At 38.8% G+C, this 52,556-nt stretch overlaps 3 protein-coding genes and 2 long non-coding RNA genes across 9 annotated transcripts; all 5 read left to right on the top strand.

Moving 5' to 3' along the window:
* Nucleotides 1–332: 332 nt before the first annotated feature.
* On the top strand, nucleotides 333–2,206 carry scpp9 (secretory calcium-binding phosphoprotein 9). Its single transcript, XM_078271272.1, has 6 exons — nucleotides 333–629; nucleotides 1,439–1,513; nucleotides 1,625–1,675; nucleotides 1,794–1,859; nucleotides 1,942–1,989; nucleotides 2,141–2,206. Exons 1-6 carry the CDS (start codon nucleotides 333–335, stop codon nucleotides 2,204–2,206), a joined length of 603 nt encoding a protein of 200 aa, XP_078127398.1.
* Nucleotides 2,207–7,433: 5,227 nt separating this feature from the next.
* On the top strand, nucleotides 7,434–10,044 carry odam (odontogenic, ameloblast associated). 2 transcript variants are annotated; one of them, XM_078269485.1, is made up of 10 exons: nucleotides 7,434–7,522; nucleotides 7,618–7,696; nucleotides 7,785–7,820; nucleotides 7,926–7,973; nucleotides 8,104–8,349; nucleotides 8,439–8,495; nucleotides 8,587–8,709; nucleotides 9,426–9,455; nucleotides 9,586–9,669; nucleotides 9,804–10,044. In XM_078269485.1, exons 2-10 carry the CDS (start codon nucleotides 7,631–7,633, stop codon nucleotides 9,837–9,839), a joined length of 726 nt encoding a protein of 241 aa, XP_078125611.1. In that variant the 5' UTR covers nucleotides 7,434–7,522; nucleotides 7,618–7,630; the 3' UTR covers nucleotides 9,840–10,044. The 2 variants fall into 2 exon arrangements, with proteins under 2 accessions (XP_078125611.1, XP_078125603.1); XM_078269477.1 differs by having other exon boundaries at nucleotides 9,423–9,455.
* A 9,920-nt stretch (nucleotides 10,045–19,964) lies between these two features.
* LOC144530059 (uncharacterized) lies at nucleotides 19,965–21,400 on the top strand. The gene is made up of 4 exons (XR_013503079.1): nucleotides 19,965–20,090; nucleotides 20,205–20,278; nucleotides 20,425–20,493; nucleotides 20,625–21,400. It is a non-coding gene; the product is annotated as an uncharacterized LOC144530059 (long non-coding RNA).
* Nucleotides 21,401–22,773: 1,373 nt separating this feature from the next.
* On the top strand, nucleotides 22,774–23,194 carry LOC144530053 (uncharacterized). Its single transcript, XR_013503078.1, has 3 exons — nucleotides 22,774–22,850; nucleotides 22,942–23,015; nucleotides 23,138–23,194. It is a non-coding gene; the product is annotated as an uncharacterized LOC144530053 (long non-coding RNA).
* A 13,675-nt stretch (nucleotides 23,195–36,869) lies between these two features.
* LOC144530027 (uncharacterized) lies at nucleotides 36,870–50,942 on the top strand. 4 transcript variants are annotated; one of them, XM_078269454.1, is made up of 4 exons: nucleotides 36,870–36,978; nucleotides 37,070–37,143; nucleotides 50,334–50,402; nucleotides 50,504–50,942. In XM_078269454.1, exons 2-4 carry the CDS (start codon nucleotides 37,087–37,089, stop codon nucleotides 50,699–50,701), a joined length of 324 nt encoding a protein of 107 aa, XP_078125580.1. In that variant the 5' UTR covers nucleotides 36,870–36,978; nucleotides 37,070–37,086; the 3' UTR covers nucleotides 50,702–50,942. The 4 variants fall into 4 exon arrangements, with proteins under 4 accessions (XP_078125580.1, XP_078125572.1, XP_078125557.1 ...); XM_078269446.1 differs by lacking the exons at nucleotides 36,870–36,978; nucleotides 37,070–37,143 and adding exons at nucleotides 39,757–40,007; nucleotides 50,136–50,209; XM_078269431.1 differs by lacking the exons at nucleotides 36,870–36,978; nucleotides 37,070–37,143 and adding exons at nucleotides 40,964–41,139; nucleotides 50,136–50,209.
* Nucleotides 50,943–52,556: the final 1,614 nt, after the last annotated feature.

The following is a 52,556-nucleotide window of genomic DNA, read 5'->3' as shown; positions in this document are numbered from 1 at the left end:
GGTTTCAGGCTGCAAAATGAAGTTTCTTCTTCTCATAACATTTGTAGCAACCATCTACTATGTGAGTACTATCTATCTATCTATCTATCTATCTATCTATCTATCTATCTATCTATCTATCTATCTATCTATCTATCTATCTATCTATCTATCTTACATAAAAAGCAGTGCATGTAACTTCTGGTCTCTATACTTATTGCAGGTCAATGCAGGCAAGGTAAGAAACATTACATTTCTACTAATCTATGCGTGATCAGTGCAATAATCCAACTCAGATCATGGTTAAAAATAAAAACAAACACTCTTTCTCACTCTTCACACAGAAACAGAGGATGATAGCAGCTATGAATGCTATGAATGCTATGAACACCATGAACACTATGAACGCTATGAATGCTATGAATGCTATGAACGGAGGAATGATGGCAGGTATGAACGGTATGAATGGAGGAATGATGGCAGGTATGAACGGTATGAACGGAGGAATGCTGGCAGGTATGACTGGTATGAACGGAGCATTGATGGCAGGGATGGCAAACGGAGTGAACCCTGGGAGAATGGCTGGAGGCCTGAACCCAGTCATGGCAGCTGGTGGTGGGGCAGTTGTCAACGGGCCACAGTTTGCTCAGGTGAGTTTATCAGGTTGTCATTTTGATTACCTCAGTTTAACTGGAAAGAAAAATTAGAAGATAGAATTCAAGATTAATGAAGAAGAGTTGGAATCTTAGGTTTTATTTAAATGTATTACTGTAATATATCTTTGCACTCAGCCCATTCAGCCTCTTTTTTTTCTTATGCAACAGTTACTTTGTATGTATGTATTTGTTTTTCTGTATTTATTGTTTATTTCACATTCATGTTTAATGTGTTTGTTTGTCTGTTTATGTATGCACCCTTCGCCAAGGCAAATTCCACATAAGTGTACTTATTGTGGCAATGAAACCTTTTCTGATTCTGATCAAATCAGGAACTCGTCAAAAAGTCTAATGATAATCGTAGGTTATAACCGTGCACAAAGATTAAAACTGGGTGTAAAATCAATCCTGTAAACAAATAAAAAAATGTCATGTGGTGAAAAAAGAGAATTTATAATCCAAAACAATGTGTAGTATGTGCATGTTATAACAATGAATTTGGTTGTTTTCTTTGAACTTTAAACACATCACAAGATGGAGCTCTCCTGTTGTCTCGCTTATTGGTGCCTGATGTCTTCATCATTAGCAGACAAAAAATACTTTATCATTAGGCACCAATTTACGCATTATGGGCTGAATTCAGATTTCTGTTAAGCCAGATAATGCATGATATGATTTGTGACATCATATGTTTGTACAACAATATGTGCAAAATATGAAATCTGATCTTTTGTATAACACATTTTTTTATTACTAAACCACAATAACCCTGATATGAACAATCGCATCTCTCTTCCTCTCAGTTTGTTCCCAGAGTTCCTGCTTTTGCTGCACTGGCCCCCATTCCCAATGTGTACGCCGTCCCTGCAGTCAATGGGGTTAGTGTTGCACATACTGTAATTGTGTTAACACACGTCTTTTGACATTGTTTAAGGCTTTAGAGAACAACACAAAAAGCATCAATGTATGTATTTTGTGTCTATTGGCAGTTTCCAGTCCCTCAAATGGCACAAATGAATCCTCCTCAGCAGCCTCTGGTGGTAATCACTCAATATCACTGATTCTTAGTCCACAATACACTTTTATTACAGATTGCATGATGATTTGTAGAAATTTAACAAATTGCTTGAATCACTAAATCTTGCTGCCTTTGTTTAGGGGCTCACCAACGGTGCCGTGCAACAGCAGCTTCCTCTTCAGCCTGATCCATTGGGGAGATTTAGGGTAGGAACCAAGCAAACTGTATTACTGTATGTGAATAGTAATGGAAGCTACAATGGCTAATTGTTGTTCTTTGACTGTCCAGCGTCAGGTTATGAAACAGGACACCTTAAAGACCATGGTGGATACTCAGGTAAGATTGTGTAAATCCCAAGCAAAGAAGCAGATCTATGTGGATAACATCATCACTGTCTGATATGAGTGTGTTTTTTTGTCTTGCTGCAAAGTCTTTATTACTGTAATGTCTAATTCATTCACTCTCTTTTCCCTCTTCATTCCCTCAGATTCCAGCTCCCACTGAAACGACAACAACTCTCTGTGACGAAGAAGAACATCATGAAGATGTTTAAGATGACATACAATCAAATACACAAGAATTGTCAAAGTGATAGCATAACTTGAATTGTATGATTTTGCCTATCACCAACGACCATGGAAGCTTTGTGTGTTATGTGTTACTTTAAAATTTTAACTTTAGAATGAATCTTATTAAAAAGCAATTGATATGACATGTTAACTGACCAATAAAATAAATCATACTTTAAATGAGAGTTTGTTTCATGGAACCCTCTTATTTTGAATTTTAAACCAATGTATCGAATCACACAATTCTCACCAATAAACTGTGATCATCATTGCAATGTATAGTGGCTCTCTGCTGCCATCTAAGGGTTATAAGTATATCAGAATCACAAATACTTTCTTGGTCACAGTTGCTCCAATTCTAGCATAAAAAAGTCTATAAACTTTGAGAAAGATAGAAAAAAGAAATAAGTATGTAAAAATGTTTCCTACAACATATAATCACATTGTAAATAATAATAATAACAAATAGGTGTGTTATAATGCAAGGATATTATAAATAAATAAGAATATTAGTTATATGAAATGTGGCTACAGTATAAATGCATTATTATTGCCAGAGTATCACAGAGCTCTTGCACCCAATTATTGTACTGTTAAGTCAGTGTTGTAGAAAATATAAATTATAAATAAATTGTGGTTATAGCTGCTGACAGGGGTGACATAAGTCCACCAAGAGCCAGTCCAATGACTCAGAGTGTCTGACACTGTGAAGGAGGAGTTGAAAAGTTTGATTGCCACTGGCAGGAATGCCTTCCTGTAGCGCTCTATGGTGCATCTCGGTGAAATGAATCTTGCACTGAATGTAGGCCTACTTGTGTGCTTGACCAGCAGGTCATGGAGTGGGTGGGAGATATTGTCCAAGAGTCCAGCTCCACCCCCACAACATCACTGGCCTTGCAAATCAGATTGTTGTCAGTGTATTTAGTCCGGTCCAGTTTATTGTTAATCAGTCCCTCCAGGATTTCGCGATGTCGCGATCGCGCCAATTCACGCAAATTCAACCAATCACCGCAAATTTGGTGCGACTCGCAATTTTGACCAATCACCGCAACTTTTCCACACATTTGACCAATAACCTGAAGTTTCCTGCGACTTCAACCAATCACAGCAATCCCACGTGCACTCTGAGAGCCAATGACCAATCGGGAGTGAGAACGGGTTGATCATTTCCTTGTTTTTGATATGAAGACGAGACGTGTGTGTGACTCATTTACCAACAAAACGTACAGCGAAAGACCGTGCAAAACATTTCAGACCGTCCTGCCAACCTGTATACATTTTAACATCAATGTAGACTTTAACGATTTAAAAGTCGCTGAAGTTGCTGCCGTTTCCATCCTGGCTGTCGGCTATCTGCAGCGGGTGGGGCTACTGCTCCGTACCCCCCGCGACTGACGCTTGCACACACACAAACACACACAGAGACACACACACAAACAACACACACGGTGGATGCTGGAGAAAAAGGAGATGAGACGACACAATGACCTAAATTGAGGACAGCTACGCTTGTTATTGTAAGTGCAATGATAAGTTAAAGTCAGTACTTTATCAAACCGTATGAATGTGTGTCCCAGCCCAGGCCAGGCTAGGAAAATAACTAACAATGTAAAGATAAACAAGCCACTGACACATATGTTCAACATTTTTTTTATTTTTTTTTGTCTTAAATCCACCAGCCATTTTCATATTATACAGCATCCTGAGCCTTTTTGGTAAGGTTACTAGGAAAACTCAGCCCAGAGTAATTGTATTCTACCCAAAACAAGTTTCCTTTTTATTTTGAAACTATACAACAAAAACTATATTTAACTATACAAAACTATACTATACTATAACTATACAAAAAAAAATCGCAAATGTTTTGCAACTTTCACTGTCTCCCTCAACTTCATTGCAACAAACATACAAAAGACATTGCAACTTTTAGCGCAATTTTTTACACAAGCTCCTGCGAAATTAGGCATTTTGGGCCGCAACAATCTCAAAAAAGGCCGTGAAATCCTGGAGGGACTGGTTAATGTACACTGACCCCCTGGATGGTAACATGGGTAACTGGTGCCTTGGCCCTCTATAACAGGAGACAACCACACATAATAAAGCAAGATGACACCACATTGTCTGGATAGCATAGAATCGTTTGATATGTGTAATGAATAAAACCTGACAAAATCCAGGTTTTAAATGAGGCCCAAAGTAAGAAGAGCTGTTTTTTGGGTTTAACTCACTGCAGTTGAAATAACCAATTGAAACAGGTGAGGAATTACAGTAAACAGCTGATGAAGATGTGAGCTGTGCTGGTGCAACATGAAAAATCTGTCACATGTAGGCCTTTTTTCTTCTTCCTGGAAGACATTTTGACATGGGGACGGGCACAGACATTTGGAGGGGCTATTGCTCTAACTGCCTTGGGGTAGGGCCTCATCTTAAATGATTAGAATCAGAATTATGTAACTTATACAGTATACTGTAAGACAACTGAACACTAGTGCAGCCAGTTGGTGGCCTTACTTCCTGGTTTGCTCCTGTCATAACTACTACGGCCACTAGAGGGCAGCGCCACTATAAACGTAAATATAGATTGTAATTGCACAAACAACCTCTGGGAAAGTTTCTCGGGAAAGGACAGTCTCTTTAATATTAATCTTTTCTCTTTCTGTGTTAAAGTGATAAAAACGTATTACTTTTAAAAAATAGAAATTCTGAAACTCGAAAACGATGTTGGAAATTCTCAAGTTGAAATGGTTGTTGGAAGTTGAAATCAATGTTTTAAATTCGCAAGTTCGCAAGTTGAAATCAATGATGGAAATTCGCAAGTTGAAATCACGTAGGAATCCACAAACGATACCACATCCATCCATCAAAAACTCTCCACTGTGTGGCTTACCTTAGGCAGGGTTTCCAACCGGCATCTCCTGGGTGTCAGTCAACGTCATTCCCCACAGGAACATCTCTGAGGCTGAGAAACGCCTTCATCAACCTGCAGAGAAACAAAGTTTGTCTTTTCCTTTTGTTGCCCATTAAACCTCTTAAACATGCAGATAATCCATTAAAAACATTAATTCGTGAAAAAACATCTTAAATGTGCTGATAATCCTTCAAAAAAACTTTAACACTTTCCAAGATATAACTGATAACCAATCAAAACCCTTTAATATAGTGTATTACATTTATCTATCACAGATGTCAACCGACTCTGTGAAGTTAACCTTAATTCAAATATTAAGATTTTTCAGAACCCTGATAGCTCACTTTGAAGAGTACCTGTTTCACAGTCTGAAGGTTGTGAGTTCAACTCCCATCTTAACCATTTGTTTTTTCGGTTTCACAAAGGATTCTCTTATTGTGAAAAGCCTGTGCCTGAACTCATTAAAATGCATCAGAGAAGGAAATCAGTCCCAGCCATTGACTGTAGGTCCCAACATGTTTCTGTCTTCTTTTAGGACGAAGAGTAAAACATTTAATCAACCCACCAAACAGGATGTGACACACACTATACACACCTCTGGCTATGTTTTTGCAGCACCACAAATACGTACTGTCAGGTAGCCTATATTAAGTCAGAGTTTTGAAAAACAAATATCCACTGTAGGTGCTACAGAGACAGTGGTGTGTAGTCTACGTGATACGCAGGTATACAGGATTTCCATATACCCACTTAAAAATGCGCAATGACACACAACAACATACTTTCCATTATATTTTTGACATATTTTGAATTGTCATGTGTTTTTTTTCTTTGCATAGGCTAAATAAAATGTATTTTAGCTGTGAATTGGTGCATAAAAGTGTATCAAAATGCAGGAAATTAAGTATTTGGTGCTCAAAATTTTGCTGGGGCACGACACCTAGACCCCACCCCCCCAAGTCCCATTCTGGCCCATACATATACAGTACAGTATACCCACTACAATACATTAGACTACACCACTGTACAGAGAATAACTGTAATGTGGCTGAAATGGGTTGTAAATTATTATTTTATATTATACATTGTAAAATCGACAATATTTTAAAGTTACTTTTGTTTGTGACGCTCAGCACAAATTTCAAACTAATGTATTTTAAAGCAACACTATGTAACTTTTCCCGCTTCGGTCCCCCTACAGGTTGGAAGCGGAATTGTCCATTACATTACATTGTCCAGTTCATTCGAACTACAGATCCGCTACTCGATCTGGCAAACTTGCATAATGTAATGTAATGGACAATTCCGCTTCCAACCTGTAGGGGGACTGAAGCGGGAAAAGTTACATAGTGTTGCTTTAATTACAAGTAACCTGTATTTCGTACCTGCACCACATATTGTTTCTGTCAGAAAACTTATTCAACTTCACTAATGATGGACTGCCACAACCACAAAAAAACTTAAAAAAATAAAGACAAAGTTTATTTCTCCAGAGGGGTAACTTAGCCAATAAGGGCAAACAGGCTGTTGCCCTGGCAACATTAGCCTGTACCTGTGCATGTCCATGTTTTGACATGTCACAGTAGGTAACGCACAGGTGTAAGTAATTGTCATACTGTCATGCCTTACTGGCACACTTGACTAGAACGGAGCCTTTTTTTTAATGTTATTGGTAACACTTGTGCTTTTCCTGCTACAACAAGTCAAAATATCTGCTGTGAAAAAAGACCTGAGGGTCACATTTCAGGTTTAGAAAAAAAGGACAAGTTGAAGGTTGAGTTTACATAACCCTGTAACACCAAACATCACTGTACTTCACTGTACCTGGAATTAATATAATTTTATAGTCTTTATACATACATACATATTTGTTTTTTAACATGTAGATATCATCACTGTCTGTGTTATGTTATGTCTGTACATAGTATACAATGTTCATGCTTGTTCAGCTTTGTTGTCCTTGTTTTTAGCTGTTATGTCTATTTATGTGCAAGTACAATGTCAAGTACAGTAACAAAAACTTTACTTAGGAGAACATATAAGGAATGCATTATGTAAACAGTTCCCCTAAACTGAAAAGCATTGGCCTGTTAAAGCAAATCAGTCAATAAAAGGCTGCTATGTAATGTATTTGGAAAGAGGATTGTTAACAATTTGACGCAGACCATGTCATGGTGTTTAGAGACATGACTTAGACCTAATGACATACTTACCTGTCCTGTGTTGTAAGTGTCTGAGTCTGATGCCATGAGAAATGTCTGTCACACTGACCACACATTGTCTGGATGGGTTGGCAGTGGACTATAACAGCTGACATGGACAGACGTTAAAAGGGATATTGACAAGGTGAGGAGACAGGCACACAGAGAGCGAAAGCAGAACCAGAGAAACGGTAAGATGATTCTGTAATGCACGTTGTTTCAGTGAAAGCATGAAACATTTTGCATTTATGGAGTCTTTTTTTTAAACATGCCTTTTGTTTTACAGACTACAGGACATCATGAATACGAATATGCAGACTGCCTTTCTATTGATCTGTTTATTCAAAACAAGCTTTGCACTTCCAGTGAGTTAGATCTCTGTCTTGCTAAAGCATATATTTCTCACATCATCTAAAATAGCAGAGATAAAGTGTTGTTTTTTGTGTTTTACAGTTGCAGATTGGTATTATTGCAAGCAACAGCAATGAGGTAAATATGGCTGTTAATACCTTTATGTTTGTTGGTTGCAAAGTCAAAATCCCTTGTCACAGGAATAATATTACCACATTTAATACAACCCTTTTGTGTGTTCAGATCCTAAGACTGAATGGACTAACTCTTGCAACTCTTGGACAAACACAGGTACTGGAAACTTTTTTGCTATGCATTTACTTCTTTGAGTTACAGCACTAATATTATGTACATTCTTTTGTCAAATTAAAAAAGGTTTACAAAAGGGAAAAACAAACTGAACCAAATCCCTCTTCTCCAGGCGGCTTCAATGTTTCCTCAGTATGTACTGCAGCAGCAGCCTGATGTGCTGTTCACTCCACCGGTGGTGAACTTGAACCCTCAGGTTGCCGGTCCCTTCGGTCCCCAGGGGCCCCAGATGTTTCTCCCCAACCAGGGCAACCATTTTACACCCGTGTTCATCCCCAACGGCCAGCAAGAGCAACTTGGACCACAACAGGAATCCAACGCTCCAGATGTTCCTCAGCAGGGCCAAAACCCCTTTCAGGTACAACAAAGCATGGAGATACAGTGATGGTTAGCTGCTGCTCCTCACAGTCATATGGAGAAATAATAACGGTTTTAAATTTCCTTTAGATGTTTCCACATTTCCAGTACCCGTCCTATGCATTTCCTCAGCTTCCTAGACAGCAGGTATGAAGGAAAACATATTGACCTGTGTGCAAACCTCAGTATCTTCATTTAGGTGCTCACTGCAGATTTAAATTGAGTCTATCATTCACAGGGCTTTCCTTACTTTGTGCCTGCTTACGGCTATCCGCAACAGAGGAACACTGCGGTGGTGCAGCCCAACAACGGTCAGCAACAGCTGGAGAGAACCACACAGAGACCACAGCTCCCTCTTCAGGTGAGACATGCAAGATGGCATGAAATATATAAAAAAGATAGTCCCGATTTCTCTGTGTTTATTGCTCAAAAACAAACATAACATGTTATTTCATTCTTTCTTTTTTTATACACTGGCTGAATGGAGATTTGCCAGTAGAGATCAGCATAGAAATATTCAGTGCATATTGGCTACATATTGAGATGAAAAAGAAAAAAAGGAATAAACAGAGCTACTGCTAAAATTATTTCAAAATATCACCATGATTGTGTCTATCAACTTCCCTTTGCTACCTTGAATTAAGTGTAAGAACAGATGCAGCAGACTATTATGACAAAGACAAGACTTAATGATAATAACATAGCTGCAGATGTTGAGTCATGTGCGGTGACTGTGAAGCAAAGTCGACTGTCTGCCATATTGACCACACACTGCTGAAATCATGTCACCTCAGACACATTTCAGTGTTGAATAAGTGTTAAGCAACTGCTTTATCTGCACTGTTATATGATATCTTTGCAGCTTATAAGTTTGTTAGTTTTGTGCAGATGATGCTTGTAAAAGAGATCTATCTTATTTTTTTGTCACCTATTAATGTCCATGGTTGTGTGTCTGAGGCCGCTTAAAAAACAAGAAAATGTCAAATGTAGAATTTAAAATAAAATATTTAGGTAAATACTTAATATATGTATATACTTTGTAATCTAATTTTCCTGCATATGTTCCCATTTTAGCAGGCTTCTCAGCCTAAGGTGCAAACAGAGAGAGTGAGTACACTACTGTACATGATCTCTTTATTTTTTTTTTTATAATTTCACCAATAAACCAAGGAAAGAGACAAGAGTGCACCAGTTCAGTCTAATTGCTGTTTTTTTGTGATCTTTCTATCTACATCAGACATGGCCACTGGGGACACATAAAGAGTCTCCTACAATTCCTCCTGATCCTCGTGGCGACGTATCTGGCCCAGGGGTTGATGAGGTATGATTTTATACAATGACACTCAATCTTTAAAAATTTTGCACATTAATGTGTATGCACATACGCAAAATCCTCATTGTCATTTATTGCGCAGGGTGTGATTGTTTTATTTTTGTTTTTAAACATTTCTCCAGGGTCAGTCCAACTTCCCCTTCCTGTTTGAGCCTTAGATGTCACCTGGGAAATAACAAGGCGATCAGTCAAACTGTGTTCGGCCACATCACTCATTCTTCTGCAAAATGTACTGGAGTGTGCCATTCTTCCAAATGCAATTTATTTGTACTCAAATAATATAAACGTTTTATATTAAACTGAAACTGTCTTGCTTGTTTCAGGAATCTGCTCCTTGCTCTCAGAGCATGTCAAATAAAGAACCTTGCCATAGTAATTTGTTTAAGAGTTTTATTGTGATACAATGAAATTATTCTTTGACAGGAAAATGACGAATTACATGGGTGATTTCTCAGAATAAACCACAGAAGAGAAATCCACAATCGTCCAAAAGTTGGTTGATCAAACTTGTAGTTGTCCAGTGTAGTTGTTGGTTTCTTTCTGAGGTAAGTGAGAGATAAGAACATTCGTTAGCAGCAGTTACTGTAGCAAAGTGATGATGAGGGAATTAAACGTAATCAGTGTTACTCCATTAACCTCACCTTTTGAAGTTGCTAGTAATCTTCTTCTGGATTGTCTTCCTCTCCAACAAATTCACCAAGGTTCATCTTGAAAATAGAAAAGTTGTTCCAATTAGCCAAACAAGAAAATGTGCTAAAAGCCTACTTTTTTATTAGACTGATTTCAAATAATGTGCATAATGTTCCCAGTTTAATATAAAAGATACTAGCAGGTTCTAGTAGTGTTACTACTAATACTTTAAAAAAATGTACTGGTGATTAAATAGTTGCACATAGAACCAAAAAGGTTGCATGAGAGTCAAGAATTTAGCATTTTAACAACAAATATTATATAGAAAATCATATATAAATATATATATATATTTATATATATATATATATATATATATATATATATATATATAATCAATATATTGACTGTACTTACAGGTTTAAAAACCCCAAACTCAATGGAGACTTTGTTCTTCAAATGGAAAGAGAGAAATTATGATTATTATTGAAGACAAAATAAAAACATATAATGTACAGTAAACATCAAGTAGATTACCGGCTCTGTGGCGTTGTAGATGAGCTTCACATATTGCTGATATTGAAATAAAGACAAACAAAAATCACAATGATGTTGTTTTGGAGGTCAAACAGGCAAAAATTCTGAAGTCTAAACAAACAAGCCAGAGTAGAAAGTAAAGTGTTTTTTTTCTTTCAAAATATTTGACTGAAATGAAAGTTTGACAAACAGCCAGTATACCCCATCCTTCGGAGGCCCGTGTCTTCCTCCCTGTAAAGCAAGTAACAGTCAAAATCAGACTTGCTGAGCTTTGATACTGCAATCATTGCTACAACGAGTTAAAAAAAAAAAAGTTCTATACCTTATCGTGGTGAGGTCCTCCTCCACCGTGCTATGAATGGATTGTTAGTCATTAGTTTTCATTTAAAGTTTATGATCTTTCTTTTGATTCTTTAACTGTGATAAAACATTATATTGAAATTGATTCTACAGTCACCTTCGGCATCAAAAAGATGTTCTCCCCCTGTAAGATTTTAACACAGAGGTTCAGTGGAATCAAAACATTTCATAAGATGTCGACTTTTACAACAAAAAGTAAATCGTTTTTTAAATTAAAGTTAATCAAGTCACTGAATCATATTGTTTACCTCCTTCAGGGGTACAGCAGTAGTGTTCTATGGATGAAACGCCACACGGTTAGTTGAATTTTGTTATTATTCAGTAAAGTCTGTCATGTCAAACATACAGTATACTGTATAAAACTTTTAAAACTTTTTTTTTTTTACTCATGATCTTACCTGAAAGGTCACATTGGAATTATAAACACAAGAAACTCAGAGTTTTTGCCAAATCTTCTAGAAAATTCTAAGTGTGTTAATATCACGAAACTCTTCTGGATAGTAGCTTCCAAACCAATCGGCACAACAAAGGAGTTGCCTCCCGCCTATATGCCCTTATTGCTAATTCCACATCATCTGAGGCTCTGACTGTAAGACATTAGTGGGAGACTGACTTTGACTCTAAGTTTGAGAACGATGATTGGACTGAAGTTTTACACAGAATTCACCCATTGAACTTTCCCTCCTCCCTTGCTCCCGTAAACTCAACTCAACCCAATCCATTACACAACTCCAGAGATACCCCTCCTTCCCCTTTTCTTTTATTATTAGGATTATTATTTAATTGTATTTTTATTTTATGTATTATGTGTGTGTCTGTATATCTGAGTATTTCTGTCTTATTCAAGTTGTAATTATTAATTTCAATGTTGCTATCTGGGTAGTGGGAGGGGGGAGGGAATGCACTTTGTCAAATCACATTGTGTATTGTTTCCATACGTTCATATGTCAAGTAAACAATAAAAACAAAGTTTGGAAAAAATGAGATGACAGTAAGCTTACCTTGAACATAGGGGAAAACGCCTAAAACAAGAAAAAAGTAGATTGTATATATTAGAATAATATATGCAGAACAATAACAATGTTTAAGTTTAGTAGTAAGAATAGTCTTTAAAGCACCTTTTGAAAGCACAAATCAAATACTTGACAATAAAACATGGAAGTCACAGATGTTAAATATATAGACAATGTTTTTAATTTTTTTTTTTTAAAGTTTACAAATAAACAGAAATAGGAGGCACTTTTAGCCAGAGATGTTCACAAGTCATTTTTTGGAAGTCCAAGTCGAGTCTCAAGTCTCTGGCCATCTGATCTGTCCCTAACACTGTATTATTAAATCTTATGAATTCAAAGCATGTCCTGTAGCTACCATCCATACAGTACATTATCAAAATCAGTTGTAGGATAACTGTATGGGGTCTACTGCAATGCAATCTGAAGAAACACAAATTAAGAACTCTTTCAATTTCATAACTGTATTTTTCAACATTTTGGTATCTGCACCAAATAATACATGTTTGTCTCTGTTACTAACTGGCTGTAAAGCCCAACCTCATCATGCATTACATTGTTCAATGTTCAAAGTTTGAGGGAAACATCTGTATTGAAAGTTAATACACCAACCATGGTGCACACATGTGAGAACTGATACTTTCCGTATTGCTATTTAACAACAACCGGGTGAAATATTAACTCTAAGTCTGTCACATCATATGGATACAACTATGAAGATACAATGTGCCTGTTCCCAGCATTAGCACGACACTTTGCGATGGTTATCTTGTTACCTGTGACGATATATGCTAGATTTAACGTCTCTTTCACATTAGCAAGCGACTGACCTATCTTGGAGAGTTTTGAGATGCCTGATGAAGTTCGACGTTGTTGCATCATTTATCTTGGTGCCACACACCTTGCATGTAGCTGTTACGCTTACTGCCACTGTTTACGAAGTTATTGAAAGCAAAACTAATGACAAAAGGCACAACTCCGGGAGGACTTGGTGTCGCCATCGTCAATGCATTTTTTATTATGTGAGTGTACTGTATACACCATTTAAAACCTTTATTTTTTTTTTTACTCATGATCTTACCTGAAATGTCACGTTGTCAACCTGGAAAGGAATAATAAACACAAGAAACTCAGAATTATTGCAAAATGTTCTGGTAAATGTTGAGTTTGTTAATATCACATTGAGAGATGACAGTAGGCCTACCTTAATCATAGGGGAAAACACCTAAAACAAGAAAGAAGTAGATTGGATATATTATATTTTATTATAATGCAGAACAATAATGATGTTTAAGTTTAGTATTAAGTAAAGTTTGTAAAGTGCCTTTTGAAAGAAGAAATCAAATACTGCTTCACAATAAAAGAAAAAACCTAAAATATAGACACTTTATAAAAGTAACAGAAATAGGAGGGCACAGTTTCAGCACCCCCCAACTCTATGCACCTTCCAGCGTCCCTGGTCAGGAGTGAACTCAAGCCTTGTAAGAGACCCAATTAAATATACCTTTGTCTTGTTTTAATTTGAGTACAGTATTGGGGTAATTGTGAGCTTACCATAGCACCGGGGTTCCTCCTCTTGACACTTGCAGGTCGTCTTTGTCTCCCAAATTGCCTGCGTCCCTCATCAGACATGAAACCAGGAGCCTGTGTGAAGCACAGATAAAGTGCTGTGTACAGATGACTGTCTATTAAACTGTCAGCTAAAGGTACATCATGGTATGTTGTAGGTTGTCCTGATAACCACTATTCTACTGTATAAGGCAAATGATAAAGAAATAGGTTGACTTTTTGGAAGGTTTATTGGTTTTCTTTCTGAGATAAAGTATGGGGAATTGCCTATAGTTCAGTGTAAGTAACTTCTTGTTCATATAATTGTACAAAATCAGACAAAATATAGGCTAGTTATTACCAGAAAGATTCCAGATATATGTTCAAAGTATTTTGTTATAAGGCTGATTGCAAATAATGTGCACAATATTCTCAGTTAAAATTTAAAAAGTATAGGTACTAGGAATGTAGTAATACTACCAACAGAAGGTCGACTGGCACATTTACTGGTGATTACAGTAAATAGCTTCACATACCAACAACAAAAAATAACTTGGGTAAAGGTTGCACTGATGGGAAGCAAGAACTTTGCATTTGAATAATAAATATGGTATAGATATTATATATTAATATTATGTATATATATATATATATATAAAATAAATTCATGGAGACTTTGTTCTTCAAATGGAAAAAGAGAAATTATGATTATTATTGAAGACATATCTAAATAAAACATGTAATGTACAGTAAACATCAAGGAGATTACCGGCTCTGTGGCGTTGTGGATGAGCTTCACTTGCTGATGTTGAGATGAAGAGAAACAAAAATCACAATGCTGTTGTCTTAAAAACTCAAAAAAGTTTGTTTTTTTTCAAAATAGTTGACTGAAATGAAAGTTTGACAAACTACTAAATACCCCATCCTTCGGAGGCCCGTGTCTTCCTCCCTGTAAAGCAAGTAACAGTCAAAATCAGACTTGCAGAGCTTTGATACTGCAATCATTGCTACAACGAGTTAAAAAAAACGTAGTCATTAGTATGCATTGATAATGAAAATAATCTCTATGACCTTTCTTTTAATTATTTAACTGTAATAATACTTTGTATTGAAATTGATTCTTCAGTTATCTTTGGCATCAGAAATATGTTCTTCCTCTGTAAGATTTTTACACCGAGGGTCAGTGGAATCAAAACATTTAATTAGATGGTGTAATTTAACAAAAAGTGATTAGTTTCTTAATTAAAGTTAATCAAGTCACTGAATCATATTGTTTACCTCCTTCAGGGGTACAGCAGTAGTGTTCTATGGATGAAACGCCACACGGTTAGTTGAAACTCTTTACTATTCAATGAAATCTGTCATGTCAAACATACAGTATACTGTATACACATGGTATACACCATTCAAAACTAAAAGAACAAATCAAATACTGCTTCACAAAAAAAACCTAAAATATAGACACTATATAAAAGTAACAGAAATAGGAGGGCACAGTTTCAGCACCCCCCAACTCTATGCACCTTCCAGCGTCCCTGGTCAGGAGTGAAATTAAGACTTTTATGAGACCCAATTAATTACACTTTTGTTTTGTTTTCATTTGAGTATATAGCTATGGTATCATTGTGAGCTTACCATTGCACTGGGGTTCCTCCTGTTGGGCTTCTTGCCTTTTGAAGGTCCTCTGTATCCAAATGGCCAGTCTATTACACCTGATCCTCCGTCTCCATCTTCTGGGGCTGGTGTCACTGACTGCACATCGTCACCGTGCTAAACAAATAGGTAACTCAATGAGAATTACTTCCCATGCAGTGGGTAGAAGCAGCTCTACACCTGTGTGTTTATGTACTGTATGTCTAAACCCTGTTACCTTAGAGTCTGAATCCAGCTTGGGTCCATTCTGCCATGGCCTCCTGGAGTCTGGCTTAGCAGCTACCGCTGACAAAAGTAAAGCTGCGATACACAAGAGCTGCATTACTTCTGAATAACCTGCAAGAAAACATTAGATTAAATTGAATTCTTACAATGAACCACACCATTGTATGCCCTTAAAACAGACCAGACATTTCACATAGCAAGTCACTTACAGTATAGCAGCAGTATATCTATTGTAACACAGTTGTGCTGGGTAAGTATGTTTGTGGCCCCTCATGCATTGGTACTTATAGCAGGCATCAGACATTGAGACACACCACACATTTCTCAAAACAAGACATCTTAGTCACGCTTAAATGTTTGCAAAACAGCAATTACTTCACACATTGTTCATTGTTGTCATATTACTAATTGTCTTTGATCCCTGTTCTTCGCAACAGTACATGAGGACAACAGTGGTTAATAATAATTAAATAAAATCTGAAAAGACAAAACCTCTTTAGATCATTTTAAATGGGTGTACTGTACATACTAATTTGCGTAGAAAAGGGAATAGCAGCAACTCATTTCCTAAAACAAAAGTAGGCAAGAAGAAATTCACACTTCATTGGGTGTTTCCTGTTACCTACCTAAGCCATTAAGTCACTTGATTTGCAATCACAAGACCACGTATTACCATGTGTGACATCTGTTTTCTGATTTGCCAATACTGAAGGGTGGAGAATAAAGAGAATGCACCTATAGTACACACAGTAAAAGTGTTACTGAAACTGATTAAGGCCTTGCAAGATTTGAATTTTAGACAAATCCAATGCACTAAAGGATATTGTTTATGATATGAGCTATAAAATTGATGTTAGATTAACTGGTGGGCTGAGCTGCATGTTGGTAAAGAGAACTGTGTGAATAGTTTTAAGAAGTGAACACAGTACATAGAGACCTGGATAAAAAAAAAGGTAAATGAATGCTACATTTCATGCAATCCAGGTATGGTTTCCATCTCTGATCATTAGCCACACCTTGAAATAGGGGCGGATTGGCCATCTGGCAATTCTGGCAAATGCCAGAGGGGCCGGTCAGATTTTTTTTTTATATATATAAAATAAATAGGACAGGTTTTTATCGCTTGCACAATTTCACTATGGTTCTAATAATAATAATAATAATAATAATAATTAAAGCTGCAAGCAGCAATGAACGGGCCCTCGCCTTCTTGCAGTCGGGGGTACTGGCAGACGCAACATCACATGTAGACCACACATTCTAAGTTTCATGTAAATCCGAATAACTTTTGCCAAGATACAACCGTTCATGTTTTAACAGCCACCTACAGGAAGTTGTTCCTCCATAACTTGCGCAAAATTCTTTTGATAACTTTTAGTCACAAGGGTCCACCGAGTATATATCCAAGTTTTCGTGCAGATTAGACTCACGGCCCAGGAGGAGTTAGACAAAATATGTTTCCCATATATCGCGCCATCTAATGGCTGATTCCCTCTAAATTTGGCATGGATGCTCAAGCCCCTATGCGGAACAACTGTGTCATGTTTGGTGTCAATCGGAATAAATCTTGGTAAGATACGCAACTTCCTGTTTCGAATACCCCCTACAGGAAGTTGGTCCTCTGTAACTTGCCCATTATGTTAGCTATCAAAATTCTTTTGATAACTTTTTATCACGAGGGTCCTCCGAGTCTATATGTCAGTTTTCGTGCCGATTGGACTCAGTTAGACAGAGTAGGTTTCCCATATATCAATATTTTACTGATTAATTAAAAACCAGCCATGACGAAAAACCTTGTAAAGTTCCGGGGCAATCGGAATAATTGTTTATTTTTTTAACTATCAAAATTCTCTGGATAACCTTTCGTCATGAGGGTCAACAGATACTACCTGCAAAGATTCAAGAAGATTGAAATCACGGCCTAGGACGAGTTCGAAAGAATGTAAATCACATGAAAAATGCATAATATAAAATGGCCGCCTTCCAGTTGGGTGGAGCTAATGAATGTAAATAGGAAATATATCAGCAATGATTAGAGCAATGTGGGTATTAAATCTGGTGAAGATCGGAGCAACTATGTCCAAGTTAAGGCCTTCCAGGCATTAGGGGGCGCTATGGAGCCCACTTACAGGTATGGGCCAAATCGCTGTACAGTCTCGTAAAGCTCCCAGGTGTTTATGTAGGTGCAAATTTTTGTGAGTTTTTGTATATACTGAGGCCGTCAAAAATGTGCCCAAGTGCTAAAACCAATTAGGGGGCGCTATAGAGCAACCATACCACTCCCAAGCCTAAATGTGAATTCAGATGAAAGAGTTTACTATTGTGCACATGGCTGCAAAATCTTGAGAGTTTTCGTGCATCCTAAAGTCCTCAAACAAGTGTTCGTAAAAAGAAGATTTTTACACGAAAACCGGAAAACCGGAAAAAATCGGAAATTATAGAATTTTGTAATTTTTTCTAAAAATAGCACCATGGACTTGAAGATGAGACCTATGTTCCCTCAAAAGTTGGTATATTAACTTATTACTTTTGTCCAATTTAAGGCGCACGTTAGGGGGCGCTATGGAGCCCCCTGGGTGAGTTTTTGTGCATGCTAACCCCCTCAAAAATGCGACGAAGAATTGGTAAAAATAATAATCCGACGAAAAACAATAGGTTCCTTCGCACTTTCAGGGCAAGGCACCGTTGGGGCCTTGCACTTTCATGCTCGGGCCCTAAATACTAGGCATTTGGCCAGTCAGCAACGGCCGGCCTGGGATGTTCAGTCAAAATCAAGCACGTCACCTTCAAACGGAATCTCCGTTTGCAGGGTTCAGGCTGTACCGGACCCTCCTGGTGATCCTGCTGCTCTGGGGGACCGGCTGCGCAGCGAGAAGCCGCTGCTGATGGGCGCAGAGCTTCGCCGGAGCTCCAACTGCTGTCTGTCCGCGCGGCCGTCTGACAGCATCAGTATTAAATTGAGACAGTTTCATTACCGGTTAAAAACGTCTCGTTGTCGCGTTAAATAGTAGTCTAATTCAGTGTTTTGGTACAGTTGGTTTTAACGCCTGATGCGAAGTGTAGGCCTGTAGGAGTACACATGAAAACCCTGAACAAGCAACATCGTTCTGCTCTGTCTTTCTGCTGTGCCCCATTCACGTAGTGTTTAGTTTTACACTATGTCGATTAAACTCTGCAGTTAATCCACGGTTCACATGTATGCATGAACTGTGGTGGTACAATACACTGTAGGCTATGTTCAACGTCACTGATCATTTTTGATCAATAGAATGTAGAAAACATTACACTTCACAATGTTTTGTATCCATAACATGATTGTGTTATTAGTATAATGTAGCAGTAAAAGCAGTAGCCTATGTAGGTCAATCCTACATTTTTCAACTTGGGAGCAAAATGTGCTCCTTGGGTGGAAAAAAGTTACCATAAAGCCCTGTTCATGCTATTTTAAACAACTGGACTTGGGGTCAAGTGTTGTCGTATCCGGCCCATGTCCCAGATGTGAAAGCCCTCTTACTGGACTACTGAATATAATAATATTCCATTATATTTAGTATTTTGAATTGTTACCTGCCACCAGAATTTTGTGATTTCCTTGTGTTGTGTGTGTTCCTTTGTGATATATATATATATATCTATATATATATAGATATATATATAGATAGATAGATAGATAGATAGATACATGGTCTAGAATGATGTGGTCAGAATGAATACATACATTGCCATAAATATAGACATTTTTAACATAACTTGGTGCCTAAAAATGTATCAGAATGCAGGAATTGAAGTCTTTTACCCTCAAAACTTTATATGTTCCCCCAAAGTCCAATTCTGAGCGAGGAACAACCCTGAAGTATAATCACAGCCATAAAAACATATTTAAATTGCAGAATTTGGAGAACGGAGAATGGAGAACCAGACAGACAATAAGCAGAAACACGAGAGAAACACAAACAATCAAATAGACAGCGACGACAAAGAACAACATATTGTAGAGAATGACAGTATACAAATGACATAATCAGGCAGTATGTATAAATTTGTTATAAACGTGTGCTCTTTAAAAAGTAGTAAGCATTGTTTGCCAGTTACTTACACTACATGTTTAAACATATGTTACATAAGGTACTGCCTATTATTATTTTACCATCTGTACACAAATGTAATAAGTGAATGCACGTGTCCGTGGGTGGGGCTGCATGGGCGTGGTGATGTGGGCTGGTGTGGCTACAGTGCCAGGGCTGAATTTTTGTCCCAGTCCGCCCCTGCCTTGAAATGTGGAGGTAGAGGATTTGCTAATATTTGCTGTTTCCCAACATTGCTGTATGCTAATGAGCTGACATCCACTCCCGTAACTGTATATAAGAAAGCTCCACATTCAGAGCAACACTAACAACCTCCTTGACTGTCTGCGAGACAATCTGCTGAAGTTGTGAAGACTTGAAGGTAATTATATGAATCCTTTGTGTCTGTATTTTCTGCATGAGGTTGCTGGTGATTTTGCTGATATTTTGCAAAACTGTCCATCTGAGCACATCTTTAATATTTCCTTTTCAACAGGTGTGATCACTGTAACCATGCTGAAGGTAGTATTTGTGCTTGGATGCCTCCTGAGCTTCACTTTGGCTCAGCCTGTAAGTGTAACATTCTCATATTCAATATCAATACCAGTGTTCTTATATGGTGATATCATTATTATTATTATTATTATTATTATTATTATTATTGTATTAGTATAATGCAGGCAATATCAAACTTGCACCTTGTGGATTTTCTACAGATGGATATGGAGCAAAAACGACTTGCTCGGTCACACTCCGGCTCAAACTCTGACTCAAATTCCAATGAGGTGAGTGCTTTCTCAAACCTCTACAACTCAATATTCAACTCATCTGAATCTCAATTTGTATGATGCATATTTGATAACAAATTAACATTTTTTATATATATATAACAGTAACATTTCTGATTTTCTTTAAGCGTATATACCGGCCACCTACAGTGACTACCCCGTCTACGGTGACTACCCGGTCTACGGTGACTACCCCGTCTCCGGTTACTATCCCACAGTGGATCAAGGACTTACTTGCCCTCCTCCAACAAACTATTCTTAAGTAAAATCTGGAATTTCGCTAGAGATCAATATGTGAATGAAAACCTGACCAAAGTTTCCTTTATCATTGCTTAGACCAAGACAATAAAAATGCTGAGACATCTTGTCAAATGACAGTGCACTCTGAAAGTGTGATAGTTACCCACTATGTAATATTGTTCAATTGCTAACATTGTACATTTAGACAGCTGAATAGTATTGATGTTAGCCATGACACACCCCATACTTTCAACAAAACATTTTTTTCTCAGTGTATGTACATACCAGCCAACTGCAAATACATAAAGAAAGCTTGTACAGAAAAAGATTATATACAGCAGAATTATCAGGAACTTCTGCACAATATGTGCAAGACAAAATAAAATAGGCTGCAGCCTCTGTCATACTGGTTGATAACATGTTCTATAATTGTTGCCTGTATCTCATTTGATATTTCTCTGTGCCTTCGCCTTTCTCTGGCTCTTCCTTGTCCTCTGTGCCCCCCTCTCCCTCTTCTTCTCCCCCTCACATATCACCCCACACTCTTATGCCCCCTCCTTTTGCACAAGCAGGCTCTTGCCCCTGTCTGTCTCCTGCATGCTCCGTATTCCACAGCTGTAAAATCCAGTCTAACCCTTGCAATATAAATGTCTTTGAGAACTAACTGGTTATGAGTTTGACCTGTCAGCTAAATTGGAAAGCATTTAGGTTTGGTTGCTCTACATTGTAAATAAATGTAATTGTTCCCTATCTAGCCTACTTCTATCCATCTGACCACTTTTACAAAAATACCATGTAACTATTACGTGTCTAATATATGTGTGACAGCTTGCTGCGATTGTTGGTTGCCCTATAACTCTAAGCATGTAGGGATTTACACAATGAATATGTGTAAAATTGCATTTGAGAATAATATGTTTCAATAGCAAACTTTTTTGATCTGCAAGGCTTACTCAGTGCATTTTGTGCCAAAGCAATTATAAATTAACATAGTCACATGAACAACTGACCCAATGTTCATATAAATAGTCATATTGTTTGAAAAAGTCATTCGACAATTGTTCCAAAGCAAGTGAGAAAAACTTGTAAAATCTGTAAAATCTATAAATGAATATTTTATTAATATTTATATTTTTAATATGAATATATTTATTGATTGCATCTCGCTTTAAATAATTCCAACTGTTACATTTTCTGCCTAACATAAACAGTAATGTAGTTTTTGAAGTTGTGTATTCTATTATATTAGATATCTAGATATTAATCCTGGTGTAAATTGGATATACAATTTTTACCTAAGTATATTTAAAATATGATGTCAATTATTAAAAGAAGCATGCACAAACAACATAAAACTGTACATGAATCATGTCCAGTGAACACCACTTCATTGTTTCCCAACACCTACGAGATTAGTTGTAAGTCTTGCATGAACAGTAGACAACACGTTTTAAGGATTATCCCCCAAATACATAATTTCATCACATCTCACACTTTTGAGAAAAATATAAAATCAAAACACCTTTGACAGCTGATTGGATGACTGAAGGCATAATATTTTCTTTAAAAAGTGCACCTGCAGTTCCTCAGACCAAATTTCCTGGACTCTGTATTTTACTTCCATTGTTGACATCACTCTTGACTTTGAATTTTTTCAAAGGCATTTGATCATTCTTTGCCACCTATTTGACACCACAATACTTTATTCTGACAGAACAACAATATTACATGAATGTTACTACATTAGTTATCAAAATAAATATGGTATATATATATATATATATTTATAATATATATAATATATTTGGTGTTGTCTAAAGTAATGTCAAACATCAATATTCTTATTTATTTTTATTTAACCTTTATTTATACAGGTAATCTCATTGAGACACTTGGTCACATTTGCAAGAGAGACCTGGTGGAGGATTAGCCACACCTTGAAATGTGGAAATGGAAGATTTCTTTATATTGGCTGTTTCCCAACAATACTGTATGCTAATGAGCTGACATCCATTCCAGTAACTGTATATAAGAAAAGCTCCACATTCAGAGCAACACTAACAACCTCCTCGACCGTCTGCGAGACAATCTGCTGAAGTTGTGAAGACTTGAAGGTAATTTATATGAATTGTGAAAACTGTGATTTTGCTGATATTTTGAAAAACTGTCCATCTGAGCACATCTTTAATATTTCTTTTTCAACAGGTGTGATCACTGTAACCATGCTGAAGGTAGTATTTGTGCTTGGATGCCTCCTGAGCTTCGCTCTGGCTCAGCCTGTAAGTGTTCTATTCCCATGTTCAATATCAATACCAGTGTTTTTATATGTTGATACCATTACTATTATTGTAATAGTAATATGTAGGCAATATCAAACTTGCAAATTGTGGATTTTCTACAGACGGATATGGAGCACAAACGACTTGCTCGGTCACACTCCGGCTCAAATTCCAATGAGGTGAGTGCTTTCTCAAACCTCTACAGCTCAACATTCAACTGAATCTCAATTTGTATGATGTATATTTAACAACAAATGTTTCTGATTTTCTTTAAGCCTACGGTGACTATCCCATCTACAGGGACTATCCCACAGTGGTTCAAGGACTTACTTGCCCTCCTCCAACAAACTAGTATTGCAGCACCTGCTACTACTACAAAGTAAAATCTGGAATATAACCAGAGATCAATAAGTGAATCAAAACCTGTATCGGACGGCATAGAATTTTGACATCAGCTTTGTTTTGTGTCAGCTTTTCACAACAACTGTTTCTTTCTCTTTTCAAATTGAAATGATGTTGTCTTACAGTAAATTCAATTAAACATGTGGCTCAAAATCACTTTATTCTCTGTAGTAGCAGACAAATAAACTTCATACATGAAAAACATGGAGCAAATATGTTTGTTTTTCTTACAATCCATATGTATGAGGAACATTAATGAAGCTGTGTAAAAAGTTGTGTATTTAGAACATTTTAGATAGATAGATAGCTAGCTAGATAGATATATATTCCATATACATAGATACAATACACAGATAGATAGACAGACATAGTTTCAGCAACTTCACTGTTTCCCAACAGCTACAAGATTAGTTGTACGTCTTGCATGAACAGTAGACAACACGTTTAAGGATTGTCCCCCAAATACATAATTTCATCACATTTCAGACTTTTGAGACAGATATAAAATCAAAACACCTTTGACAACTGATTGGATGATTGAAGGCATGATCTTTTCTTTAAAATGTGCACCCGCAGTCAGGGGCGTAGCACAAAACTCTGGGCTATAGAAAGACATTTTCTATGTACCCCTCCCCACATCCAACACCTATTCATTCTAGCATCTTTGTGGGTACTCAGTCCCCTTTCCACCCCCAGTCCGACACCCCTGCCTGCAGTTCCTCAGACCAAATTTCCTGGAATCTGTATTTTACCGTCATTGTTGACATCACTCTTGACTTTGAAGCATAAATTAATAAGCTATAAAATAAAATGTTTTTTCCTGTGTTTTGCAGATGTGCTTACATGATGTATGTGCTGAGAGATACTTATTGCTTCAGTATCGGTCACTTTACTCCAGCTATCAAACTAACCAAGCTTTGACAGCGTTGCTGCAATTTCTGTTGGCATGTCTTATGCCATGGAGGAGTATTACATAAATTATGTAATACTCCTCCAGCAGGAAAATGAGTCAACAAACTAGCAAACAGAGAAAAGCTGAATTCAAGATATGACAAATGTTTCTCGTGTTCAGCATTTATTTCTACTAGTAACTCAAAATAAAAAACAAAAATCATTACTGAAAAATCAATTAATGATCAAGATATGGACTATTTTATTCTTCGACAGACAGACAGACAGACAGACAGACAAAGTTTCAACACCATCACTGTTTCCCAACACATTTGTTAGAATGAGCCACCACATACAGTACATGGTTCACATTACATTATGTTTACAGCACATACAGTATGTCAGGTTGCGACTTACTGACCATTAAACATCATAACATAATTTGTGGGAGACAAAGACTGTCTTGAGTTATTGGTCCATATTACTGTAAAATCTGTAAATCAATATCTATTCATTGATTGCATCTCACTTTAAATAAATTGCATCAGTTAAATGTTCTGCCTAACATAAACAGTAGTGTTTAGAGTTGTGTATTCTATTGTATTTTAATTACATTAGATGTTTGTTTTAATGCATCGAAACATGTATTGAGCAATTTAGGTTCACTATCCTCTGTTCATTTCATTATAAAAGTAATCTCTGGCCTGGAGATACTGAACTCTAAGAGCTACCTTTGTCTATTGATTTGGTTTATCCAGATAACAATCTGTTGTGTTTACTTACCATGTACATTCCACATTACACCACTAGGTGGTGCTGTGAGTAATTTGACCGTACTCGTTAGACAGGAAGTACTGTAGTCGTTAGACAGGAAGTACCGTTGTTGTTGTTCTTACCAAGGGGGTAAGCTTCTCCTCACAATGCGTACCTCCTATGGCGCCATTTTGATGCTAACAAGCACTCACCCCCCGTTAGCATTCCATTTACTGCCATTCATTTTGACATCACTTTGACAGCGAATAACGTTACATCTGAAGCGTTTAAAGACTTTATTTTTCCATTGTTTATTTCTAAAGAAACACGACAATGTATAAAAGGCTCCATTACCTTGTATCTCACGTTATGGCTCCGTAGTACACGTTTTTGTAAAAATAGGCTAACGATTGTGTCATAACCACGGGACTTACTGTCACATAGTAGAGAAATTACCGTATAGTACAGGAGAAGCTCGCATGCAGTTTCGACTTACATTCGCTGTTTAAGTTTACTAGTTTAATTACTAGTGTTACATAGCATTTTAGTTAGCAATAATTAGCCTGTGTCCATGTTATCGCCTTACCTACGCTCCCCACTGAGCAAGCAACGTCTGTGGACGTACAAAACAGGTTGATATCCCGTCCGTCCAGGCCATGATCTGAACGTCCATTGACAGCCAGAATTAGTTGATTAATGACACTGGGAAATTATGTCCTCTCAGGCCATAATCTAGACGTCCACTAACAGACAGAACTAGTTGAGAATAGACGTTGACGCTGGCTATAATCTGGATGTCCATTGACAACCAGAATTAGTTGATAAATAACACTGAGAAAAATACCAAAGACAAAAGATGCCAGTTGTGGTGGATAGACAGCATGGCTAAGAGACAGCGTGCCTGTGTACCTTTCCATGGCCGTATAAATGTAACAGGAATCTGAAAATTGTCATTACTAGGGTTAGGGTTAAAAAACACAAAACTGTTCAACCGCTGAGTGTGAGATAACACTCTCAATACCTCACACCTCACAATACTGCACAACTTGCACAAACATTACTTAAGTAAGTTACTATTTAAGTAAGTTACATTTTATTTGTATATACGTTGTACATAATTTCCTGCGTATATCCTTTATTTCGAGCAGAGATCTTCAACAGGGGGTCCGGGACCCCTATGGAGTCGTCAGAATTACTGCAGGGGGGCCCCCAAATTATCATAATTTCAGTTTTGAGAATTTGAGTTCAGTTCTCAAGAAAATTTAAATACCGTAATATGAATCCAACATATTATTTGCAATATTATTAGCAAATATAAATCCGCTTCACAATTTGTGAATCAACTCCTCTGTAGACAGGCTAACTGGCCCTTAGGTAAGGTAGTCACTAAGCTCCACAGATACAGTTTATCCTAAGGATTCACTGTGCCACATGTGTGTTTACATTAAAACATGATTTATAAAATCATGCCAAAAAATATTATTTTAATAGCTTAGTATTCTATGCACTAAATAGGTATGAAAAAAGGCTTCAGGCTGACCTACACGTTATTGTAGGCCCAGTTTAATATGGGTACCTGATCTGTCTCTTTTACTTAAGGGGTCCTTGGCTTAAAAAATCTTGAAGACCCCTGATGTAGAGTGTTCTTGTATTTTATTTTATTTATTATTTATTATTTATTGTATATCTGTATGGCTGTATGCTTGCACCACCTGGTGAAGTGGTGCAAGCAAAACAACCTAGAGCTCAATGCTCTAAAGACGGGAAGAAGAATTCAGCCCCACCTGCCCCCATCACCCTCTGTGACTCCACAATTAACATTGTGGAGTCTTTCCGCTTCCTGGGAACTATCATCTCCCAGGACCTCAAGTGGGAGCTGAACATCAGCTCCCTCGTCAAGAAAGCACAACAGAGGATGTACAACCATCCATCCATCCATCTTCATCCGCTTATCCGGGGTCGGGTCGCGGACAACCTGCCAAAGACAATGATGGTGCACTTCTGCACAGCCATTAGTGTAGACATGTATGTAGACATGTGTTACATCATTGAGTCCATCCTCACATCCTCCATTACCATCTGGTACGCTGCCAGCACAGCCAAGGACAAGGGCAGACTGCAGTGTGTCATTCGGTCAGCTGAGAAGGTGATTGGCTGCAATCTGCCGCCGCTCCAGGACCTTTACGCCACCAGGACTCTGAAGCATGCTGGAAAGATTGTGGCTGACCCCTCCCACCCCGGGCACAAACTCTTTGAACCACTCCCCTCTGGCAGGAGGCTGAGGTCCATCAGGACCAAAACCTAGTCACAAGAACAGTTTTTTCCCCTCCGCCACTAGCCTAATTAACAAGACCCGGAAACCACCCTGACTCTCTCCACACTCCACCTCTGGCTCTACATGCCACTGTACTTTATCTGCTGTTCTGCTCTTTTTATCTTAATTCTTACTCTCTTATTTTTAATACATTATGTGTGTGTGTGTATATATATATATATATATATATATATATATATATATATATATATATACATATATTTATACTTGTTTGTTCTATTTAACCTGTTTGTTTAACTTATTTTAGAGAATGTGTGACATGCACCTACAACACCAAAACAAATTCCTTGTATGTGTAAAAAACGTACTTGGAAATAAAGCTTCTGATTCTGATTCTGTGTTGTGTACTTGCTGCTGTAGCACAGACATTTCTATATATCTAGTCTTTCTTAACATGTTTAAACATATTCACTGCTGTTTTAAAACATAAGTATAAATATGTTTAAAACATGCCATGAACATAACTTGTAATGTTGCTCTTCAATGTAAAATGTTCGATAAAATATACAAGGTGCTTCATCATGACGCTACACACATGCACACACAATGCATTTGTAGCATTTGTTTGGTTGCTTGTCACTCACAAATTCTTAAATTCAAAATAGCTACAGGTGATTGGGTGTGGAGGAGGAAAAGGGCTGGGGTTAACGAAATTGAAAAAAGGCGGACTGCAGAGGGTCAGAGGAGCGGTTGACAGAGAAGCAGACACACTGGGTAAGTTTTGTTTATTTATAATTTATTTAGCTAGATAATAAATAGACGGGTACTGGTTTTACTGAAGTTTAGTCGAGCTAATCAGTAGCTAACCACATATAGTATGAACTAGGTAAGCTGAAGTACGTTTACTTTAGTTGGACTTTGTTACCAGCTCATGCTAGAGCCAACATTAGCTTGTCAGCTTAACTAACGTTAGCATTGAGTGCTAACGTTATTGTTATAGCTAGTTAAACTGGAATCTTCAACTGGGTTTGTAGTTTGAAGTTGGTCCGTTTGAATGAAGCACATGAAGACAGACTGCCTGGCAGGTGATGTGTTTGTGGCCTCGTTTTTATATATTTTATCAAATGTTTTGAATTGAGCAGTCATTAACTTAAAAAGTCATCAATAGTGATCTACTGTGTACCAACAGGCCTATAACCATTACATAAGTTGTCACATTTACTGTGAGCAAACATTTTTATCCAACAATAAAATTAGTTCTAAACTGTCTCTGATGTGGGTAATTGTAGCTAACGTTACCAGTACCAAGGTGTGCTCAGGCACTGAAATGTTACACCATAATATTACTGATATAACTTCATGTGTTTTATATGTCAAAGGGATTTAACAAACCATTAAGAATAGACAGTGGTTAGATTATTTTAGACCTTGATACTTACTGTTGTGAAACTGAAAAAATTATGTATATAACTTTTTTTACACCATGTGTTTGCATCCCTGATGTAAGTGTGTATGTAATAATAATCAGGATTAAACAAATGCTGATTAAAACATGTTTCTTTGTTATTGTAGCTGCTGTCTTAAAGTGGGAAAGCAAGGGCACAGAACATATTTCCCGTGCGAAGGCAGACCACCTTACATGCCCCTGTACTGCAAGACAGCACCTCTTCTCCCTCCACAGTAGGCCTGCACGATATTGGAAAAAAACTGACATTGCGATATTTTTTTTCCTGCGATAAGAAAAAAAAGAATTTTTTTTACAAGATGACATACAGTAAATAGCTTTATTTGGAAATAATAAATAATTCTTGACTACTGATTTTCTACATAGAAAATACAAAAGTTTCTAATGTGAACCATTCTTTGTTGAACTTTAATGCTTTGCAAACAACCAGAGCAAGTAAGCACTGTGACTACTCTTCTGAAGAGATTTTGGAGAGGGAAAGTAGGTAAAAAATACACTGGTTGACTGACATGACACCATTGTATTCATATAATACTATCAATCCAGGCTAAAGTCAATGATATTAATAATAATGCATGCATGTTGCTTCCTCTAAATTTCAGGTTGTGGTCGACTAGCTGGGCAAGCTTGTTTGTTAGATAAATTTATCAACATTGATTGTGATTGGTGGTTTTGCTGTGCATGCAGAGCCTGCATGTAACACACTAGCAACAAACTGTGTATCCAAGAACACTTACATCAGTGTAAATTACGTTATACAGACACAGAATGCTGTTGTAGATAAGTGTTACGTTTCCAGCGTCGCAGCTCCGAACTGTAACGTTGGTTGTGACAGACGCCTTGTTTCTTTAGGCTCATACGTCACATACACACGTTGCCCACATGGCTATCTGTTTTAAAGGGGAAGGGTCGCCGGTAACATGTAAAAGGAGAATGGTGAAAGTTTACTTTTCTATCAAGCAGCAAAAAAGTTTTAACGTCAACATCGCAACGTCCTGCGATCTGACTATCGCGCATGTGCACATCGCAATGTTGAAGATGAAACAAAATATCGTGCAGCCCTACTCCACAGGCTGAGGAGGTTCAACATCGACTTCAGGATACTCTGCAACTTCTACAGGTGCATTATCGAGAATATCTGTCAGTACCCGATCCGTAACGCCTGTAAGATCCGTTCTGCGCATGCGCAGAAACTCAACGTGTTTTACAACACTGCCTGATCAGTTCTACACTTGCGCGAACACCGGCAAACTTCACAGCTCTATGCACGCATTGGCGTAAGGATGTTTGGATATTTCTGGTTACCAGAAGAAAACATTAGACAGTGACAGTAGACCGTTATGATGGCAGAGATGAAGTTTACAAGGTGTTTGCTGGAGTTGCCTAAAGTATCTGTTAATGATATACGGAGGGTCGTCTGGCCATCCAGTACAACACCATGTAGCTAATTAAATAAAGGCTTCAAATTGTACGTTTCATCATTTAACTGCAACTTTGAAGGTAATTTGCTAACGCTAGCTAGCCTGAGCTAGAAACCTTGCTTACGTGTTTTAAGTCATGACTCCGTCCTGCTTCAGGTTAATCATGCTTTAAATAAAGTTTAAGCATGTGTATACCTCTCACTTCATGTGTTTGTACTTCTATGAAAGTATCAGGTAAAAACAGGGCTACAAATGAGATCTCTGTGAGAGACCAGCAAACTCCTAGCAAACTATTATTTAGCTCAATGCTGGACATTTCAGCCCAAATTCCGGTCACTTTACTGTATTTGTATTTGTTTAGTATTTGGTTTAGAAGCCTTTATTGGTGATTTTTTTACGGTACAAAGTCCTGCTACATACGTAGCTACATATATAGCTAGCTATATATGCGCCGCTATGTCGCATTAGCATGCAGCTACAATAGTTAGCTATGAGTATGCTAACGTTAGATTGTAGTGGAACGAAGCAGCACTTTCTAACGTCAAAAATCGCAAATAAAGGCTTCTGAACCAAACACTACCCAATCGGACATGTTTCAGCAGGAATGTGACCCGGAATTGGGGAGAATTTAACAACATTGCCAGCTAAGATGACATGTTTACTGCCGTTAGCATGTAGCTACTATAGTGGTATACAGCAGTGGTGGCTGGAAGAGCTGTCATCCCGTCTTCAAAAGGACACTTATGTACGTTTACACTTCATCGCATTAATAATAAACAGTCTATGGTTATTAGTCAAGACTAAGTATTAAAAGTAAAAACATTAACATAAACAACACAACAACGACGTCGCTACACGGTTTTGGATCAGTGACAAGTCTCGATTGTTTGTAGCTATGACTATTGTATAATAAAGATTTAATAAAAAAATTGTGATGTTTGGTCGTAAAGTGTTTCAACGCATGCGTGGTACAAATCGCACAGGGACATTGTTAGTTTTCTACTACGTAATTATGCGCATAACGGATCTTACAGGCGTTACGGATCGGGTACTGACAATATCCTGACCGGCTGCATCACTGCCTGGTATGGCAGTTACTTCACCCTCACCCAGAAGGCTCTACGGAGGGTGGTTAAAACTGCACATCACCATGATGGAGCTGTCATCTATGGGGGACCTCAAAATCCAGTGGTGTAGGAAGAAAATCAGGATAATCAGAGACCAATATCACCCCAGTCAAAAACTGTTCTGCCTGCTTCCGTCCGGGCACAGTAGCCTTCCGCAGAATCTGGACCTGCACCGCCAGTCTCAGCTTGCTTCATCCCACAGACTAAGACAAAGCAATAATGTTGAACTCTTTAGCTCATCACAGGACACTTTACCATAATGATGTCACTTTACATTTTAATTACTTTTTACTCACTGTTTTACAAACTGTTTACACCTCTCTCTAAGGGACCGTTCGGTATTTATGGAATGGACCACCGGGGATAAAAATAGGGGAGGGTCATGTCTTTTTATTCTTTGTTGAGGGGAGGGTCACCAAACATTTTTTTGTCTAGAAGGGGGGGGTCACACAACTTTTGTATTCATGAAACAGCTAAATTTCAAAGTGGCTTGTTTGGTGCATATTTTTCCATGTAGCTCTCAGTCTCAGCCCCCGCTACCAGATGGGTCTGACCCATGAGTTTCCCCTGGTGGCTGAAACGGGTAATTGCATTGTTTGGGAATTTGTGTGGAATAATTATGTTTGGCATGACCAGACATTTTATAAATATTTTAAATAACACAAAACAACTAAATGGTGCTAGGTAATACATCTTTCATATACTGCTTTAGTAAAAAAAATATTACCTGGCTGATGATGGGAGCAGCAGGACACAAAAAACGAAAATTACTGTTGCACAATGTCTGGACATCTTGCTGTGCCAACGTTGCAATAAAAGTTTCCTAAATGCCATGTATATACATTTACTAATTGATTGCGGGTTTTGTGTAGATTTGGACTTTTATATGTTTATTCCACTTTGTTTAAACGGCGAATGTGGAGAGGCCTCGTTCACCTGTTTGGAGCTGGCTGACGCGGAGGCCTTGCTGGATACACCGTATCATTTACCTTTTTGTGGATCTACTGATCGCTGTGGATTACTTTTTTTCGTGTCATTGGATTACGGCAAAATACGGATTTTTTTTCTTAACGTGTCTTAACGTTTTATGGTTTGATTGCACTTCGTTTCTGTGTTTAGAGAGGCATCTCAACAGAATGTAGGTCCAACACTGATTGGTCACTGTTACATTTTAGTTGAATTTAAGCGTCGGGGCATTCCACCACCGTCTGTCTATTGCGTTCCAAGACAGCCGTGCCGCAATTGGATTGCATAAGGGCGAATTGTTAAATTGTTACAATGTAATTTAAAATCTCATTCAGTGAAAGAGGTTGAAGTGCCTGAATATACACTTCTGCTTGTGGAAGGAACAGACACTCCTGATACGATACAATGTACAGTGGACATTCAAGTTGCACAGATTGTGAAGACAGTGAAATTAACTGTGGACACTGGTGCTTCAGGTTCAGTCTTACCCAGATGTATCTATGAGGAACATTTCAAGGAAGCTCCTCTCCAACATACTTCTGTTCGCCTGGTGACATATTCGAGAACACCTATCAACGTGCTGGGCTGTATGCAAGCAACCGCTCATTGGGATGGCGTTAAAGGTCCAGTCAACTTCTATGTTGTGGACTCAGGGACTGCACTGATGGGCATGGATCTAATATCTGCTCTCCACCTGCGCATCAAGGGCAATACTGTGTACTCACCATCTACATCAGCCTCTCCTCCACCATCCACAGTGTCAGTGGGGCATCTGACCACACATCCAGCCGCACCAACAACTATAGGATGTGCTATAGGATTCATGCATCAGGTGAAGATTTCACCAACTGCTGTTCCTGTGCGTCAAAAGCTGAGACGCCTTCCTTTCTCAGTGAGATCTGCTGTGTCAGAAGAGCTGAACCGTCTCCTCTCAGCTCGTGTGATAGAGCGCATTGACTCTTCTTCTTGGGTCTTGCCAATAGTGGTCACACAGAAGAAGACTGGAGGAATTCGAATGTGTGTAGATCTTTGCGAGCCCAACAAGGCAATCATCATAGACAGTCACCCTCTTCCTCACATGGAGGAACTGCTCGCCACACTGACAGGAGCTACTTTACTTTCAACCATAGACCTGGAAAGTGCATATCACCAAGTACCGCTTCATCCTGAGAGTCGGGATTTAACAGCTTTCATTACACATGAAGGGCTGTTCCGATCAACGAATCAAACCTGACACAGAGCATTTGCAAGCGTTCACACAGGCCCCTCCTCCCAAAGATGCTGCCAGACTCCGCTCTTTTCTAGGTATGCTGTCTTGGTATGGGAAATTCATACCAAACTATGCCACAGTGGTAGAGCCACTCCGCGCTTGTCTGTGTCAAGACGGCATATTTGAATGGACTGATAAGGCTGATAAAGTGCTTCCTCGCAGTGAAACAGCTGCTCGTTGACAGCCCTGCACTTGCTTTATTCAACCCAAACTTTCCAACAATAATTTCAACAGGTGCATCAGATTATGGCCTGGGTGCCGTGTTCACACAGCTGGATCCAGATCACACGGAGCGCACAGTGGCGTTCGCATAAAGGACACTGACATCGGCCGAGAGAAAATACTCAACAGTGGAGAAAGAAGCTCTTGCCTGCGTCTGGGCTGTGGAGAATTGGAGGACATATCTTTGGGGCCGAAAATTCACACTTCGCACTGACCATCAGGCCCTTACAACGCTCCTCTCTACAAAAGGGGCTGATCGAGCAGGGATGCGTATTGCACGTTGGTCTGCTCGTCTCCTCTGCTTCACATATGGTGTCGTATACCGTGCCGGAACATTGAACCATACAGCTGATTGCCTCTCACGCTTACCTCTGCCTGCTGCTTCTCCTCTTACCGCAGACATGGAACCTGACCTGGTGGCCTTGTTGTCAATGACCCCTATATCAGTGACTGCTGGTGAGTTTGAAGATGCTTCCTCTTCCTGCTCCGAACTTGCTTCTCTGCGTCAGCAAATTAACCAGAAGTGGCCTTCTTCTGTGAAGACGGTGAATCCAGTGTTTCAGCCGTACTTCAAGATTATGTGAAGGACAACTTGGTGTTTCAAGGGTCACCCCTAGTTGTGCCTGTCTCCTTGCGCAGCACGCTCAATTCCCTGGCACATGAAGGTCATCAAGGCATTGTGCAGACAAAACAGAAACTGCGCAAGCTTTACTGGTTCCCAGGTATGGACGCGCTGGTTCGTTCTGAGATTTGTGTCAAAGGTCAGACAAGTCTGCAAGAGTTTTTGATGCACCATTGCAGCCTGTACCCTTACCTGAGGGCCCATGGCGTAAGCTAGGAATATATATTGTTGGACCCTATAAATAGCACGATCAATCACCAAGTAACGCAGGATTTAATCAGTTTAATTGCTGATGTAAATTGCAGTGTTAGTGTTTCTTTGCATACTATGATTTTCTTTTTCAACAAATGATCAGAAATACATTACAGTACAATACTATCATTGTAAACAAATGTAGACTTAAATAAAATGCATTAACCAATTATTTGGAGCAAATTGTCCTCACTCAAATGTGCGTAAGAGTGCTCTTGGGTGTTCATAGAATTCGTTCTTAGCTAAGAACAAATCCAAGATAAGAAAACAGTGAATGTCAGAATCTTCGTAAAAAGTGCGTAAGTGGGGTTTAAGAACACATTTCTTCGTAAGAACGGTTGGTGAATGAGGCCCATTGTTCTTGCTCCTCCGGTTGTGACAGTTTCCCTTTGCCAATCTCAAATGAAACAGCACTGTGAGCTCACACTCCCTTATTCAAAGAAGGGGATAGAGGGTGAGTACGGAAACCAGTGAATGTTCCGAAGGGACATCAGAAATTCTCTGCACCCATCAAGATCAAGAGGCAAGTGGGTCCTAGCACCTACATCTTGGATGATTGGAAAACCTGGCATCTGTACTCGTCAGACTTCCAGAGGTTCTAGCTCAGCCAAAGACTGGTTCTGAAGATACAGCTGAGCCAGGAAATGACCAAGAAGCAAGAGACCGTCCTTGAGACTTAAAGAATTAACATTAAATGTTTGGACTGTGATACTTGGTTCAAGGAAATTGCCTTTAAGAACTAGTAAACATCTTTGGCATTCCTTCAATGCAAATGTATCTCTGTTAGAACAGGTATAGTGTTAAAATGATTGGCTCAGGTTATTAGAACATTTTAAGTTGTTATAAAAAAAGTTATATTTTTATTCTGCCTAAGGTATTCAAACCTTATAGCTAAAGGATTTTGCTTCTTAATTCTGTGAGAGGCAGAAAAGTTGTAACACAATTACAGTAATTTATTCCTTTTTTCTGTAACGAAGTACTATAACGCATTACTAATTTACTAAATTTCAGTAATATTATACCTGTTACAATTTCAGTAACGCAAGTTACTTCGCATTTAACTCAACATTTAGTGGTGTTTTGTTTTTTTAAAAATTCACCAACACCGCGAAACATTTCTTCACAGAAAAAAAAGCAGTGAGTGTTATTTCCTGTTACTGTATTCGATGGTTGAGATGACTGCTTGAGATACATTTGCGACATGGACATTATTTTCAGGATTTATTACGCTGCGTTGAAGTGAGCTGTCCCGTCACTGTTCCCGTGGTCAGAGCCAGAACCAGAGACGGTACGGACAATATCTGTGTCCCAACAGGTGACGGTATGTCAGGGTGGACAGCAGTGTGTCCAAGCTGCTGACAGATAGAAACATGTCGGAATTTAATGTTGAGGTTTTGCTACACGTAATATCATTGCATTTTATCAGCAGTAAGTAACATTCATTACAACTGTAAGGTACTTTTAATTATTTTCATTTTCTCCTACTTGCCTATTGTACATTTTACTTCTCTATTTTTAAAGCTTTAGTTACTTTGCATATTCATATTAATTACACAAAATATTATGAATAATCTTTGATGTATTAAAGTGGATAAATAGGAGACTTTATTGATGCCAGTGGTGAAATTCACAAGCTACAGGCCAAGTCAAACCGCTGTTATTTTGGTGAAAGTAACTCAAAAGTAATGCAAAAGTAGTGTAAAGCATTACAATTCAGAGACAGTAATATTGTAATAAAACTAATTACTCTCAAATGACAGTAACTAGTAATTACATTTTGGAAGAACCTTAAATGTGTTGTCAATTTTTTTTTAGGAAGCATGCACAAACAACATAAAGCTGTACATGAATCATGTCCAGTGAACACCACTTCACTGTTTGCCAACACCTACGAGATTAGTTGTAAGTCTTGCATGGACAGTAGACAACTCATTCTTAGGATTATCCCCTAGTGCATCAGTTCATCACATCTCACACTCCAAAAGTCTCAAACTAATAAATGCCTTGAGACAGACCTTTTAAAAAATATATATGTTTAGTGTTGTCTAAAGTTATCCCAAACAGCAATAATCTTATTCATTTTTATTTAACCTTTAATTATATAGGTAATCTCATTGAGACACTTGGTGGAGGATTAGCCACACCTTGAAATGTGGAAATGTTTTCCCAACAATACTGTATGCTAATGAGCTGACATCCATTCCAGTAACTGTATATAAGAAAGCTCCACATTCAGAGCAACACTAACAACCTCCTCGACCGTCTGCGAGACAATCTACTGAAGTTGTGACTTAAAGGTAATTATATGAATTGTGAAAACTGTGATTTTTCCTGATATTATGAAAAGCTGTCCATCTGAGCACATCTTTAATATTTCCTTTTCAACAGGTGTGATCACTGTAACCATGCTGAAGGTAGTATTTGTGCTTGGATGCCTCCTGAGCTTCGCTCTGGCTCAGCCTGTAAGTGTAACATTCTCATATTCAATATCAATAGAAGTGTTCTTATATGGTGATATCATTATTATTATTGTAATAGTATAATGTAGGCAATATCAAACTTGCTATTGTGAATTTTCTACAGACGGATATGGAGCACAAACGACTTGCTCGGTCACACTCCGGCTCAAATTCCAATGAGGTGAGTGCTTTCTCAAACCTCTACAGCTCAACATTCAACTCATCCGAATCTCAATTTGTATGATGCATATTTGATAACAAATGTTTCTGTTTCTCTTTAAGCGTATATACTGGCCACGTCCTCCGGTGATTATGCCACCTCCGGTGGTTATGCCACCTACGGTGACTAACCCGCCTGCGTTGCATATCCCATGGTGGCTCAGGCCCTTACTTTCCCTCTTCCAATAAACTACTAAATAAAATCTGGAATTTCGCTAGAGATCAATAAGTGAATGAATTTTGACATCAGCTTTGTTTTGTAACTGTTTCCCTCTCTTTTCAAATTTAAATGTTGTCTTACAGTAGGTTCAATTAAACATGTGGATCAAAATCACTTTATTCTCTGTAGTAGCAGATAAATAAACTTCATATGGAAAACATGGACCAAATACAGTATGTTTGTTTTTCTTACAATCCATATATATGAGGAACATTGATGAAGCTGTGTAAAAAGTTCTGTATTATCAAACTTTTTTGATAGATAGATAGATAGATAGATAGATAGATAGATAGATAGATAGACAAAGTTTCAACACCTTCACTGTTTCCCAACACATTTGAGTGTCTGTCTGACTGTTGTGAGGACTGTGGTCAGAATGAGCCACCACATACATGGTTCACATTACATTATGTTTAGAGCAAATTGTAACTTACTAACCATTTAACAGAATAACATCATTTGTGGGAGGCAAAGTTGACTTTCTTCAGTTATTAGTCATGCGTTAAAGTGTAAATCAATATCTATTTATTGATTGCAGCTCGCTTTAAATAATTGCATCAGTTAAATAGATGATTGTTATCATTAACTTTTAATGCATCAAAACATTTATTGAGCAATTCAGGTTCACTATCCTCTGTTTCATTTCTTTATAAAAAGTAATCTCTGGCCTGGAGATATCTGAACTCTAAGTGCTACCTTTGTCCTTTTATTTGGTTTCTCCAGATAAATTATATTTTGGGCATTTTTAGGCCTTTATTTGACAGGACAGCTGATGATATGAAAGGGGAGAGAGAGGGGGAATGACATGCAGCATAGGGCTGCAGGTCGGAGTCAAACCCGGGCCTGCTGCGTCGAGGAGTAAACCTTTTTATATGGGCGCCTGCTCTACCAACTGAGCTATCAGGGCGCCCGATTTCTCCAGATAATAATCCTGCAGTGTAAATTGGATGTACCATTTTTACTTAAGTAGATTTAAAATGTGATGTCAATTATTAAAAGAAGCATGCACAAACAACATAAAGCTGTACATGAATCATGTCCAGTGAACACCACTTCATTGTTTCCCAACAGCTACGAGATTAGTTGTAAGTCTTGCATGGACAGTAGACAACTCATTCTTAGGATTATCCCCTAGTGCATCAGTTCATCACATCTCACACTTTTGAGACAAATATAAAATCAAAACACCTTTGACAGCTGATTGGATGACTGAAGGCATAATCTTTTCTTCAAAATGTGCACCTGCAGTTCTTCAGACCAAATTTCTTAGACTCTGGATTTTACCTTTATTGTTGACTTCACTCTTGATTTTGAAGCATCAATTAATAAGCTATACAGTATAATAACAGTAATAAAAAAAAAATTCTTGTGTTTTCCAGATGAGCCAATTAATGCTTCAGTATCCGTCACTTTACCATAGCTGTCAACTTAACCAAACCTTGCCAGTGTAGGCCCTCAGAAACCTAAGGTCATTTTTACAGTTCATTGCCCGTCTGGTTTTATTTTCTAAAAAAGCTTGTAAAACATCAACCCTGTTGTCTATAGTCAATTTATGAACATCATTTGTGCTGCAGTGAGGTCACTTGAATGCAAAAAAAGGTTGTATGACCTTAAAGACAAATAAATAAATAAAACGGAACATGAATCTCACAGATATGTAGTTATATCACACACAGAGCAATAAAAGCTAAGCCAATCTCCTGTCTAAATTAGTTCCCATATGTCTTGGGAGTCAAACTGTCAAAAAATACACATTATAAGTTATACAGTTAGCAAAATAAATACATTCTCTCAAAAAAAGTCCAGACGCTTTTGCCCTCATGACATTCACTTATGCCAATAATCAAAATAATAATGTCATATTTATTGAAATCACACACACAGCAAACTTCTAAAACAGTTCTCCTATATATTTGGAGTCATGCAGTGCAAAAATAAACATAATGAATATTATAACTCATATAAAAGGACAAACTATTTACATTTCTTCAAAAAAGGCCCAAATGTATGCCAAATCTCAAAACATTCTTCTCTGTAGAACTGTAGACTGGAGTGATCTATCTTTCCCACTATATAGTCTTTGTTCTCGCTCGGATTCCGTGGAGTGATCTATCTTTTCCACTACATAGTCTTTCTATGACAAACCTGCCTTCCCATTGGTTGAAAGACGTCAACACAATCTCGCAAAGCATCATGGGAGATTTATGCTAGACGGTAGCATGGAGCTAGCGGCAGAAATGACCGAAAACGTGATCAATTATGGACATCAAGTGAATAAATCTAGGATTAAGATTAAGGATTTATTGCTCAACAACTCCGAAAAAAGGCACAACTTCCAGGCTGGATAGAAAAACTCCTGTGAAGGCTAGAAAGACAACAAAGACACCCCCGTGATGGCTAACTCCTCAGCTTTTAGCAAGAAAAATCAGTAAGAAGCTACGTTTTACGGTTATTAAATTATCTAAATATGAATCAGAGGTGCCGTTTTGAATCGTCTATGATTCTCTAGGTTCCTTTAAAGTGGGAGGGCCAATGGCCCCTTCTTTACTTTCTACCCCTCTGCTTCTGGCACTCTTGGTTGGACCACACCCATCTTCGAATTCCGCCTTCACATTGATCTCAACTACACACCTCTAAAGTTTCGTGACTGCATCTTGCACGGTTGTGGCACTGTCGTGGTGACAAAATCAGTCCGCAGACAGACAGACAGAAATTTAAACACCCAAGTACTCATATCCGCCTCGGTGGTAGTTGTCACTACAGCAGTAGGTCCAGGACCACATTTTGCCATGATGACATACATACAGACTCACAAGTTGAAAACAATGTGTTGCTGTCGCAGCTAGTAACAAAGTACAGCAGACTTTTCTATGGACGTTAGTGGAGTCTGGGCCTAGGCCTTTGTGGGGCCATAAGCTGGGTCTGATGTACTTGACCTGGAAAAAAAAATAGTGTTTGTTACAGAATGATACATTAATATACACTGAAGTTAAACAAAACTAACAAAACAGCAATAGAGACGGAAGTCATACACATTTTGTAAGATCCCCACCAAATCCCAAAATGTGCAACAGTGAGCTGGCCGAAATAAAACCCCTCCCTCTGACTTCATAACTGAATGCTACGAAGATGACTCACACAGAAACAAACACTGAAAGAAATTATGAATACATCCGTGTTAAGTATAGTAAACATAAAGCCCTAACCATCAATTACACAATTATAATTACAGTTATTATCATTATTATTGTTATTGTATGTATGATTAGCATTATTATTATTATTATATGTATAATGATAATTTAGAATTTCTTCAGATTGGTGACCTGGTCAAAACACTTGACATCATCAACTGCCACCCCCTTCTCTCCAAGGTACGTGATGCAGGTCTCCACATGATTCCAGTTTGGTGGCTCACTCAGATTCATCCACATGAATGTTGAGAATTCTTCCATGGGAGTCATCCACTTCTCCAGATACTCCAGACATTCACTGTACAGGCCTTGCACATCAGCACAGAACTGGTCACAGCCCTTACCAAGTCCATTTTTTGAATGTGGGTGAGTGCATTTGCCAGAGGTAGATCTCAGCGAAGTCGTTTTCAAAAAACTTCTTGAGTACTATGGTTGGCTTTTGCTGAGACAGAAAATATGCCTTTAAAGCTGGAAACATCTGTATCATCTTCTCAATGCTTGGGAACAAAATCAGCCACCTTGTCTTGCTGTGAGAGAGCATCCTTCTGTAATCAATCTCAACAAAATCACAGTACTCCTTCAGGCTCTCAGTGTGCACAGTGTAAATGTGGAAGTACTGGTAGATTTTGAAGATGATATTCTCAATGTCAACATATATTGTATCTGCCCCATGATGAGCGCAACTATTCAATATGTATGCTGATCAGAGTCTTGATCTGCAGCAACCTCTTCAAATTTGCAAACACATTCTTTCCTGCTTCATCACGTCGGATCCCTCCAAAATTTGTGTTGCAATTGTCGGCAGTAAATGCAATACATTTTCAGACAAATTGTTTTTTGCCAGTGTTTCAGTGAGCTATTTTGCGATGGTTTCTGCTGTCTCATTAGGTGTGTCTTTAACCTCAATCAATTTTGTTTGCACACCACCCTTCTTCTGCTCTGTGGTTACTCCCATCTGTAGAAACACCATAGTACTGGATTTCTTTGAGAGCTTCATGAGCGACTTCAACAGAGTGGGGCACTATAACACCATTGACAATGGCTTCGGTCTTAGTGCGAGCACTACTAAACCTGTTAGCGATATCAGAGTCTGGAAATGACTTTTTTTAGCAAGGTACTGGTACAATCCATGGACCTGTAGCTGTTGTGGTGTTTCACAGTATGAAATGCCATTGCACCTTCCGCTGCATTTACAGCATCCTCTATTTTCCTCTCTCAGAAGAACAGCTTTTTTATGTTTTTCAGTGTCCCTGTAAGCTTTGAGATCTCCAGCACATTTATTAGACACTGAAACATATGTGCCTGCTTTTGACACGGTGCACTCTGCCTCCCAATTGTCCCGACCGGGACGGTACGTGGGAAATTTTTTTTTGCAGTTCAACTGTGAAGCTGCACTTACGCTTCAGCATTTTGTGTGCAATGCTGCTCCGCTGTCTGCTCTGCTCCCTGTGTATGTGCGTGTCGCAGAGCCGCCCACAAGGCAGCCTCTCAGGAATTACGTCACGCAACAAAGTACCGTAGTATTGTGTGCAAAGCGCCAGTCAATTTAAGTACACGCTTAATGGTCCCATGAAAAACAGTGAAAACCGGACATTTTTATAAATTTATAAAACCCCCAAAAAACCGGACGCCCCAGACAGTACGTAAAAAGTGGACATGTCCGGGCAAAAAGGATATTTGGTCACCCTACCGAACACCCAACTGTGATTTTAATGGGTTTTAATCTGACATCTCTTGAAGGTATAAATTTGACAATTTGTGACCGGTGTTTTTCTAGTGTTCGTTGACTGGTAGATCAGAAATAATACTCAGGAGTCATTTAGTTAAAATTATAACAAAACTTTAGTGAAGAATGATATTGCAATAATACAAGTACGTGCACACGGATCAGATATTGTAAAACAAGTCTATCTCTCCTAACAAACTAAGAGCCTCGCCAGTATCTGATGTCGTCCAGTCAAAAACCTGTCGTTTTATCCATTTCTGTTTCATCTCCTGGTGGTGCTGTCATCAGTTTGGAATTTGTGCTAAAATAGTCTAAATGTTTGGTTTTCAAAAACAATTTTAAAAAGCTGGTTATGTCTATTTTTATGTTTCTGCGCAAGTTCAGCAGACAGTGAGTTTCGGGATCGGATGTAGCTTGGCTAGGCTAGCTCCAAGTGATCTGAAAGTGTGAAAATCATTCCCAGTAAAGGACAATGTTGCAACAGTCATTTAGGTACCTTAAACGTGCACGAACGGTCTCAGAGTCATCGCTGCAACCAGGAGATGAAGGAGAGCTGAGATCCACAACAGCTAGCACATCTTTGTCTCTGCCACCCCAGGGTGCTAGCGGTTAGCGCGACCAGCGCCGGTCCAATGCCTCTGTCTCTGACTCACGAGTAGATGATATAGCCCTGTGGATCTGTCTTCCATGAATGAGCCCGCAACTCAACCAGTGCTAAAGTATCCGGTCGCTTCTTCTGCTTTAGCGAGTTTATTTGTGTAGGACCGCCAGTGGATAACAGTAAGGTATGTGAAGGCTACTCTGCCTGTATTGTATTTTGTCGTTATCAGAATCAGAATCAGTGTTCACAATTTATTGCCAAGTAAGTTTTTTACACATACAAGGAATTTGTTTTGGTGTTGTAGGTGCATGACACACATTCTCTAAAATAAGTTAAAGAAACAGGTTAAACAGAACAAACAATATAAGTATAAATATATGTATATATATATATATATATATATATATATATATATATATATATATATATATATGTGTGTGTGTGTGTGTATATATATATATATATATATATATATACACACACATAATGTATTAAAAATAAGAGAGTAAGAATTAAGATAAAAAGAGCAGAACAGCAGATTAAGTACAGTGGCATGTAGAGCCAGAGGTGGGGTGTGGAGAGAGTCAGGGTGGGTTCCGGGTCTTGTTAATTAGGCTAGTGGCGGAGGGGAAAAAACTGTCCTTGTGACGTGAGGTTTTGGTCCTGATGGACCTCAGCCTCCTGCCAGAGGGGAGTGTCTCAAAGAGTTTGTTGCCGGGGTGGGAGGGGTCAGCCACAGTCTTTCCAGCACGCTTCAGAGTCCTGGTGGCGTAAAGGTCCTGGAGCAGCGGCAGATTGCAGCCAATCACCTTCTCAGCTGACCGAATGACACGCTGCAGTCTGCCCTTGTCCTTGGCTGTTCTGGCAGCGTACCAGATGGTAATGGAGGATGTGAGGATGGACTCAATGATGGCTGTGTAGAAGTGCACCATCATTGTCTTTGGCAGGTTGAATTTTTTTCAGCTGCCGCAGGAAGTACATCCTCTGTTGTGCTTTCTTGATGAGGGAGCTGATGTTCAGCTCCCACTTGAGGTCCTGGGAGATGATAGTTCCCAGGAAGCGGAAAGACTGCACAATGTTAATTGTGGAGTCACAGAGGGTGATGGCGGCAGGTGGGGCTGAATTCTTCCTGAAGTTCACAACCATCTCCACTGTCTTTAGAGCATTGAGCTCTAGGTTGTTTTGTTGCACCACTTCACCAGGTGGTCAGCCTCCCACCTGTAGGCGGACTCGTCACCATCAGAGATGAATCCGATGAGGGAGGTGTCGTCCGCGAACTTCAGAAGCTTGACAGACTGGTGACTGGAGGTGCAGCTGTTGGTGTACAGGGAGAAGAGCAGAGGAGAAAGAAGACAGCCCTGAGAGGATCCGGTGCTGATGGTCTGTGAGTCGGAGATGTCTTTCCCCAGCTTCACATGCTGCTTCCTGTCAGAAAGGAAGTCAGTGATCCACATGCAGGTGGAGTCAGGCACACCAAGCTGGGAGAGTTTCTCCTGAAGCAGAGCGGGGATGATGGTATTAAAGGCAGAGCTGAAGTTCACAAACAGGATCCTGGCGTAGGTTCCTATGGAGTCCCGGTGCTGGAGGATGTAGTGTAGGGCAAGGTTGACTGCATCGTCTACAGACCTATTGGCTCTGTAGACAAACTGCAGTGGGTCCAGGAGGGGGTCGGTGATGTCTTTGAAATGTGAAAGCACAAGGCGCTCAAAGGACTTCATAACCACAGAGGTCAGGGTGACGGGTCTGAAGTCGTTAAGTCCTGTGGTCCTTGGCTTCTTGGGAACAGGGATGATTGTTGAGGACTTGAAGCAGGCTGGCAGGTGACATGTCTTCAGCGACAACAACACTGGAGACAGCTGGTCAGCGCAGTGCTTCAAGCTGGATGGGGAGACAGCATCTGGTCCAGCAGCTTTCCTGGGGTTCTGTTCTGTCTCTTCTGTTATATGAGATATATGGATTAAAATAATTGATTCATTACAGAGCTGCAGGCGCATTTCTATTTCTATAACAGCTTGTTACTGTTGTCAAGTTGTTTTTCCCTCATGGTTTTCTATTGTTATGGCCAATGATGCTTTAGGGCTTGTTAATGTGATTTATTTCCTTTTGTTAAACATGTTTATAACATGAATCTAAACACACTAAAGTAACAGTTTGTCTCGGTAGGAAATAACTTGAGTCTTGTTTTATATGACAGATGACGTCAATGAACAAATTCTGTGCCCGAGTATTGATTGAAACTGTCGGGCAGTGTTGTTGATCTTTATTGTTGAAAACTTAAAACAATTGAACAGAATTGTGAATATTCGGCCTCATGTTATACGAGCAGAAATAAATTATGTTTTGGGGAAATATTAGATTCCTGACCACTTTTACAGTCTATAGGCCTTAGATCTATGTTGCGCAATGGAGATTCCAAAGCGCTCTTCTTTTGGTCAGAACCAAGAAGAGCGATCGTGGATAGGTCCGTCCGACCGAAACTTTTTACAATGCAACAACATATTTAAAGAGCATCAAGCTATTACAGTCTATATTATGTAAGCACAGATAATATAACAGTATATTAGTCAGTCATTTGAATTAGGTTAAACAGTGATTTGATAAAAATTTTCATTTAAGGCCCACCCACAATTGGTCTGGCCCATCCAAAACTGGAATCCTGGCGCCGTGCCTGGTAACGACTCAGGCATGTGTCTGACCCTGTGAGATTCTACCTGGAAATTCAATGAGAAGAAAAACATAAAAATGCCCTAAAATGACCGTTTTAGTTTTGTTTGATTTCATGGATTACATGCGCAATGCTTAAATCACACATTCACATATTTGTTCATAGTACAACGTGATGCATTGATACTCTCTGTTGCAGTTTAACACAGTAACACAGTATTAACCAAATCTGTCCCCTGCTTTATGATGCTTTTCTAAAGTGCGTCAGCAGCTGTTTCTGGTGTTGTACTGCAATTTGTTGGGTTTTCTTGATCGCCATATCACACCAGGGATGAAAACACAATCATTTAAATTTGTATGGGTTGCTTTAGCAAAAGAACACAAAGTGGCACTTTAACAGATCCCTTTCTCTGTGATCTTATTTCAAAGCAACCTCATAGGCAGTGTGAAGCTGCACATTGTCACCTGTTCGTCATATGAGTTAAGTAATAAGCAATTTTCTCGTCGAGATACACATTTATTAACACCAGGAGCAACAATGATTGAAATAAAGGACTAAAGACATGGGTAGTGGCACGAACAGGTGTGCCCATAATAGGTGAACAGAAAAGGGAAACTTAGAGAAAGTAAAATTGTTCTAAACAAAAAAGAGAGAGACTGAAAGACAACATGCAGATTGTAGTCTCTCTGTTCCCGTATGTGTTGTCTTGTTTTACTTCCTGTCTTTTGGTTTTCCCGCCTTTGTGATTGTTTGCTCCGCCCTGATGTCTTTCACCTGTTCCCCAGCCTTGTGTCACCTGTCCCTTGTTACCTTGTTATCAGTGGCGCAAAAAGTGTGTATGCGCTGCATAGGGGCGCAGCACCATGGGGGCGCCAAAGCGATGGTAAAAAAAAAAAAAACTGTTCCCCAGCCTTGTGTCACCTGTCCCTTGTTACCTCGTTATCCTGTGTATTTAGTCTTTGTGCTTTGTGTCTGTTGCTGGTTGATTGTCATTCGTCATTCATCGTCTGTCTTTTGTGAAGCGTTCCATCCTGTGTGTTGTTGTGTTTTTGTGCTCCTGGATTTTTACCCGTTCCTTTTGTGTTCCAGTTTTTCTGGATTTACTCACCAGGGGCCCGTTTCAGGAAGGAGGTTTAACAAACTCTGAGTGTAACCCTGATGTCTGAGTTGATTTACCATGAGATGGGAAACTCTGAGTTTTCTGTTTCAGAACAGCTGATATGAGTTGGTTCAATAAACTCAGAGTAGGTTCACGCGCGTGCACCACCACAATAAAAAGGCAGCATGAATGTAGCCATGATACTACGATTCACCATGGCAACAACCACAAACAAACGGGTCGGCGGAAATACTCATACGCACATACAGCGAGTTAAAAAAACAACACAGCGGCTGCTGCAGAAGAGAGAGAATTTGCGTGGGAGAAAATTGCTGCTAGAGTAAATATTCCAATATAGTGTATCATATTTAATCATAAGTATAACCTAATATTACTGGTGAGATGGTATTGAACCTATAATCTATTTCATTTAGGTGCAATACTGCGGGCGAAAAAGTACTACGCCTACTAATTCCACTGAGACTGCAGCACCATCATTAACAGAATTATAATTCATAATCTTTTATTTCAAAGGGTTTACATCATTCACCTGCAATACTGTGGAACTCCTTTTTAATGGCTCTTACTGGTTTGTGTCCAGGGAACACTACAAAAACATTTAAAACACGTTTCAGAGCGAGGCACAATCTTCTGACGGCGCTACAGTGGCTTTACTAAAATGCTCTGCATCACCAATGTTGTAAAGAAAGCTACCGTTTAAAAACACAAAATAATGTGACACAAATAATCTGCATGCCCAAGATGGGTGACGTTAGCGATATGAGGACGGATAAGGTTATGTAGCCTAGGCTGCATTACAGACTGGGAAGAAAAACAATACCGCTCAAATAGGAAGTTATCTGAAAATTAAATTGTCTGGACTTCAATATCATCTCCCGACAACACCCTGCGAAGTAAAGCAGCTTCTTCATCAACGGGATCGTCGACAAAAGGAAATGCTTTAGAAGTTTTTAGAAAAAACCAACACAATCTTTTTTATTCATGCTGATAACAAACTGCGCTAAAATGCGCCTGATACAGACTGAATGAATTAATGAGGAAATAAAAGAGTGTCGTGTCAGAGGGAGGAGACTGAGAGAAACTCAAGGTTTCTTGAAGAAAACCTGCTCCCGACCAGGTTAGGTTCCCAGGCTCAGTTACCATAGTTACTGACTCTGAGGTGAAGTTACCGCTCTTCTGAAACAGAAAACCAAGTTTCCCTCATCTCAGGGTTAACAAACTCAGAGTTTTCACTAAACCTGCTTTCTGAAACAGGCCCGTGCTCAGCTTACATGTTTGTAAGTCTCTTTGTGTTCTCATTAAATTATTATTATTTCAAACTGCTACACACTCCTCGCCTTCCTGCACTTGGGTCCAAGCCTGCACCGTGACAGTATCTTCATATACTCACGGCAGTTTGTGTAATGGTCACGTTATTTAATCTATTGATTCGTGTTCACGGGGACGTTTTTCTCGTTTTTTTTTGTGGTGTGCAGCACGAAAATGTAAAGTAATGTATTTCAATGGGAAGCATAGTTCGTGTTCACAGCATGAATACGGTAGGGAGTAGTATGAAAAGCCAAAAATCCGCATACGGAGGTTGGTCTGGGTGGTGGATGGGTCAAACAATACAGGACTTTCACCCGCGTCCTGCGTGTGGCGTTTTGTTTCCCCGTTGTCTTCCTAATCACCACCATCCCGTTATTGTCGCGCATCCCCAGCGGGCGTCTCCCGGCGTGTGAGGCGTCCTTTCCCCGTTGTGTTTTTCCTAAACCCAACCTCTGCCATCCCGTTATTGTCGCGCATCCCCCACGTCCGTCTCCCGGCGTGTGAGGCGTCCTTTCCCCATTGTTTTTTTCCTAAACCCAACCTCTGAATAGATGGTTCCCATTTCGTGCTGGCCACCATGAAAAAAACGAGATAAACGTGTTGTTGTACACGAATCAATAGATTAAACATAACGTGACAATTACACTAACTGCCACAAGACCATGTTGTCATATAGGTCTGCAGACATTGTGGGGCTCTTGCATTACTAAACATGCAGCCTGTCAGGAAACGACACATGATAAAACCTGTTGCCAAGATGATCATTTTATGAGCTGCTTGTCAATGATGTGTTATTCAGATTTTTACCTGATTCGTTTTGTTTTAGCCCCTATCACATTTCACACTTTTGAGACAAATACAAAATGAAAACACCTTTGACAGCTGATTGGATGACTAAAGGCATAATCTTATCGTTAAAAAGTGCACCTGCAGCTCTTCAGACCAAATTTCCTGGAATCTGTATTTTACCTTCACTGTTGACTTCACTCTTGACTTTGAAGCATAAATTATTAAGCTATAAAATAAATGTTTTTTACTGTGTTCCCCAGATGTGCCAATTAATACTTCAGTACCTCTCACTTTACTGCAGCTATCAACCTAACCAAGCCATGACAACAATTTCTGTTGGCAAGTCTTAATACTCCTCCTCCTCCAGCAGGAAAATGAGGCAACAAACTAGCAAAGAGAGAAAAGCTGAATTCAAGATATGCTAACTGTTTCTCATGTTCAGCATTTATTTCTTGAGTGGCTCAAAATGACATCATTACTAAAAAAAAAAAAAATGATCAAGACAGACCTCCAATTTTATTCTTTCATTGTTTTTATTTTTCAAAAGCATTTGAGCATTGTGCTTATTTAACACCACACCACTTTATTCTGACAGAACAAAGTGGTTATCAAAAGGAAAAACACAGAATAGCCTAAAATGTGTGATTTGTTTAAAGAGATAGCTCTGCGATACAGTAGTTTTGGGGATTTTTTTGTTTTCCCACTTTCCAAAAGTCTCAAACTAATAAATGCCTTCAGACAGACCTTTTAAAAAATATATATGTTTGGTGTTGTCTAAAGTTATGTTAAACAGCAATAATCTTATTCATTTTTACTTGACCTTTATTTATACAGGTAATCTCATTGAGACACATTTGCAAGAGAGACCTGGTGGAGGATTAGCCACATCTTGAAATGTGGAAATGGCAGATTTCCTAATATTTGCTGTTTCCCAACAATATTGTATGCTAATGAGCTGACATCCATTCCAGTAACTGTATATAAGAAAGCTCCACATTCAGAGCAACACTAACAACCTCCTCGACCGTCTGCGAGACAATCTGCTGAAGTTGTGACTTAAACGTAATTATATGAATTGTGAAAACTGTGATTTTTCTTGTTATTTTGAAAAGCTGTCCATCTGGGCACATCTTTAATATTTCCTTTTCAACAGGTGTGATCACTGTAACCATGCTGAAGGTAGTATTTGTGCTTGGATGCCTCCTGAGCTTTGCTCTGGCTCAGCCTGTAAGTGTAACATTCTCATATTCAGTATCAATACCAGTGTTCTTATATGGTGATATCATTATTATTATTATTGTAATAGTATAATGTAGACAATATCAAACCTGCTATTGTGGATTTTCTACAGACGGATATGGAGCACAAACGACTTGCTCGGTCACACTCCGGCTCAAACTCCGGCTCAAATTCCAATGAGGTGAGTGCTTTCTCAAACTTCTACAGCTCAACATTCAACTCATCCGAATCTCAATTTGTATGATGCATATTTGATAACAAATGTTTCTGTTTCTCTTTAAGCGTGTATACTGGCCACGTCCTCCGGTGATTATGCCACCTCCGGTGGTTATGCCACCTCCGGTGGTTATGCCACCTCCGGTGGTTATGCCACCTCCAGTGGTTATGCCACCTCCAGTGGTTATGCCACCTCCAGTGGTTCCGCCACCTCCAGTGACTATCCCACAGTGGCTCAAGAACATACTTGCCTTCTTCCAATAAACTACTAAGTAAAATCTGGAATTTTGCTAAAGATCAATAAGTGAATGACATCAGCTTTGTTTTGTGAATGACATCAGCTTTGTTTTGTGAATGACATCAGCTTTGTTTTGTGTCAGCTTTTCACGACAACTGTTTCTTTCTCTTTTCAAATTTAAATGATGTCTTACAGTAGGTTCAATTAAACATGTGAATCAAAATCACTTTATTCTCTGTAGTAGCAGATAAATAAACCTCATATGGACCAAATACAGTATGTTTGTTTTTCTTACAATCCATATATATGAGGAACATTGATGAAGCTGTGTAAAAAGTTCTGTATAATCAAACTTTTTCGATAGATAGACAAAGTTTCCACACCTTCACTGTTTTCCAACACATTTGAGTGTCTGTCTGACTGTTGTGAGGACTGTGGTCAGAATGAGCCACCACATACATGGTTCACATTACATTATGTTTAGAGCAAGTTGCAACTTACTAACCATTTAACAGAATAACATCATTTGTGGGAGGCAAAGTTGACTTTCTTCAGTTATTAGTCATGCGCTAAAGTGTAAATCAATATCTATTTATTGATTGCAGCTCGCTTTAAATAATTGCATCAGTATAGCATAGATGATTGTTATCATTAACCTTTAATGCATCAAAACATTAATTGAGCAATTTAGGTTCACTATCCTCTGTTTCATTTCTTTATAAAAGTAATCTCTGGCCTGGAGATATCTGAATTGTAAGTGCTACCTTTGTCCTTTTATTTGGTTTCTCCAGATAATTGTTTTTTAAGATTATATTTTGGCCATTTTAGGCCTTTATTTGACAGGACAGCTGATTACATGAAAGGGGAGAGAGAGAGGGAATGACATGCAGCATAGGGCCGCAGGTCGGAGTCAAACCCGGGCCTGCTGCGTCGAGGAGTAAACCTTTTTATTAGGGCTGTCAAACGATTACAATTTTTAATCACGATTAATCGCTGAAGTTCTATAGTTAATCGTGATTAATCGCATGTTTTATCACAATTAAAATTCTATTATTTTGCATTTCAGAACTGTTTTTAAGTACATAATAACAATGGAAAGCAATTATTACCAGTGTATCTTGATTGGGAATCAAATGAATGCAAAGAAAGTGACTTTATGAACTTGAGTATTATTTATTTACTGTAAACAAATGTGTGAATCTGTCATTATTGCACAATTCCTACAAGTACCTAACCTAACTGAGATGTAACACTAACACTTTGCTTATACAGTACAAACAAAATGGTCCAAAAACCAGATGCCACAGCAGGATATTTAACCTTTACATTTTTAACAAGGCTTGAGAACAGTTGACTGAGCTGTAACACTAACAACCACCGTTAAGGCAAACAAGTTTTGCCTGAGCCCGCTAGCATCAAACTGTGTCACGTTAATATGCTTAGCTCGTAGGTGGTAGCTCAAGCTTGACGTGCTTCGGTGATACACAATGTGCATATGGCTTTCGACTTGTCTACTGAGACGTCCTGGAGTTTTTTTAAAAGAAAAGCACCATTCAGAAGTGTGTTGCTGCTGTCTTTCTCCATGCCGGCAGCCTGCCTGCATTCTGCAGCAGAAGATGTGTTATGAAGAAGTACGGCAGCGCCAAAGGGTCAAAATAGTAGCCGTCAGGCACGACGCAAAGCCGAGTGAAGTGTAAAATAAATTAATCGCATTGCGTCGGCCCTTAATCGCATCGCGATTAACGCATTAACGCTGACAACCCTACTTTTTATATGGGTGCCCGCTCTACCAACTGAGCTATCCGGGTGCCCGGTTTCTCCAGATAATAATCCTGCAGTGTAAATTAGATATACCATTTTTACTTCAGTATATTTAAAATG

This window comes from Sander vitreus, chromosome 2 (genome assembly GCF_031162955.1).
Source record: "Sander vitreus isolate 19-12246 chromosome 2, sanVit1, whole genome shotgun sequence".
NCBI lineage: Eukaryota > Metazoa > Chordata > Actinopteri > Perciformes > Percidae > Sander > Sander vitreus.
This window is presented reverse-complemented; position numbering and strand designations above follow the sequence as displayed.

Bases quoted from the DNA above. Each gene is read 5' to 3' on its own strand.
- LOC144530027 (XM_078269431.1), top strand. From the start codon at position 41,016: ATGTTGAGAATTCTTCCATGGGAGTCATCCACTTCTCCAGATACTCCA. The intron at 41,140-50,135 runs GTGAGTGCATTT...CCTTTTCAACAG, and splicing joins AGTCCATTTTTTGAATGTGG to GTGTGATCACTGTAACCATG. The intron at 50,210-50,333 runs GTAAGTGTAACA...GATTTTCTACAG, and splicing joins GCTTTGCTCTGGCTCAGCCT to ACGGATATGGAGCACAAACG.
- scpp9 (XM_078271272.1), top strand. From the start codon at position 333: ATGATAGCAGCTATGAATGCTATGAATGCTATGAACACCATGAACACT. The intron at 1,676-1,793 runs GTAATCACTCAA...GCCTTTGTTTAG, and splicing joins CTCCTCAGCAGCCTCTGGTG to GGGCTCACCAACGGTGCCGT. The intron at 1,860-1,941 runs GTAGGAACCAAG...TTGACTGTCCAG, and splicing joins ATCCATTGGGGAGATTTAGG to CGTCAGGTTATGAAACAGGA.
- odam (XM_078269477.1), top strand. From the start codon at position 7,631: ATGAATACGAATATGCAGACTGCCTTTCTATTGATCTGTTTATTCAAA. The intron at 7,821-7,925 runs GTAAATATGGCT...TTGTGTGTTCAG, and splicing joins TTGCAAGCAACAGCAATGAG to ATCCTAAGACTGAATGGACT. The intron at 8,710-9,422 runs GTGAGACATGCA...TTCCCATTTTAG, and splicing joins GACCACAGCTCCCTCTTCAG to CAGGCTTCTCAGCCTAAGGT.